This window comes from Ruditapes philippinarum, unplaced genomic scaffold (genome assembly GCF_026571515.1).
Source record: "Ruditapes philippinarum isolate M1 unplaced genomic scaffold, ASM2657151v2 ctg1883_1_1_1_1, whole genome shotgun sequence".
Classification (NCBI taxonomy): domain Eukaryota; kingdom Metazoa; phylum Mollusca; class Bivalvia; order Venerida; family Veneridae; genus Ruditapes; species Ruditapes philippinarum.
In genome coordinates this window covers 42501-113583 of record NW_026861194.1, presented here as the reverse complement: position 1 = coordinate 113583, position 71083 = coordinate 42501, and the positions used below count along the sequence as shown (strand labels likewise).

Sequence of the window (71083 nt, the reverse complement as noted above, 5' to 3'; positions counted from 1 at the left end):
CATTCCTGCGTTACTGCACATGCACGATGATGTTTTTAAAACACGCGCTAGCACGTGTTTTCGAACCATGACATTTACCGTTGTTTTGCTGGCGGCACAGTTTTTTACACAGCGACCGGCGCATAGACGCAGACCAAGATCAGCCGGCACATCCGTGTTGTCTGGTCATAGTCATCAGTTTATATTGCGAAATTGTCCCTAAAAAATGAGTACTTTTGTCCAGACCGAAAGATGGGTCTATTTATACTAACTAGTGTGATAAGCGTTACCGAGTATTTTGACGAGAATCAAACATAATTTTTTAGCCTATTACCGTAGATGTAAACGTGATTTTCACAACGAAATACGTTAATATGTCACAATCAATTAAGGCAAGGTCATCGAAATGTAGCATTTGAGAGTCAGTTATTTTCAGCGTTAATTCTCTTCCTTAAGCTAATTGTTACAATGAAGAGCTACTTAATTAACACTTACATTTCTATAGCCACTCATTTCCGTCTATATTTAACGCGTTCATGTACATTCTCAACTTTGCATTGTCTAAAAAATTAAATGTTTATATGTAACAGGCCTTTCGAGATGAATCGGCACTGTGCTGTATTGTCACTATTTATCTATCGTTGTGTCGTGTTGCCACGCTATTGTTGTGTCGTGTTGCCACATGTGACATTCACATGACAGAACGACAAATAATAGCACTTAGACGACAATTCTTTCAGTTTTGGCTGTCCATGCCAACAAAAAAGCTTCAATATACATGTACACATATAAATTTTACAGACAGGGAATGAAGTGCTGATATTTTATATTTGAGCCGCGTCACGACAAAACCAACATAATGCGTTTGCGACTAGCATGCATCCAGACCAGCCTGCTCATCCGCGCAGTCTGATCAGGATCCATGCTGTTCGCTTACAGACCCTATAACAAGTAAATAAACTGATAGCGAACAGCATGGATCCCGATCAGACTGCGCGGATGCGCAGGCTGGTCTGGATCCATGCTGGTCGCAAACCCATTATGTTGGTTTTGTCGTGACGCGGCTCATATTCTATATTTTAGTTTGTCACTCGGAGATGAATGCCATCTTAAACAGAATTTCCTCAGATGTCCGTGGCTGTAAATTATACGTGACATTGTTTCCATGTAACCAATGTGCAAAAATTATAATACAGGCTGGGATAGCGGAAGTTGTGTATTATGACGATAAGCACGATTTTAAAATCGAAACTCAAGCTTCTAAACTTATGCTGGAAAAAGCTGGCGTTAAAACCAGGTACGTTCAGTGACCAATCTCTGACACAAGCTCAGATGTCTTTAAGTTATTCTTGCATGCGTAGCGTAAATTAGGAGCTGATCAGACTGGTTCAGTGTGCCACCCTTCACCATGTCCAAAAGATATTTGTTAACTAATTAAACTATGCCTTAAAAACGAGGTACGTTCAGTGAGTCAATTTAAACTATGCCTAGAGATCTTTGTTGAATCATTGAAACTAGCGTAAAAACTAGGTACGTTCAGGAAGTCATGTCATACAATAATGTACCGAGATCAAAAGATCTTTGTCAACTTATTACACTGTACGTCAAAAACCAGATACTGGTAAGTCAAATATAACTATGTCTAAAAGATATTTGTCAGCCAAAAGAAACTAGTGTCAGTTCAGTAAGTCATATTTTACCCTGTCCAAAAGATCATTGTCAACTTAAGGAAACTTTTGTCAAAACCAGGTGCGTATAGTACGAAATGATACTGTCGCTTAAAGAAATAGATATTGTAAATAGCGTAAAACTATGTACGGTTTCACTATGTTCAAGATCTTTGTAAACTTATTGAAACTAGCATCTGAACAAGGTGTGTTCGATGAGGCACATTTTTTGCCTAGTGTTATAACAAGGTGAGTCCAGTGAGGGATATTTTACTGTATTCAAAAGATCTTTGTTAACAAATTGAAACTAGCATTAACACTAGATATGTAAAATAAGGAACATTTTACTGAATCAAAAACATCTTTGTAATTTAATTGAAACTAGCGTCAATATCAGCTACGTTCAGTGACGCACATTTTACTGTACCCGAGGTCTTTGTCAACTTATTTAAACTAGCGTCAAAACGAGGTACACTCAGTAAATGACATTATATATTATGTCCAAAAGATCGTTGTTAACTTTTTCAACCTAGCTTCAAAACCAGGTACGTTTTGTAAAACGCATTTAATTATGTTCAAAACTTACTTAATATCATCTCATTGAAATCCAGGGAAAAAAATACCATGTCTAAAACAACTATCGATGTCGTCAGAATATGGAAGGCTATTTCATTTTGCTCCAAAAAGAGGAGCACTTGTCAATCCATCGAAACATTATTTAAATGTTATTATCATATGCTATATCTAAAAGGCTTACGTCACAACCACAGATATTAAAATGTCCTAACAAAATGCCAGCTTTTACATATGAAACGAATCGTAGGGCACAAGAACATTTAAACTAAGTAACCATAAAATCCTAAACGGAAATCGAAGGTCACAATGCGTATCTATATCGTTGCCCCATTGGGGAATAGGGACTCATTTTACACATGAGCGGGTTATTCTCTGCTGAAAACAAATCTGCAATGGACAGGAATCAAAGAAATGTTCCGTGGATGTTCCGTGTTTAATTACTTCCTTTGCATATTTATATGGCATTCCTCTATTCATCAGAATGAACTTGTGTTCAGCAAAGAATGACCTTTGCATGTGCGAGAACGGTACCTTTGACTGCATAAAAAGGGTGACGAAATGGATATGAAACATTGATTTTAAACGCTATTTATCTATATTTCAGACGATACGAGCCAACACAACTGGAATTCAGAATTGGACAGATAGAAAGTAAACTGTGATTCCACAAAAACACACACAGAAATATAGAAAACGATACAAGACTAGAGGCCAACTAAATATTTAATTATTTTGATTGGTGGATAAATATTCGGTATTTACACAAGTTTTTATTACAATAGATGTGCTTATATGCAGAAAAACAACAACCTTTTATGATGAAAATTATACGAAATTTTACTACGTTTTTCATAGTTTCTTTTTTTTTGTATATAAAGATGATGAGACCAATTGGTTAAACATTTGTGAAAATACATGGCTAAATTTATAAAAATAAAATGAGGCTCGCATTATATGACTAATTTCAAACCCGGTCTTTACATTTAGTATAAAACCTACCCTCTATTTATCACACTGAGATGTGAGAAAAATGTGGATATTTTCACTTCGATGTGTGATAAAGCACACGAGAAAAAAAACAACGAAACATATATTATTCTCTTATTAGAAGATTAACATTGAAGCGCAGGAAAGTGACACACGTCAAGAACATGACGCCAGACGCGGCGCAAATAAAAAAAAATCATGTACGGATTTTTCAACAAATAAAATTAAATGTAAAAAATAAAAAATTCTACAAAACAACAATTTTTCTTCAAATTTATATGTTAGGCCATGTAAACTCGATTTTGGCTAATTTCAGGTATTTTCATCATTTTCTGTTAACCCATTACCCGATATACACGCCTTTTAACGCCTTTTTCACCCCTCCCCCTTTTTGTTGTTGTATCAAATGGTAAAAAATGCCTTATTTAGGCCTTCAACACTTGTTTTTGTTTGACAAAAATTTTGTTTAAAAAAAAGTGACCACTTTTTCGGCGCGGCTCCCAACCAAAAGAAACATCAAGGGTTGCCAGAAGGGGGATGTGCCCCCTTCTGTTTTTGGGGTTTGAAGGTGGGGCGGCAGTCCCCCTCATCGCCAAGAAAATTTGGACTTGTGAGAGGCTAAAAATGACCACAAATAATAGAAAATACTAAAACAATATGGTAAACCGCAAAGGTTGCACTGTAGGTACTGGAACTGAGCAAGAGACTTGGTCCACCGGAAAAGTTGCACTGTATGTACTGCTTAATTCTGAGTAAAAACGATTGGTCTACATGTTGATTGAACTGTGGCTTCTGGTACTAAGCAAGACGATTGGTTCGTCATGTAGGTTGAACTCTATGTACTGGTACTGAGCGAGACGTCTGGAGCAGCTTAAAGGTTGTACTATAGGTTTTGGTTCTGAGCAAGATGATTGGTCCATATGTAGACTGCACTGTAGAGCAAGACGATTGGTCCATCATGTAGGTTGCACTGTAGGTACTCGTACTGAGCGAAATCGCCATAAAGAAATTTTATCGAATTCCTACGCGTCCTGAACACCAATACAAACAGCAAATGCAAATCAATAAATGAGCCGCGTCACGACAAAACCAACGTAGTGGGTTTGCGAACCAGCATGGATCCAGACCAGCCTGCGCTTCCGCGCAGTCTGATCAGGATCCATGCTGTTCGCTTACAAACCCTATATCAAGTAGAGAAACAGATAGCGAACAGCATGGATCCTGATCAGACTGCGCAGGCTGGTCTGGATCCATGCTGGTCGCAAACCCATTATGTTGGTTTTGTCATGACGCGGCTAAAATGGAACTTTCATATACAAAACGTAACGAAATAATAGTGTATGGTTATTGTCCAGGGGCATTATATATACTTTAGAAATATATGTATCTTGATTGGCATAAAAATGCATTTTTATTCATGCAAACAGAACAGAACAGACACCGGTGGAACAGAACTTTTATTCAAGAATACATAGAACACCATCTCACAAAATATGTCATCTTTACATAATATACAAAATCGAATAACATGTTGTACTCATAATAATAAAATAAATATAATATAATTACATGTATACATTTTACTACCAATTATAATATAATTATACATTTTACTACCACATATAATATACTTAAACATTTTACTCGCAAATATAACATAATTATACATTTTACTACCAAATATAATATAATTATACATCTTACTACCAAGTATTATAAAATTATACATTTTACTACTAAATATAATATAAATATACATTTTCCTACTAAATATAATATGAGCCGCGTCACGACAAAACCAACTTAGTGTTCGCCAATTTTTTTAAGCCAATCACCGACGAGGATTTCTCAAATTTTCAGGTTACAAATCTTAATAGAACAGATTTCATTTAAACTGGACGTTTTATATTATAAAACGCAAGTGGGCGGAGCACTAAGCCGGTTAGAGTGCATATTGGATGTTCTTCGTAAATAAGAAAGCTACAGTCGCTTCGCAAGCTCCGCTCCTTTTTAGCTTTCTTATTTACGAAGAACACCCAATATGCACTCTAACCTATACATAATGCGTTTGCGACCAGCATGGATCAAGACCAGCCTGCGCATCAGCGCAGTCTGATCAGGATCCATGCTGTTTTCTTACCAACTCTTTTACAAGTAGAGAAATTGATAGCGAACAGCATGGATTCTGATCAGACTGTGCGGATGCGCAGGCTGGTCTGGATCCATGCTGGTCGCAAACCCACTATGTTGGTTTTGTCGTGACGCGGCTCATATAATTATACATTTTACTACCGAATACTACTATAATATAATTACAGGTATCTATTTTACTATCAAATATAATATGATCATAATTTTACTACCAAATATAATATAATCATAAATTTTACTACCAAATATAATATAATTATACATTTTACTTATAAATAAAATATGATTATACATTTTACTTCTAAATATAATATAATTACAAGTAAACATTTTCTACCAAACATAATATAACTAAACAGTTTTCTACCAAATATAATCATTTTGAATCTAAATGAAAAAAATGGCGCGCGCAACATACACTTGGAAGGATACGCAACTGTGCTGCTATCATTTCAATACATAAAATATCACCTACAGTATACAAATCTACATAGCATTGAAGCATTACCACTTTATACAGAGTAATAAGAAACATGTATACATAATAAAAACAATTTAAAAGAATAAGTTATACATGATTTATTACCCCCACTGACCTTCAATTCACAAAAAAAAGTCTAATAACACTAATTCAGAGAACTCCAAGAAATCTAAGAATAATAAAATAGAGAAATACAGAATCCCTAAAGAAAGTCCAAAACCTAAGAATACTAAAACCACATAAAGATCGAAGCTTATACATGTTTATAGGTCTATGTTATAATTGTTTGTACATATATCACTTCAGTTTATAGGCTCGTGAAAATTATGTTTTACCGAAATTTATATAGAGAAAGAACAAATCGCGGTGCAAACAAATGACCAAGCCACGCGGAAATCTCCTGGACATATTGCTTGGGTAAGGGCTTTAGACCTTATAATGTTCAAAGTAGACCCTCCAAAGTTGTACAAAATCGAATTTGCAACGATATTGGGCGAATGGTTTTTTCCACAGTTGACACGAGAAAATGATGCATATTATGTAACGATTATTGATTGATTTATAAGCCTGCCCCAACAGTATATAAGACATCTGTGACATAACATTGTACGTGTTCTCAGGTTGGATTTACATAAAATTTTGTATATGTGCATGCCTCGCGGGCTTTTAAATATTAAGCCTTAATGGATTCGAATGAAATGTGTTCAATACAATTAGATTGAATGATTCATCTTCTATCGGATAATGCAAGATAAAAGTTGTCCGATCTATCGATTCAACAATTAAATAATACATTTTAAGTAAAAACTAAAACAAAAATGCTAAAAATGAATCACTATTGAAACCGGACATATTATAGATAAAGATACATTATTCAAATCATGTGTTCTTTCCTGTATTTTGAAATAAGTATTTTCCGAAAATAAGAGGCGTTCATGCGTTCCGAAGCTGTTTCTTAACAAAGTCATTTATCGATTTAAGAAGAAAATGAAAGGAAAATAAACAATAATACGCTCTAGAATTGGAGAGGATTTTTATTTACTGAATAAGAAATGTTTTAATGCATCGTTATCAAATATACATGATCAAAATGACTTTTTCGAAGTGAATTGAATTGATAACAATAGCTATATAGTGTCCGTTATTGATGCTTATCAAAACACCCTTCACGGGCCTCTTCAAATGATTGTTACTCACAGTAAGCCAAACGGCATAGCGTAGACGATAGTGATAGTGTAAATACCGTGAAAATGCTTAAGTTGTTGTTGATTATCGGTGTTGTTTTGTTTGTATTATCAGGTAATTATTCTTTATATAATTATGCATTGATTCTTTTTAAATGTAAAAAATAATTGTATATTTTATAAATAATACGTTATTACACAGGTTAAGTTTTTTTTTAATTTTCTTCTCCGACGGTATCAGAAAACAAGATACGTAGTATGTAAACACGATTGTGTACATGTATGTATTACTTTAAGGACAATGTCCTGGCTTAAAAACAACTCTTGTTTTGTATGTCATTGTTGTTACTTGTAATTAATTACAGTTTACATTCTTAAGGGCATTTTTGAAGGTTAAATATGTTTGGTTAAAGTAACACGCCCCCAGTTTTGTGCTAATCATTTCTGTTCTATATATAGTTATGATGTTGTTTTGATAACGAAATCCAAAATGCCAAATAGTTTGTGTTTAAAGTGAATTGGTCTGTAAAACAATGAATAAATACATTGATAATTTGATAGTATTTAGTATTAAATATGACAACAAACCACGTGCGAATTAAACATGAAAGTTGTTGGCAAGCGGAAAATAGATGTTACAATATCAAATATATTCATAGAACAGATAAAAAATTGTTCTAGAACAAAATAATATTTTTTATCAGATAATTAATGATCATTCTAAAACACTTAGATCTAGAATTTTATCAACACTTTTTATGCAGCATCTAGTAAGAATATCCAAATGAAACATTTCTATTGTTTTTGTCATTATTTGAAATACTAATGGCAAATGTGCCTTGTAGACCAATCCACTTTAATGGCGGTTGACCTAGCCGCCCACAGGGCACAAAAAACAGCTTTCGCATTAAATCTAGACATTTAAAACGTTTAGAAACTTTTGAAAGAGCTTACTCTTACAAAAAAATCAGATCCAAAAAGAAATCAGATTTTTTTGGTTTACCAGTAGACTAGTAAAAACTACCTGCCAGGTATTTATAAACTTGCAGCAAATGCAGGAATATCCCTGGCTGTGTTATTGTTGGGGGTAAAGTTATGACTTGTAATTATAACATTTTTCATCAATTCTACAATTTTATATACGGATTGCGAAAATATCTCTTAAACGCACATTTAAACCTAATATTCGTTTTTTAAAACGTTTTTTTTAAAGCTATTTATTTTTCAATGAACTAAAAGAAGATAATCTGATACAGCAATATCAGCCATTTTAATGGCATTGACTGAATCTGGGGGCACGCTTCTCTAAGATTTAGTTGATGTAAATTAGATACGAGATAAACACACACACGACTTATCTTTGAAGCAATCGTTCATCCTTGAGTTTTTATCATAATTAATTTATACATTAACGCTCAAGAAACAAAAGAATGGCGGTAGATCTTGTAAATGTGTAGGCGTATTGTTGGGCGTTTAAATTGTATATATTGTTTAATTGTTAGTTTTGCAGATGTATGGCTACCTCCTCCTCTTTATATTGTTTCAGGTTATTACATGTATATTTGTTTGTGTATACATTTAGGTTCTCATTGGCCGACGTACAATGACTTACTTTTGATTAAGAAATACATATCTTTAGCTAATACTCCGTGGCAATCTTTCAAAATTAACCCTGACATGACTGGGGTCCGTAGTTGCATCTTCTCGTCTCTTTCCGTCAAACTTCGGCCGAGATGTTCAGAATGATGCTTTTTGTGCCTGGCGCTCATTTCGACAACATACATACATAGTTTTCCAGATAATTATGGCATGTGTGTTATCGAGTTCAATAATGTTGATATTCCATTGCGTTCGCCTGTAGCAGTATCAAATACAATCTATATCCGGATCAATAGCGCATATGTCCACCTCATACAAAGTTCAACTGTAAAGATTGTTTATGTTGACAGGTCAGGGCTCAGAAGCCGCGGACTGCTGTGGAAGTTACACGGACATTTCCGGAGAAAAACATAAAGCGGAACTATGTCCAGATTACTGTTGCCTAAAAATAGGCATTGCATATAAAGGATGCTGCGACGATTCCAGCAGGCAGATACCTGCGACTAAGAACCAAAATGAAGATTGCGTTAAAGACTGGCTTAGTCAGCATATGTAAGTATTAATTTTGGTACTTAAAGTTTTCCTATCCGTCAGTGACTCGAAGAGATAAAAAGGGCAGCGGTGGCCTAGTGGTTAAGGTGTTTGCCTTTCAACCCAGGGGTCATGAGTTCGAACCATACTCGGGTCACGAACATGTTACTTCATATGACAGTACTGACTGGTTCCATGAAGCGGACTCGAAAGTGATTAATATAAGTTGCAAGAACTTGTTTCGCAATCTTAATTAAATAGGTTTTAAATTAAACTAATATGCTCTGTCTATTGCTATACTTTCGTAACTTTCAATTTCTATAATACAAATCTTCAATCATGAAACTATGGGTTTTGAAAAATAGATTGAAGAAACCTTTCACACGTCTGCTCCAAACAGGAAACGAAAAAAAGTTTGTTACAAAAATACTGACTTAAATGTATATAAATAGAAGAACGTGAAACTATGGTGGCGGATTTGGAACACTTTTGTGCGTCGTGTTGTCGCTAGCGACAGCACAACAAAGTGCCAAATGGACTGTCGTCTTGTCGTCCTGTCGCTAACGAAACACGCAAAACGACGCATTGTCGTGCGGCGTATTGTCGCGATGTCACATTGTCGCTGGGCTCAAATCGAACGATTGCCTTTTTGTATATATACATAAGCCAAGTGATAAGGCGACAACGCGCCGCAAGACTACGCACTGTTTGGAGTGCTTCGCTAGCGACAGAACGACAGTGCGACAACGCGCCGTTTGTTGCTAGCGACAAGACGACAATACGAAAAGGCAATAACGATATAGGTTGTGTTGTCGCTATCGACAACGCAATGCGCAAAGTGTACCAAATCATCCATTATATGAAACGCTTCTTTTATAATTTACATTGTATTAAAAAGAAGCCGTTTTCTATGGAAGCTGATCTTGTACTTTGCGCGTTGCGTTGTCGATAGCGTTGTCGCGATGTCGCATTGTGGCTTGGCTTATAAGCCAATCCTTCGATTTGACCCAAGTGACAATGTGACATTTGGAGACAACGCGCCGTTTGGTGTACATCGTTAGCGACAGGACGAAAGTCCGACAACGCGCCATTTGGCGCTTTGTCCTGTTGATGCTAGAGCCAACACGACGCACAAAAGCGTTCCAAATCAGCCACCATAGTTTTCAGTGTAAAATACAATTTTGACCGTTTGACCGTGATAGAAATGAACTAGTTACATGTAAATAATTATTATAGAAGATACATGTACCAGAGCGAAAGAAGTGTACGAAAAGAAAGGAAAAATGAAACGATTTTTAAAAATTGGTTTTGTCCTGATTAAATTGATTCTTTCATGGTAACATCTATTTAGCTTTTGATCTATATGCAGAAAGCGCATGCGCAAGATATTTTCCGCGTTGATATGGAATTAGAGTAGAGTAAATAGTTTATAGTCATACAAAATTGATTTGTAAAGTGAAAAACAATAACAATAAATAAAAATGAATATGCATTTTTTTCTTTTATTACAGATGGGTCCCGATTGTTTGTGGCATAGTGGGATTGCTGATTATCATCGGTATTGTCGTCTGCTGCTGTTGCTGCTGTGGTTGTTGCAGACGATAAGTTGCAGAAGATACGTGTCAAAAAATAAAATGAGCCACGTCACGACAAAACCAACATAATGGATCTGCGACCAGCATGGATCCAGACCAGCCTGCGCATCCGCTCAGTCTGATCAGGATCCATGCTGTTCGCTTACCAATTCTATTACAAGTAGAGAAACTGATAGCGAACAGTATGGATCCTGATCAGACTGCGCGGATGCGCAGGCTAGTCTGGATCCATGCTGGTCGCAAACCCATTATGTGTGTTTTGTCATGACACGGCTCAAATACTGTTTATAAAAATCTGCAACAGAACTGCTGACAATAGTTTTTCACATATGCCTTACATGTAAACATTCCTAAATTTGCCGAAGAAGTGGATGATTTTTGGTGCACTTTAATGACGCTGAGCCATTTTTCATATATTTATATTATATAGATTATCTGAACAAATGACATGATAGAGACTACTGTAAACTTCATGGATATTGTATGCATTGTGTTTATATTATATTGTGGTGGGAAATTGTTTTTTTATTTTATGGTTGAATATCGTGTAGTCATATACATGAGTAGTTTTATTAAATTTTAATTTAATAAATAGTAGAATAGACTATTAGATTGTATATAATTATCATTTAGTTTCGTTGAAAGGTTACTTGGATGTAAAAGATACGTTTTCGGGTTGTTTAAAGCAGCATGCCTCCAGATTCAAGCTTATTAAAAAAATTAAAAAAAGGAAAATGTATTAAAAAGTAAAATTATATACAGTATAGGTTTAGGTAAATATTTGTTTTATGCTACAAAGCATCAAATTGAACTACTTAATGCTTTGTAAATCAATGTATAAATTTGTCTCGTTATATTTGAAAATGATATTGTTTATTCTTGAAATTACTTGATAATGTGTCAATTATGAATCACTGCTAAATGCAATCTCAACACAGCATATAATTAATTTTAAAATTCACTTTTAATATCTTTAAGAATGTAAAAGCTTTTTCATAGCTAAGCTTACTTTAGTACTAAATGCTGTTAACGTTAATGTTAACGTTCATTCTCCAAAAATATGTAAATTGAAAATTTTGTGCCACAACTTTTGTTCATGTACCATGATATCGTGTTTCATTGTGTGTAAAATGACTATATGTACTGAAAGTTTACGTCAATAAATTATCTATCTTTATAAGTGAACAAAGAAAGTTAATAACACATTTGAAACGTCAGCTTCAGTCCACGTAAATTATCAAGTAAATGTCAAAATATACAAAAAAGCCCTTAATCCGTGAGTCACGCAGTAGAAATGGGGTGATAATTACTGCTAAATCAGTCATTCATTGCATGTAACATGTAAATTGTTAAGTTAATTATAAATATTTCCACTTCTCTTATAATCTTAGCACATTTTAATTAAGGTTGATTTTCTTTAATTTTTTGAGCTCATATGGAGGCATGTATCTTTACGTTTTAGCTAAGTAGGACCATTGGTCTAAATACTATTACAGTGATAACGAACGCTTCAGTCTTGTGAAATTTCACGTCTGTAACGTCGATTTGAATAATCGTAACGTTTATATTTTCTATTTACACGGCTATGCACAGCAAAATTGTAAATTATTTTCTCTTTTTATAACCAAAATAAAGAGGTATTTGTACATTATCATCAATTCGTTATAAAAACTGTTGACAGTTTATATGGCCATATATGAATGGGTTTATGTTTAACTTATATAAATCGCGTCTTGGGCCATTGGTTAAATGGTTACAACTACATTGTATTTACAGGAAGCTTTCATCCCAGGTGGCATAAAATAGATATTTTTAAATAAAACTAATCGCTTACGATTGGCAATATTACCTATCAAAACTAAATCGCTGTTACTATAATAATAGACAATTTGGGGAAAAAACGTATACATGTATAAAGTCTAAGGTATATATCATGTGTTCGAACAAGAATAACTGCGAAATCTATGCAAAAGATTTGTCCTGCTTTAATTTAAAACAAACTTTTACGAAAGTGAAGTATTTTCAATATCGGCATAGTAAAAAAAATTAGTAAATGCATTGTACAGTAGACTGGTAAAACTGGACAGATGTGCAGACTGGCATTGTTCTTGACTGGTGGAAGAGGCCAAGATAATTACTTCCGGTTCCAACAGGTTAAGTGTAAAACAACGTTCAAAGTTGTTTTTTTATGGTTGGTAATGAATCAAAACCTGTCATGGAGACATAAGCTGGACAAATGAGCCGCGTCACGACAAAACTAACATAATGGTTTTGCGACCAGCATGGATCCAGACCAGCCTGCGCATCCGCGCAGTCTGATCAGGATCCATGATTTTCGCTATCAGTGTCTCTATTTGTTAAAGGGCTGGTAAGCGAACAGCATGGATCCTGATCAGACTGCGCGGATGCGCTGGCTGATCTGGGTCCATGCTTGTCGCAAACGCATTACGTTGGTTTTGTCGTGACGCGGCTCATTTTTTGATTTTAATTTGAGGTATATTGATGAAGAAAGACTTTTTTCCTTCCAAGTGTTTAGTTTGCATGCATTTTATAATACTGAATGACACAATCGGGATAACTGAATAACTTTGCCGATATGTCACTATATGTTGTTGTTTTTTTTATTGCATAATTGTTTTATATTCAGAACTGAATGCATTTTTATATTCTGTAGAGCGAAAAATAATAAATATTAAAATGGCAATATTTGCACAAATTGTTTTGCTCATATCTCGTCGAAATTTACATTTTAAAATTGTTTGATGAAGTTGTGTTAATCTCATTCCTTGTTTAAAAAAAGAGATTTGTAATGTCAAAATAGAAAAATAATAAAAGTGTGCATTACCAAAATAATATTCTGTCGTTAGAGAGAAACTTGAAAATAAAACAGTCCAGAAAAATACTTGTACAATGTGTAGAAAATCTTGTAAACGTTCTGTCAGTTTTTTCGGTCTGACCAAACTCATTACAAGACCAACTCGCTAATTAGACCAGATATCCGAAATCCCTTCGGTGGTCTCATTAGTGAGGTTTCACTGAATATTCAGAATGTGAAGGGTTTTACATGTCTTTGAAGATTCCAAAGCGATAAAGGTGGCGGCATTGCCGAGTGGTTAACGCGTATAGGAAATATAATCTATATAATGATCGCTAGTCTCATGGGTTCAAACCCTGACATGGGCAAGTCGTTGTTTCCTTGAGCAAGAAACTTTACACCCATTGCTCTGTACTGGTTGGTTCCAGGAACGGATTCAAAAGTGTGTTTACAAGCTAATAGCTTCCAACACAATCGAACTAAAATAAATTCTGAATAAACCCAAAGCGATATAGATAATTGCGAAGATAAATAATTTGCTACATTTGATTTTTATGGATAATGACTAAGTTCGCTTTTTTATCATAATGTTAGTAAGTTGTAAGCCGACATTTTAAGAGAGCTAAATGGCTGATCATAAGCTTTATCATTTGGTCACTTGATTCAACTAAATACGAGTATTTGTTAAGATTTTTACAATATATTTTCAAATTCCATTATGAATCAGTCCTTATTACTGGTTGAAATATAAACGGAAATTTTGTCAGGGAAGAAATTCAACAAAATGTGAATCCCCCCAGTGGATGATGTGTCGTTTGAAGATATTTGAGCCGTGCCATGACCAAACCAATATAGTGGGTTTGCGACCAGCATGGATCCAAACCAGCATGCGCCTCCGCGCAGTCTGATCAGGATCCATGCTGTTCGCTATCGGTTTCTTTACTTGTAATAGGGTTTGTAAGCGAACAGCATGAATCCTGATCAGACTGCGCGTATACGCAGGCTGGTCTGGATCCATTCTGGTGCATGTTATAATATCAAGATTTGATAACTCTTTACATGTTTATTCGTACAGTAAATGATATTACTTCCCTTTACTTGATATGCATTAATGCTATGTTATATATATGATAATGCCGGGCAATCTTTCGTAACAACATGTATTTAATGGTTATAATAAATAGTAGAATAGTTTGAATCTTGTTATCATCCATACAACATAACAGTGCAGGAACTGTTTGCAAAAAACAAAGCAGTTTAATAGATCAAAAAACGGGATTGAAATTTGGCAGGATTAACCAAAAAGATTAAAAGTAGAAATTCTTGCGCCTTTTTTCACTATTTCGCAGCCTCAGACCCTGTTATAATCATCAGAGCCTGGCATAAAAATCAAGTACATAAAACGTGATAATAGGTGATGTCCGCCTGTTATCATAAATTCTCCCATCGCGGAATTTAATTACATATTATGTCCGTGTTACAATATTTTTAGGGTAAGTAAGTCAAATAGAACGCATGACATTACTTTAACATGCTAAAATGTCGCATTATATCTCATTTACGAATTTACAAAACATAATTTATAGAAATAGAAGTAACATGGAATCGTATAGATCTGTCCCCTTCCAGAGTATTCCTAACGGAGCGTATTATATTAGGTCAAACTCCCATATTTCAGGAAATTGAACATGGAGATTTACAATAGAAAAAAATCGAAATGCTATTCGACCTCTTAGGCCTATGTTAATTGTTCTTCGATAGAACTTTACCAATCCATCTATTGTCATTTTTTTTTTTGAGACAGATCAAATATTTCAAGACATGGGTCCAAAGTTACCTGATATTGTCTTTATAAATTTGCGTAATGTTAATATATCACTCAAACTTCTTATCCCTGAAATATATATTTTTGTCATCACCGCAGCTATTACTATCTATTTATCTCTGAATACTACCAACCCCTCTTACGAGTGTTATAGGCAGGAATTTAGTGCACGTCGGATTGTAAGTAAAAGGTGAAAAGAAAAGCTAAAAAAGAAAAGTCCAAGTATTAACATGCTGAAAATGTATTCTAGTCATGATTAAATTGTTAATAGTGAAACAAGATGATAAGAGATAAAATAGTTTAAAAACACTGGGAGTAAGACTAGTACTGCAAACCCACCACTGCCTGTTTGAACTGACACAAGTTGGGCAGGGTGGCAATGTTACTAGGAAGTTTATTCCATAGTATAATGCTATGAGGGATACCTGTATTTGGCGTAGGGATAAGGGGTGCATAATATTATGTATGGTTAATCTATTTGGGGTTTGAACATATGTTGGGAGATTAACTGCAACTAGGTTATGGTATATCTTATAAAACATTATCACTCTACAGTCCAATCTGCGATGTTCAAGGAATCGCCAGCCCAGTTCTTCCTGCATGACTGTGACACTAGAGTGAGGAGAGTAGCCTAATCCCTTTTAACCCATCTTATTGCACGTCTCTGGATGTCAGTAATTGAAGCATATTCAACCTGTGGCCGGACTTGTATGCTAGTTCTGTCACTTTCTCATTTTTAGTAACAACATTTCTTTTAATAAAGCCAAGGGATCTGTTTACATTGGAAGTTATTAGAGATATATGTGTATTAAATTTAAGGTCAGCAGACAGATCTAGTCCGAGATATTTAGCATTTGTAACAGACTCTTGGACTTGGCCATGGAGCATGTATAAATTGTGTTTAATAAATGGTTATGGATTACTTGGCATTTTGAAGGGTTAAACTCCATGTCTGGCGTCGGTAATATACTGCCAACCCCTCTTAGAGTGTTAAAGGCAGGAGTTTAGTGCACGTCGGATTGTTAGTAAAAGGTGAAAAGAAAAGCTAAAAAAACACAAGAAAAGTCCAAACATTGACATGCTTGGAAGGTGAGACTGAAGATGTATTCTAGTCATGGTTAAAAAGTTAATAGTGAAACAAGATGATAAGAAATAAAATAGTTTAAAAACACTGGGAGTAAGACTAATACTGCAAACCCACCACTGCCTGTTTGAACTGACTCAAGTTGGGCAGGGTGGCAATGTTACCATAGTATAATGCTATGAGGGAAGAAAGACTACCTATGATAGTCGGAAGATACCTGTATTTGGCGTAGGGATAAGGTGTGCATATGTCTGGTTAATCTATGTGGGGTTTGAATTAACATATGTTGGGAGATTAATTGCAACTAGATTATGGTATATCTTATAAAACATTATCAGTCTACTGTACAGTCCAATCTGCGATGTTCAAGGTTCTTCCTGCATGGCTGTACGAAAACAGAGCTAAAGTTCGAGGACTTATTAAATAATTTTAATGTAACGTGAATTTCCCCTTTTTACACAAAGAGATCTAGATAAGAAAACTAACTTATCACGAAAGGCCATTCTTTTTTACGTAAGTTGCCTCCCTTGAATTACCTGGCGCCCTTATTATATGCGCCCTTTAATTGCGATTTTCTGAAAATCTGGAGGCGCTATAAAGGGAAACGGTAACTTAGAAATTTTATTTTATAATTAAACAGTTCTAAATGAGATAATAAGAATAGCACTGATAAGTTCAGTAAAAAAAGCCTATGTTTCTCATAATTCTTTGAGAAGTTTAGATGTTACAAACTTGAAGTTATTATATGTATTTTCCCTTGTCATACCCCAGACACGCTCTGTAACGTACAGTAATTCTCTGTTTTCCAGGAGGTTAGCTCAACATACTAAAGTCGTGTCTTACTCTTAGCAAAATGTGGACTCTTTGTACATTCGCCGTAATTTTGGTTGTGTTGGCAGGTAATCTTTTTCTACTTTTTTCATGTTTGTAAATATCCTTTTTTAATGTAGATCTATAAGCTAAATTAATTTAAAGTTTGCTCAAAGTTTGAGGACTATTTTGTCGACTCCTTTGTGTTTTCTGTTTTTTGCTTACGGTACATCTCAACTCTATTAAACTGTTAAACCTATATAATTAAACCTATCATAAAATTAAAGTATAAATCTATGCGCGGTATTTTCTTTGTTGTTGTTTTTTTACACGCTTTGGTATTTGATAGTGTCCGTCTGTCCGTAGACAATTTATTTTTTGAAGGATTTCAGCGATTGTGTTGATATTTTGGAATGTAATATCGGCATGTAATTATGTTATATCTACAGGCGTTCTTGCCAATAATTATCATAAAATTATCTTGATTTTATAATTGTGCATTGTCAAATTATCAAAAATAATCTCCCATTGATTTTTTTCAACAAGGGGAGGGTATTTAATGATAATTTGTCAATTATTGGCTGAACGCCTACGCAGGTCAAGTTTGATTTTCACTGCTACCAATTTAATATTATTTAAAGTGTTAAACCCCATTTTAACAGGTGGTATTATCGGTTTAGCCCATCATTTGATAACTGAAAAACCCCATTTTAACAGGTGGTATTATCGGTTTAGCCCATCATTTGATAACTGAAAAACCCCATTTTAACAGGTGGTATTATCGGTTTAGCCCATCATTTGATAACTGAAAAACCCCATTTTAACAGGTGGTATTATCGGTTTAGCCCATCATTTGATAACTGAAAAACCCCATTTTAACAGGTGGTATTATCGGTTTAGCCCATCATTTGATAACTGAAGTATTTTAAAGATAGATCTATCTTAGAATCATTGATTGTGTTTATCAAAACATAGGTCAAGTTCGAATTTTTTAAAGCAATCAAATTATTATTGAAAGAGTTATGCTTCCTTGTTCCGGTCAAACCCTTCAACACAAAGTTATGGCCCTTGATAATTTATGTAGTGTGCATATAGGGCAATAATTGTTTCAGCGCTTCTTCTCTGAAACTCCTGGCTGAAATTCAATGAAACTTTATGGGAACCTTCATTACCAAGAGGAAATTGGCTTTGTTCCGTTCACACCCTTCAACACAGTTATGGCCCTTGGTTAGTTACGCTATATGCATATAGAGCAATAATCGTTTCTGCACTATATTTCTGCAACTACTGGCTGGAATTCTACGAAACTTAATGGAAAAGGAAATGCGCATATCATTGCCTTGTTGAGGTCAGAACCTTTAACTTAGAGTAGTGGCCCTTGATTTGTTACACAGTATGCATTATTTGCATATAGAGCAATAATCATTTCTGCGTCATTTCTCTGAAACTATTGGCTGGAATTCAGAGAAACTTAATTTGAACTATCAATATTAAAAGGGGATGGGCAACGATCCTTTGTTCTTGTCAGACCCTTCAAGACAGTTATGGCTCTTGATTAGTTATGCAGTATGCATGTAGAGCAATAATTATTTCCACGCTATCTTTCTGCAACTGCCATCTGGAATTCAACAAAACTTTATGGGAACCATTGGTACCAAGAAGTGATATGCATATCATTGCCTTGTTCAGGTCACACGCTTCAAGACAGATTTATGGCCCTTGATTAGTTATGCAGTATGCTTGTAGAGCATCAGCAATAATCTTTTCCGTGCTATTTTTCTGCAACTACTGACAAAGATACATTGTGGGAACCATCAATACCAAGAGGAAATGTTTCTATTGTTGCCTTGTTCAATTAAGACCCTTCAAGACAGAGTTATGGCCCTTGATTAGTTATGCAGTGTGCATATAGGGCAATAATTGTTTCTGCACTGTTTCCTTGAAACTACTGCCTGAAATTCAACAAAACTTTATGGGAACCATCAATATCAGGAGGAGATGTGCATATCACTGCCTTGTTCTGGTCAGACCCTTCAACACAGAGTTATGGCCCTTGATTATGCAGTATGCATATAGAGCAACAATTGTTTCACTCTATTTTTTCTGCAAGTACTGGCTGAAATTCAATGAAACTTTATATGAACAATCAATACCATGGGGAGATGCACAAATCATTGCCTTGTTTGAGTCAGACTCTTCAAGACAGAGTTATGGCCCTTGATTATTTGTGCATTATGCTTATAGAGAAATATTACTATATACATCTTTCATTTACCATGTTACCCTTGATAATATAAAATGTAAAATGTCACAATGATAACTATAAAATGTTAAATAACTTTTTCGCGGCTAATTATTTGGACTACATAACACTGATAAATGATGCATGCATCTTCATATCAACCACTTCTTAATGATAGTTGCTTGTAACTTCATACACTCATTTAAGTGCATAATACTTGGAGGTCCAAGGCCCGTAACTCTAGTATGAGGTTTTTTTTTCTTCAGAATAATGGCCCTTTTTGAACAAAGAAAATTATTGGTTAAGGTTTTGCATGCAACATCAATCTGAAAAAGTTAATAATAAAAGTACTGAAGATAATTCCCTTGAATTTAATGCATGTCTTTGGGGTCATAACCAGAGGTTACTGTCCAAGGTACATAGTTCTTACATGGATTTTGACTGAATTATGGTCCTTTCTAAACTTTAAATGCATGGGTGCAAGTTTTCCGGCATGTGCCGGAAGTTCCGGTTTTTCATGTGTCGGAGAGATCCTTTTTGCAAATCACGTAAATCCGTTGAGATATTTGGAGAGGTATGGTGCGGGTCTACTCTTTCGAACTGAGAAGTACCACCGATTAGAAGTTCATAATCGAGAACGCTATATAACATACGGATGCTCACGGTTGTTCTCGAAGCGTCAATAGTAAACTTTCGCGGAAACTGCCGATAGTTTCCGAAGATATACGAGATGTTTACGAAAACATGTATTATTAATCCCAGCATGCAATTTTATCCGTGAATTTATTACAACAATTTAGATTGGCGCGCTAATTATAATCATCAAATGAAAAAGCGGCTTCGTTACCGATTCGGCTACAGAGTAATATGTAAACAGAAAGTAATTGTACAATTTGTAAGTCAAAAAGAAGTTTCTACACGAAGGATTTAATACAAAAGATATCGAGAAGACCTCAAAAAATAAATGAAGATGGGAATGGTTGTCTGTATGTGATCGAAACGGGGATAACTACGGAAACTGTTTAACTGGCTGGAAAAGCCAGACGTTCCCGGCGTAGCTTTCTGCACTGTATGCATATGTAGAAAATCCATCAAGTATGGATCCAGCGGGAAAAAGAATTAAATGCACGCAGACGATCCAAATCATATGAAAAACAAACTTACTGTGAAACATAACCAGGCTTGTTTTAATTATCTTTTTTGAAAACAATTTATTGTTTGTATGGAATCAGGGTCAGCTCAGCCCTAATTAAAACGTAAACTCGGTACAAATCAACTCAATTTTGAAAATTTATTTATATATTGGTTTGTTTTATCACTCTTTACTGTTGGAACCACAATATTAAATAGTGGAAACAATATATGAATGCACATTTCTTTTTGTGTTGAAATGTTTTTGTTTATATAATTAAGAAAAAGAGAGAGAAAAGAACAAACAAATAGTTCAGGTTTTTCAGAATTTTTAACTTGCACCCATGAAATGTTTTTGGTTAAAGTTTTTCGTGCAATATTAAAACAACTAATTAAAAGGTATTCACAGCAAACTTACTCATATCTGCAGGGTCATAAATTTAGGCCATTATACTCTGTCATGGATTTTGACTGAACTATGGCCCTTTATGAATTTGGAAAATTTTATAATTTAATCAAATAAATACTCAGAACAGCAACTTTAATATGCAGCAAACAGTGTACTTAATTCTGGTTGTATTTCTTTACTGTTTGTAACTTAATTTATTAAGATATCTTTTTTATCTGAACATAGGAAAATGTTTCAAAAAAACTTGCTTGTATATACATGATATAGTTAATTTGAGATTGGGTGGGTCAAATCAGAAAAATGAATTCCAAGCAAACACAACGCAAATAAAAATGTTGACATCAACTAGGCTAGTGACAGATAAAAATGTCCTCTAAGAATAGTAAGAACTGTCAATACATTGGTGTAACTTTAATTAATTACTTGCCATAATTATTCCTATCAGACATGAGTCCCTATTTAGAAAAATACATGTCCAGAAAACACTAAAGCCATAAAAACCTACTCATGATTATGCCCCCATTTCGAAGAAAAGGGGGTATATTGCTTTGCACTTGTCGGTCCGTCGGTCTGTCGGTCCGTCGGTCCGTAGACCAAATGGTTTCCGAGTGATAACTAAAGAACCCTTAGGCCTAGGAACTTCAAACTTGGTATGGTGATTGGTCATGACCAGTAGATGACCCCTATTGATTTTGGGGTCAAGGGGTCAAAGGTCAAGGTCACATTGACCTTGTAAGCAAAAACGGTTTCCGATCAATAACTAAAGAACCTTAAGGCCTAGGAACTTCAAACTTGGTATGGTGATTGGTCATGATCAGTAGATGACCCCTATTGATTTTGGGATCAAGGGGTCAAAGGTCAAGGTCACATTGACCTTGTAAGCAAAAACGGTTTCCGATCAATAACTAAAGAACTTTAAGGCCTAGGAACTTCAAACTTGGTATGGTGATTGGTCATGACCAGTAGATGACCCCTATTGATTTTGGGGTCAAGGGGTCAAAGGTCAAGGTCACATTGACCTTGTAAGCAAAAACGGTTTCCGATCAATAACTAAAGAACTCTTAGGCCTAGGAACTTCAAACTTGGTATGGTGATTGGTCATGATCAGTAGATGACCCCTATTGATTTTGGGGTCAAGGGGTCAAAGGTCAAGGTCACATTGACCTTGTAAGCAAAAACGGTTTCCGATCAATAACTAAAGAACTTTAAGGCCTAGGAACTTCAAACTTGGTATGGTGATTGGTCATGATCAGTAGATAACCCCTATTGATTTTGGGGTCAAGGGGTCAAAGGTCAAGGTCACATTGACCTCTTGGGTAAAAACGGTTTCTGATCAATAACAAAAGAACCCTTAGGCCTAGGAACTTCAAACTTGGTATGGTGATTGGTTATGACCAGCAGATGACCCCTATTGATTTTGGGGTTAAGGGGTCAAAGGTCAAGGTCACATTGACCTTGTAGGTAAAAACGGTTTCCGATCAATTAACTAAAAACGCTTAGGCCTAGGAACTTCAAACTTTGTATGATGATTGGTCGTGACCAGCAGATGACCCCTATTGAGTTTTGGGTCAAGGGGTCAAAGGTCAAGGTCACATTGACCTTGTAAGTAAAAACGGTTTCTGATCAATAACTTAAGAACGCTTAGGCCTAGGAACTTCAAACTTGGTATGGTGATTTGTCATGACCAGCAGATTACCCCTATTGATTTTGGGATCAAGGGGTCAAAGGTCAAGGTCACATTGACATTGTAAGTAAAAACGGTTTCTGATCAATAACTAAAGAACGCTTCGGCCTAGGAACTTCAAACTTGGCATGGTGATTGGTCATGAGCAGCAGATGACCCCTATTGATTTTGGGGTCAAAGGTCAAGGTCACATTGACCTTGTATGTTAAAACAGTTTCCGATCAATAACTTAAGAACCCTTAGGCCTAGGAACTTCAAACTTGGTATGGTGATTGGTCATGACCAGCAGATGACCTATTGATTTTGGGGTCAAGGGGTCAAAGGTCAAGGTCACATTGACCTTGTAGGTAAAAACGGTTTCTGATCAATTAACTAAAAACGCTTAGGCCTAGGAACTTCAAACTTTATATGATGATTGGTCGTGACCAGCAGATGACCCCTATTGAGTTTTGGGTCAAGGGGTCAAAGGTTAAGGTCATGACCAGTAGATACTTGATAACCCTTATTAATTGTTTGATCACTGGGTCAGAAGTCATGCATTATAACCTTATCACATGACTAATTGGCTGCTGATAGGGGGCATACATGTTTTACAAACATATCTTGTTTTAGGTTGTGTAGTATGTTGACAGTTGGATAATATTATGAAATTTCTTAGTTTAAATAATGCCTTTCTTATTTATAATTGAGGAATTTATATTAAATAACAGGTCACGGATCAGAAGCAGGTGACTGCTGTGGAAGTTACACTGATGGAAATGGTGATTACCATAAGGCTGAGCTATGTGCAGATTATTGCTGTTTAACACTAGCAAAACAATACAAGCAGTGTTGCAATGATCCTATGAGGCAGATTCCAGCAACACAAAATCAGAATGATGATTGTGTCCGCGACTGGGTTCAAGAACACATGTAAGTTGTTTTTGTGTTTTTAGCTCGACTATTCGAAGAATATGAGAGCTATTGTAGTCGCCCCGGCGTCGGCGTCCGCGTCCGCGTCGGCGTCTGCGTTGGTTAAAGTTTTTTGTAAAGTCAAATATCTCAATTATTACTTGAGATATTCAATTGAAACTTACAATACTTATTTATAGTAACAAGGTACATCAGATTGACAAGATGGATAACTCTGCCTACAATATTGACAGAATTATGCCCCTTTTTAACTTAGAAATTTTGGTTAAAGTTTTTTGTAAAGTCAAATATCTCAATTATTGCTTGATATATTCAATTGAAACTTACAATACCTATTTATAGTAACAAGGTACATCAGATTGACAAGTTGGATAACTCTGCCTACAATATTGACAGGATTATGCCCCTTTTTAACTTAGAAATTTTGGTTTAAGTTTTTTGTAAATTCAAATATCTCAATTATTGCTTGAGATATTCAATTGAAACTTACAATACTTATTTATAGTAACAAGGTACATCAGATTGACAAGTTGGATAACTCTGCCTACAATATTGACAGAATTATGCCCCTTTGGAACTTAGAAATTTTGGTTAAAGTGTTTTTGTTAAGTCAAATATATCTGAATTATTGCTTGAGATATTCAATTGAAATTTAAAATACTTTTTTATAGTAACAATGTACATCAGTTTGCAAAATTGCATAACTCTGCCTGCAATATTTGCAGAATTATTTGCCCCTTTGAAACTTAGAAATTTTGGTTAAAGGTCTTAAAAGATATTTACTTGAAACTTTACACATGCACTTAGGGTCATAATTGGAGGCTGATTCATATCCCCTTTTCTACTTAGTCTCTTGGTTAATGTTTACATGCAAGTTTTACATATCTCAATAACTATTAAAGATATTTATTTAAAACTTCACATATGCATTTAGGGTCATAATTGTAGAATGACAAAGATCCATAATTCTATCTTGCATTTAGGCTGATTTTTCTCCCCTTTTTCAACTTAGAAATTCATGGTAAAGTTTTGCTTGTAAGCTGTTATCTCAATAACTACTGAAGGGTTTGTGCCTTTTTGGGACAATTTTATGCATTCATAATAATAAAGCAGTGATTTACTTGATAAAACATCTTAATAAAAAGCCTTTGTACCTTTTCTGTCAAATTTATGTATTCATAGGTAATTACTAATTATACCCCCAAAAACGAAGTTTGGGGGGGTATATAGGAGTCACCCGGTGGTCGGTCGGTCGGTCGGTCGGTTGGTCGGTCGGGCGGTCGGTCGGTCGGTCGGTCCAGACGTCCGTTGCATTTTCCTTGTCCGGAGCATAACTTGAAAACTAATGGTTGGAATTCAATATAACTACATACAATGGTCAAGCACATTGAGAGGAAGTGCAGTGCACAAGAACCATAACTCTATCTTGACTAATTACAGAGTTATTGCCCTTTGTTACTTTTCCTTGTCCGGGGCATAACTTGAAAACTACTGGTTGGAATTCAAAACAACTTCATACAATTGTCAAACACAATAAGGGGAAGTGCAGTGCACAAGAACCATAACTCTATCTAAAGTAATTACAGAGTTATTGCCCTTTGTTGCTTTTCCATTGCTTTTTTTTTGTCCGTTGCATTTTCCTTGTCCGGAGTATAACTTGAAGACTAATGGTTGGAATTCAATATAACTACATACAATGGTCAAGCACATTATGAGGATGTGCAGTGCGTAAGAAACATAACTCTATCTTGACTAATTACAGAGTTATTGCCCTTTGTTACTTTTCCTTGTCCGTGGCATAACTTTAAAACTACTGGTTGGAATTCAAAACAACTTCATACAATTGTCAAACACAATAAGGGGAAGTGCAGTGCACAAGAACCATAACTCTATCTAAAGTAATTACAGAGTTATTGCCCTTTGTTGCTTTTCCATTGCCTTCTTTTTTTTGTCCCGACCATAACTTGAAGACTTATGGTTGGAATTCAATATAACTACATACAATGGTCAAGCACATTGAGAGGAAGTGCAGTGCATAAGAACCATAACTCTATCTAAAGTAATTACAGAGTTATTGCCCTTTATTACTTTTCCATTGCTTTCTTTTGTCCGGACCATAACTTGAAGACTAATTGTTGCAATTCATTATAACTTCATACAATGGTCCAGCACATTGAGAGGAAGTGCAGTGCACAAGAACCATAACTCCATTTTGACTTATTACAGAGTTACTGCCCTTTGTTTCTTTTCCTTGTTCAGAGCATGACTTTAAAACTACTGGTTGGAATTCAAAACAACTTCATACAATGGCCAAGCACAATAAGGGGAAGTGCAGTGCACAAGAACCATAACTCCATCTTGACTAATTACAGAGTTATTGCCCTTTGTTACTTTTCCATTGCTTTCTTTTGTCCGGACCATAACTTGAAGACTTATTGTTGGAATTCATTATAACTTCATACAATGGTCAAGCACATTGAGAGGAAGTGCAGTGCATAAGAACCATAACTCCACCTTGACTAATTACAGAGTTACTGCCCTTTGTTACTTTTCCTTGTCCAGAGCATGACTTGAAAACTACTGGTTGGAATTCAAAACAACTTCATACAATGGTCAAGCACAATAAGGGGAAGTGCAGTGCACAAGAACCATAACTCCATCTTGACTAATTACAGAGTTATTGCCCTTTGTTACTTTTCCTTGTCCAGAGCATAACTTGAAAACTACTGTTTGGAATTCAGTACAACTTCATACAGTTGTCAAGGACATTAAAAGGAAGTGCAGTGCACAAGAGCCATAACTCCATTTTGACAAAATACAGAGTTACTGCCCTTTGATACTTTTCCTTGTCCGGAGCATAACTTAAAACGTACTGGTTGGAATTCAAAACAACTTCATACAATGGTCAAGCACAATAAGAGGAAGTGCAGTGCACAAGAACTATAACTCTATCTTCAGTATTTATAGAGTTATTGCCCTTTGTTCTTTTTCTTTGTCTTTCTGGACTTATTACAGAGTAATTCAATTAAACTTCATCAATGGCCAACCACATTGAAAGGAAATGCAACATACATGAACAACAATTATCTTTAATTGCCCACAACCATAACTCTATGTTTTAATTCTATTACAAGGTATTCTGTTACTAGTAACATCCTCATTTCCGAAGCAGACTTGTGGGGGTATTAATCACATTTAGTGATAGTTCTAGTTAGTATTATTATACTCAATAAAACACCCTTGTGACATTACCTTCCGAATAGTCAAGTCAATACTGTATAATTAGACTCTCTCTAAGGCCTATAACATGAATTTATAAAAAAAAATTAGCCCTTTTGTGAACTTAAAAAATTTAACATTATCAAGGCTCTTTTACTATCAAGCACTTAGAATAGTCGAGCGTGCTGTCCTACAGACAGCTCTTGTTCTATATTTAGATTACCAAGTTGGCACAATATTAAGTTCCCTGTCTTAGCTCTATATTTTAGTATACTTACAAATAGGTAAAGCCATGCCTGGATCCAGAGGTGGGAAGTTGGGAGGTTGAGGGTCATGACCCCCATATGGGATTTTGATAGTATGTAGGCTGACCCTTCTGAGAGGTGGACATCAACTTAAGCCTTTTTTAAAGAAAAAAACCCCCGAAAATTGTGTGGAAATCAGCATTGAATTGACTCCCAACCACATCCTGAAATCTTGTAAAATTTCAACTGGGGCGTTATGGGATATACATTACCGCGTGTCCCCACTGGTAAAAATGTTGGGTTGTTGACAAAAAATTTTAAAATATTGTTATGAAATTTGAAACTAATCTTTTACTAGAAGAGTATTCTTTTAGGATGGTAAATCTGGACAATATTTCTAAGCTGGTTAAAATGTTTATGTTAACTTTTACTCATTTTTGTTGTAAAACAATTGAGTCATTAACAGTCCAGAATATTGGCACAGCTCTGTTATTTTTAGATTATGAGCATACCTCATTCCAAATTTGGAAAGGTCGCGCAGACAAAGGTCGCGCGACACTTAAGGTCGCGCAATAGGAAAGGTCGCGCAGAATCAGCTTTCCCAGGCATGCTAGTTCCAAATATGGAGAGGTCGCGCAATAAGAGGTCGCGCAGACTAAAAGTACTAGGTTTAAGTTATTTTTAGCCCTTCAGCATCTTAATTGTTGTTAACAAAGCATAATTTGGTCATATCAGATTTTATGAATGGGATTCCTTACTCACAGCTTTATCTATGTACAGGTTACTTGGTTCAAATGTTGAGCTGTATGTTGTAAAGCTGGAGAGATTATATTTCTGTTGTTTAATGAATTATCAGTCAGTATTATAAGTTTATAGAAATGTCAATCAGTAGTAAGTGTATTGGTCTTATAAGCCATATATAGTACATATATCTTTATTACTGCAAGTATATTTTGCACTATTAAGATGCATTATTGGACAGATAATTATTATCCTATTGAGTGTTCAAACATGTAAAATTATATAACTATTATGTATTTTTGTACTAATGTTTGTATTGTACAACAGTCTGTATACCTGAACCAGTTGCAGGCCATTTTGAACATTGTTAAGGCATTGTCAGCATTTTAAAAGGTCGCGCAACATTCAGGTCGCGCAATGAGTTGTGTGCAAAACTGGAGAGGTCGCGCAATAAGAGGTCGCGCAACAGTCTACTTTTGCACACCACCCAAGCTGCGCAAACAGAAGGGTATATAAGCTGGGAACTTTTCTAGCTGGGTTAGTTTTGGGGTTTTTGAGGAGTTTTGGAGTGAGTTGGAGTTGGTTGAGTTGAGTTAGTTAGTAATTGCAGAAATGTATTTGTTGAAGTTGTTAAGGATTTTACTTTGGTTTTGACTGTTGATAGAGAATAAAATGATGCATTATTTTGATTTACTGCAATAAATATAATCCTGCTTTCACTTGGACTTGACTTGTTCATTTTACCAGCATAGAGAAATGGTTTACTTTTAAGCGAAAAAAGTGAATAAACAAAGCTTTTCACAAAAAAGGAAGAGTTTTCGTAACACTGGTGGCAGCGTCGGGATAAGAACTTTAACATGCTTCAGCACAGGGATAAAGACTTTGAAATTTTCTACTTTTGAGTGTAATGGACTTACAAAATGGAAAAGGAATTAGAATCATTGCGTCAGACTGTTTCTTTGTGCTGTTTAGAAATAGGAAACATCTCCAAAGAACTAGTTAGTCATAGTGAAAATCTAACAAGTGCTTTTAGTGATTTTTGTAACAAAGTGAATGAAATTTTAGAAATGAAAAATAATGAAATCAGTGAATTAAAATCATATAATGCAAAATTACGTGCTTCTATGTTAGACGATGGCACTCAGGTTTTAGAAGAAAGTCAGTAATATGGGACCTAAGAAATCTGCTAGATCTGCATCAGCATCACGTCTTGAAAATTCAGAACTTACAATGGATTTACGTCAACAACTTTCCAGAAAAATTGATGAAAATGATGATTTACAAGCTAATTTAACTAATGCATTGGCAAATATTGAGAAATTAAATGAAACTGTCAAAATTTTACAAAGTGAAAAAGTTGGATTACAAGAAATTATAGAAAGTGAAAATGAACAATTTCGAAGAGATAAGGAAAATTTGAGCAGTCTATATCAAACAACTCAGATGAATAGAGACAGACAAATCCAAGTATTGACAAATGAAATTGATGAATTACAAAATATTTTACAATCAAGAGATGTTGAACTTAGTCGCCTGCAGAACATTGCATTACGAGAAAGTAACCAAAGAAATTCTCGGGATTATAATGTTCCACTACCAAACCAGGTTCTTTTTGATGGTAAAACGTCATACACCGCATTCATACGTCAATTTGCTGTGTTGGCTGAAACATGCCAATGGAGTGATAAAGAGAGGGCATTTCGCTTGCTGAATAGTCTGAGGGACGATGCAGCAGAGTTTGTATTCAACCAGGTCAGTCCTGAAACTCAACAATCTTACACACAGCTTGAGCAATGTCTAGCAGCAAGATTTGTAGAAAGACGTTCTACTGCCTCTTATCTGATGGAGCTCGAAAATGTCAAGCTTCACTCAAGGGAAAAACTCGTGGAGTATGTTGCAGATATAAAGCGTCTGGTTCGAAAGGGCTACCCAACTGCAGATGATCATACTATTGGTACAATTTGTTTACGGCATTTTATTAGAGGTCTGGGTGACTCCCAGATGGCTCTGGCTATAGGGATGAAGGATCCGACCAGTATCGAAAATGCACGTGAGATTCTGGAGACGTACTATAGTTTGAAGGACGAAACTAAGGCAAACACCAAAGTTCGAATGGTTCGACAAGGCAACAACAATGTTTCTCAAGAGCAGTTTTTGTCTTTCAAGAAAGAAATAGATAAAAAATTTGATGAAATTCTGTCTGCCATTAAAAAGCAAGATATGCAGCCAGAAAAATTCAAAAGAAGGGATTTATCTACTGTTGAGTGTTATAAGTGTCATAATTTAGGTCATTATGCACGTGATTGCACGAGTCAGCAGAGTGATAAAAATAAAGCGGAAAACTAGGTGGGACTAAGGCAGACAGCCTTGCGTTAGTCCAAAATCATAGTGAAAAAGTGATAAAAATTCATTTTAATGATACCTGCAATGGATTATCTTTGTTATTACCTGTGAAATTTGGTGATATCAGTGCAAATTTAGTAGTAGATACTGGAGCAGTTGTTACTATTGTTTCTTCTAATATCTATCATAGTGTGCCTTCTGATATTCGTCCATCATTGGAGAAAATTGATCCAAATTTTAAGCTTGAAGTTGCAAATGAAGGGTATCTCCCTATTTTAGGTAAAACTGTGATGTGTTTTAAAATTCATAAGGATATATTTAAGTTCAATGTGTTTATTGCACCAATTCAAGAAGATGGTCTTTTAGGTCTTGATTTTCTACAAGAAAATAATTTTGTGTTAAGTGCAGAAAAAGGTTTGCGTCTAAATGGAAAGAAGTATCCTACGTTAATGGAATCTTCAGTTTTCAAAGTGATGCGTGTCAAAAGTTCAAAGTCAGTCATTGTACCAGCAAATAGTGAAGTGATAATAGAAGGAAGTTGTTCTGGCGGCAAAATTGATACCGAGTTTGGAATTGTTACGCCATTAAAAAAAGGTGATGATAGTGAAAATAGCTTAATTGTTGGCCATACGCTGGTCAACCCTCATTCTAAAAATGGTTGTGTTCCAATTCGTTTAATGAATATTAGCAATGAAAATGTAAAAATTGAAGCTAATACTACTCTTGGATATATTGAGAATGCTGAAAAAGTTAGTTTTTGTGAGAAAAATGAGTGTTTTGTTAATGAAAAGTGTGACTCAAAGCTTCCATCTCATTTAAATGAGCTTTATGAAAATTCAGTGAAAAATCTTAATTATGATCAAAGAGTGAAACTTAAGAATCTTTTGATTAAGCATTCAAATGTGTTTGCAAAGTCACCAAATGATTTCGATCGTACATCTGTAATAAAGCACAACATCAATACTGGGGCAGCAAAGCCTATTAAGCAACGCCCTAGGCGCCCACCAAAAGCTTTCACAAATGAAGAAGAGAAAATAATTAAAGATCAGTTAGCGGCCAATGTTATTCAGGAAAGTAATTCTCCTTGGGCGTCTCCATTAGTATATGTCAGGAAACGTGATGGAACAACACGACCTTGTGTGGATTATCGTCAACTTAACAACGTAACAGAAAAAGATCCATACCCCTTACCTAATATTAGTGATTGTTTGGAAAGTTTAGGGGGATCATCATATTTTTCGTGCTTGGATATTTTGTCAGCCTATTATCAGATTGAAGTTGATGAGGCTGATCGACCAAAGACAGCCTTCACTACAAAATTCGGTTTATTTGAATATTTGGTAATGCCGTTCGGATTATGTAATGCACCGTCAACCTTCCAAGGATGTATGGAATTAGTAATGAGAGGTCTTCAGTGGGAAATTTTGCTGATATACCTTGACGATTTGATTATTTTTGGCCGCACATTTGAAGAACATTTAGATAGGCTTGATACAGTTTTAACACGTTTGTGTGAGTATGGAATGAAATTGAAGCCAAGCAAATGTTTTCTGTTAAAAACTGAAGTGTCATTCTTAGGACATGTAGTTTAGTAAGGAGGGAATAAGCCCTCAAAAGTCTAAAGTTAGTTGTATTGCAAATTGGGAAAGGCCGCACGATTTAACAACTCTGCGATCCTTTCTTGGTTTTTGTTCATACTACAGGATATATATTCGTGATTTTTCCACAAGAGCTAGGCCATTAAATAGGTTGTTGGAGGCCGGACAACCATTTGAATGGTCTGATGAATGTCAGAAAAGTTTCGACGATTTACGCAGTGCATTGACTGGTGATGAAGTCATGGCATACCCTCAAGATGATGGATTATTCATACTTGATTGCGATGCGTCGAATTTCGGTATAGGAGGAGTTTTGTCGCAAATGCAGTTTAGTGAAAAACTTGGACAGTGTATCGAGAAGCCAATAGCATATGCGAGCAAAAGCTTGAATAAGGCTCAAAGACGCTATTGTGTAACACGTCGGGAACTGTTGGCAGTTGTTACATTTGTTACTATGTTTAAACAGTATTTGTTAGGACGTTCGTTCTTAGTGAGAAGTGATCATTCTTCATTAAGATGGATTATGTCCTTCAAAGAACCAGAAAATCAGATGGCTAGATGGCTTGAAGTGCTATCACAATATGACTTTAAGCTAGAGCATCGCAAGGGAACTAAGCATGCAAATGCTGACTTTTTGTCGAGGATTCCGTGTGACCCTTGTTCGTGTACTTGTTATAGTGGTCACTCAATTCTAAGTGAGCTTCCGTGTGGCGGTTGTAAAGAATGTGTGAAAAAGCATGAACAGTGGTCGGAACTTGCAGATTTTGATGATGTGGTTCCACTGGTGTCTAAGAAAGTCAAGCGAGTCAGAGGAAAAGGTGTTCCTGCCGACTTAGTTAGGGACTGTTCTGCATCAGTGCTGAATTTTCTGTTTGTTTTTGCGTTGTATCTGGGAGCGTTTCTCAGGCAAATTGAACAGAAATTTCGTGGTTGTGAGAAATTTGTTTCTGTGAGAAGACTTAGGGCACCGAAAGAGAAAAGTGCGCCTAAGTCTGGTGCTGCGGATAACATTGATTTAAGTGATGCCACCAAAGAGAAGGATATGGCACAGACATCACATGCAGGAGGTCTGTACCCAAATGGTGACATTTCTTCTGAAAAAGTGTATAAGTTCTCAAATTGGGTAGGTTCGTATACCACAACTGAACTTATCAAATGATGAGGACATTCCACATCCGACAAAGCGGCAGAAAGTGACTCACACTAAATCATGTAGCGAAATATCAGTTGAAAAACGTTTGGAAAACATTGAAAAGAAAATTGACATATTAACACAAGAAGTAAATAAAACACAATTAATATTACAGGAAGAAATAAACAATAGTGCAGCTTGCATTCAAGACTATCAAAGAACTTTAACTTCGCACATTCAAAAAGAAATTAAACATATTCAAACAGAAAAAAAACAAGCAATGAGTGACTTTCTAAAATGTCTTACTGAACTTAACAAAAGTGTGTTGGAGATTGTGAATTAAATTGAAGAGACAGGGAAAACTGTTATGGGATTTTATCTAATTGAACAGTAGAATACTTATGTTTTATATTTCATAAAAATCCATTATGCTTATTTGTTAATTTGTTTAGTTTTGCTTATGTTAATCTGCATAATATCATATAACACTTAGTAGTTTTTCACATGTATTGTTTAGTAACACTTAGTAGTTTTTCACATGTATTGTTTAGTACCAATATTATTCTTTTATTTTTATTTCAATTTCACTTAACAAGAGTTATCAAGGTTTGCTTCAAATTTAAAAATTTAACATGTGTAAATTAATTGGTTTTGCTTCCGGAGTAAGCAAAGTCCAAAGGTGGGAGAGTGTTATGAAATTTGAAACTAATCTTTTACTAGAAGAGTATTCTTTTAGGATGGTAAATCTGGACAATATTTCTAAGCTGGTTAAAATGTTTATGTTAACTTTTACTCATTTTTGTTGTAAAACAATTGAGTCATTAACAGTCCAGAATATTGGCACAGCTCTGTTATTTTTAGATTATGAGCATACCTCATTCCAAATTTGGAAAGGTCGCGCAGACAAAGGTCGCGCGACACTTAAGGTCGGGCAATAGGAAAGGTCGCGCAGAATCAGCTTTCCCAGGCATGCTAGTTCCAAATATGGAGAGGTCGCGCAATAAGAGGTCGCGCAGACTAAAAGTACAAGGTTTAAGTTATTTTTAGCCCTTCAGCATCTCAATTGTTGTTAACAAAGCATAATTTGGTCATATCAGATTTTATGAATGGGATTCCTTACTCACAGCTTTATCTATGTACAGGTTACTTGGTTCAAATGTTGAGCTGTATGTTGTAAAGCTGGAGAGATTATATTTCTGTTGTTTAATGAATTATCAGTCAGTATTATAAGTTTATAGAAATGTCAATCAGTAGTAAATGTATTGGTCTTATAAGCCATATATAGTACATATATCTTTATTACTGCAAGTATATTTTGCACTATTAAGATGCATTATTGGACAGATAATTATTATCCTATTGAGTGTTCAAACATGTAAAATTATATAACTATTATGTATTTTTGTACTAATGTTTGTATTGTACAACAGTCTGTATACCTGAACCAGTTGCAGGCCATTTTGAACATTGTTAAGGCATTGTCAGCATTTTAAAAGGTCGCGCAACATTCAGGTGGCACAATGAGTTGTGTGCAAAACTGGAGAGGTCGCGCAATAAGAGGTCGCGCAACAGTCTACTTTTGCACACCACCCTAGCTGCGCAAACAGAAGGGTATATAAGCTGGGAACTTTTCTAGCTGGGTTAGTTTTGGGGTTTTTGAGGAGTTTTGGAGTGAGTTGGAGTTGGTTGAGTTGAGTTAGTTAGTAATTGCAGAAATGTATTTGTTGAAGTTGTTAAGGATTTTACTTTGGTTTTGACTGTTGATAGAGAATAAAATGATGCATTATTTTGATTTACTGCAATAAATATAATCCTGCTTTCACTTGGACTTGACTTGTTCATTTTACCAGCATAGAGAAATGGTTTACTTTTAAGCGAAAAAAGTGAATAAACAAAGCTTTTCACAAAAAAGGAAGAGTTTTTGTAACAATATGACAAAATGCATGAGAAATTAAAAAAAAAATATTAAAGAAATCATTGGTAAGCATGCACACCCATATAATGACAAAATATAGTTCTAAATATTAAGATGTTTTATGTTGTAGATGTATCTGATAAAAACCTGAATGGTCCTCTAGTTGGGTCTGTATTTTAAGGTTTACTTTACGATTCCAATGAATGCACACAGTTATTGACCTACTATCCTTGGACTTTTCCACTTATTTTGGATAAAAATTTTGGTTTGGGAATAGTCCTTATCAGTGACCCTCAGAAGAAAGAGTTGTGTACTCTAAGCACCAGGGTGCCGTTTTATCAACAAAAACGGTCGTAACTGCAATCCTACTTATGACTGGCCTGAAGCAGTTGTAGAGTTAGGATGTTTATCTACAATGTCTTAGCTGTGACCATGTTGATGAAACACGCTGTGAGGGTCAGATTGGTCATACTACCAAATCTAAGCTACGACTAGGCGTATGGCCATTGTTAAAACAGCACCCAGAAGTCTAGCTGGCACTGTGTCAGTTATAAAGCACCAGAGGTGTGTGTGAATGTACATAATCATTACCCAATTGATTGTTCAGAAAGTTCTCATTGATTGAATCATTTGGGTAAAATTATAGAAAATACGAGACTCTCACAAAATCATCGACATGTACGCTTTCTTGGTAGGCATGTAGCCACTTTATTTGAAGAAAACTCATCCAGTGTTGAATTTTGATATTCTGGGGAAAAAACTACCTGCAGAGGAACTTTTTATTATTTTTATCTACAGGTACATTTTGACCAAAAATACTGAGAGAATGCTATCTTGTAAAAGCTATCTCATGGACTGATAAATGTTTTACATATTTTCTTTTTTGAATTTTAGGTGGGTGCCGATTGTGTCTGGCATTGTGGGATTGCTCATTATAATCGGAATCTGTACCTGTTGTTGTTGTTGCTGCTGTGGATGTTGCAGGAAGACCCCAGCCCCTGTGGTAATCCATACAGCTGCCCCACCTAGTAAGTATTGTGTAAAGTTTATAAGTTATACATGTATAAGTGTTTTAGTAGAATCTGAAAATGTAGCCAGCTCTGTGTTATGTCCTGGTTTTGTTAAATGTTGAGTTATTATTCAACTCATTCATAGCAAATATATTTTGATGATCATGTGGTCTGTTATTATTTCTGTATATTACAATCTATGTAACCACCACATGAATCATTCTTCTTTAATAAACAGAGCCTGGACCTAATGACATATTCAAATGCAATTAACAAAGCCTAACATTAAACAATTGACAAATATGAAAGTAATATACATGTACTTTATTTACTAATACGTCCGTTCCAATTAAATGGACTAAGCCACTAAGGGGCCATTTCTTTTGTTATTTTCTTTTGTTTAATAGAGGGCCATGGTCTCTTATTCTTTTGTTACAGAATGAAATTTATTGTTCTCTTTAGTTCTGTTTACAGTTACATTGCCCCCTACTTCTCTTAATAGCCCGTAAGGAGAGTCTGTCATTAAGGACCACTTCTTTATGTATACAATCGTCTCATGTTTTTGCATTGTACATCTAACTAGGAATTTAAATAAAGGTCTCCACACAATTTGTTAAATCCATGCTATTTAGCTATGTGTCAATAAAAAAAAAATGTTGTAGATAAAAAGATAACATATTTTACTTACCAACCCGGTACCCAGTTTGGCAAGGGTCATTGCAGGGGGAATTGTCAAAGTTTTAAAGCTGGTCTTTAGGGTTTTAGCTCCATAAGAGGTCACTGTTGTTTTCTTTAATTATGTTACCAGTATTGGTTATACCAGTTAGGAAGTATATTCTCTCAACTTGAAGAAACTTGTTTGACAATCAAGGTCGAATAATCAAGGTCGAATAAATATGTTTTGAAGATACTGAAACAGTGATTTAAAGATTGGACGAAGATGAATATTTCAATACTTTGATAAAAATCTTGTTTTGAAAAACTTCCAAATATGGTTATATAATCATAACTCTTTTGAACATAATTGTTTTTATTGCTACGTGTATTTTGTTTTGTTAACAGAGCGCAAGTAATGTTCTTGAAATTTAATATCATGCGCATTGTGACGGAATGGAATGTCTTTATCATCATACTTTTAAATTGCATATAAGTGAATTGATATTGTAGGTCACTAAGGAGTTTCTTAAATGATAAAACTGTTAAAAGGGTGGCAGTTGTATACATTTGTATTATTTTGTCAATACAAAATACAGTTCAGTCTTTCTAAATTAATCCTTGCACATATGTATAGTGTTCACATTTTAGTTGTAGGGTGTGTTGTGTTGACAGTTAATCAAGGTGACACACCTACATTTAAATTAGAAAAATATGAAATATGGATAGTAATTAAAGCCATTTGTAAATGTATTTATGTCATTGGAGAAAGATGTAGTCACTTAACACAATAATTATGGTAGGGGTGGATAACACGTCTGCATTTCAACGCGGGGAATACTTCGGTCACATCCATTTTTCCTCATATATGACACAAGTATTACAGGAAGTAAATTTCTAGAAACATATCAAGAGATTGTTGACAAAAGCTGCATACTAGCTTTCATCAAAATTAAGCTAAAAAATGGAAAATGTTTTGATTTAGGCTTGACTATTGGAAGAATAGGGATTATATAAGCTATTGCACTCACTGAGTTGTAAATTGAAAATAATTATGGTAAAATTATGTAGACTTATTTTGACTTTCACCTGTTTTCTCACTAGTATATACCCTTTGATTGGCATAATGTCATTTTAATGAATAAATTTGGTAACCCATAGGGCCAGATTAATGAAAGTTGGATTTTTTTTGGCTTATTTTATAGCCGATATTCGGTCATATTCCCAATTGAAAATAGTATATTATTTTTCCAATCCACTGGAAAAAAATTCCCAATTTAAAGTTACAAATAAAAATATTGAATAACAAATTCTAAAATCATTGAAAATAAGGGCTTCTGCTTAAATGTTTCAAAATGTCATCCTAGACAGTGATTCCTTGCATTCAATTAATCATTGTTAAATTTATGTCATGCATTTAACAAAACATGGCTGAAATTCCCAATTCTATGGGTATGGGTCATGTTCCCAAAATCCTGGGAAAAAAACCCTGTGAAACAAAACGAAAAAACTAAAAAAAAACAAAAAAAACAGTGAAACATACCTTTCTCATATTTGCATGACTGAGTTTTATTAGACTGAAATGTCAAATTTATTGCAATAGTCAAGATTGTTCAAACATGTAACTTGTGTAAAAATATTACAACATCCTGTTTGCAATTTATTGGTTGTTTGCTGCCTTTTTATACACCTGAAAAAAAAATTGGCATATTATGTTATGCATCCCGGGTCGTCAGTCCTTCTGTTAGCAGTTTTCTTGTCCAGTCTGTATCTTTGGAACCGTTTGAAGGAAATGGAAACTGTTTGGCAGAAATGTTATCAATGATGAGAGAGGCTTTGATGTTTCTCTGGTTTAAAGGTCACACATTTTGTATCAATTTCAATATTTCATGTTCACTTTGTATCTGAGACTTACTGTGTGAAACTTCAGTGTCCAAAGCTTAGATATTTGGCATGTAACTTTACTTTGTGTACCACAAAATAACTGGTGTTATCGGTTATCATGCCCCATGGGTCAATATTGGCCCTGCCTGGGGATCACTTAGTTAATATAGTTTGTGTAGGAAGACACTTAAAAGTCTTTTTTTGGTGAAACTACAATGCCTAGAACTTCGATATTTGACATGTAGCATTGCCTTGTTGGCCTTTAAAAAACTGGTATTTATCATGCCTCTTGGGTCATTGTTGGCTCACTTAATTCAGATAATAGTCTTGTATATTAAACTACAATGCCAAGAGCTAAGATACTTACCATGAAACATTACTTTGTGAATGTAAACAAAATTGATATAAATCATGCCCCTGGGGTTAAAATTTGCCTGCCCTGGGGAGGAAAACACATTTAAGTCTTATTGTGTGCAACTACATGTACAAAGCCTAGAGCTAAGATATTTGACATTCGCCATCAATTTGTAGATTCCAACAAAAGTTATTAATCATGACTCAGGTTAATATTGATCTTGCCCAGGGATTCCCTTGCATCATGTAGACCAAGGTGTAGGAAAACGCATCTTATTTTTTGTGGATGAATTACTATGCCTCAATATTTGGCAGAATCATGCACTTAGGGTAAAAAATGCCTCCACCTCGTAGGTCATACAGTATCACATTTTATAATTAAGATAAGACATTTTTCAGAAAAGTTTCTTGATTTGGTCTTTACATTGTACCTTGATTGAAAGATAACATGTATTTTTGATTACCCAGATGAATTAACAGTCGGGCATACATTGCCCTGCCTTTGTGGTGCTCTTTTGTTGATATAGACCACAGCATGTGTAGACTAGATATATAAAAAATACTTTTTTCACCTATTAATTTGCAGAATTCTGCAGACTTATTTTCATGCTTCATTGCTATTAGAGAATAAATATAATAAAGTGGACTTGTCTACAGTAGGCATATTTTCCCCAAGTATTTCAAATACTGATAAAAACAATAGAAATTCATCATTTAGATATTTTTGTAAAATATTGCTTTAAAAAAAATAATATTGATGAAACTTTAAGTGATTTAGTATTATCATTTAAATTTAGTATATGACAATTGATGAATAATAATATTTTGTTTTAGAACATTTTGTTAACTGCTCATATAAATATAATAGGGCCATCCTTAAAAAATGTTTGTTTGCAGTAACGCGACCGACTCACAAAATTTGCCCCTACTCAAATTTTTTTTCATGGTCTGGATAAAAAAAATTTTTTTTTTTAATCAGAAAATTATGCCTTGTGCTTTGTTTTCGTTCTTTTAAAGCTTAATAGAAGAAATAAAATGTAGTTCTTATTAAATTAGAATTCAGTTATCAATTTATTAATTGTTACCAGATTATCAAAGCATATATTGTCCAGCCTTTTTTTGAAATTCCATATTTATTTGGGAGTACAGTTCAATATAAAAAAAAAAAAATCGACCTACCTACCCAACTTGAAAATTGTGGGTCGGGTTACTGCAAACAAACATTTTTTTAAGGATGGTCTAGTATGAAGGATATCATGTCAATCTCACACTTGCCAACATTTATTATTAAAATTACAGCAGAATAGATATTGCACATACTTTACTTAGATGTTTTTTTGGTCGGACAAGACATGACTATTAATCGATCTAGTTTCATATAAATGAACAAATGTGGTGAAATTTTATCTTTTGAGAGACATTTTATCTCAAAAAAGGCCCAAACTACAATGTGTGGGGTGATAGTAGCTTTAAGAGACTCTTATAGTTTACATACCATAGTCCATACTGCTGTGTTATTCTTGTTAAAACATGACTGCTTTTTTCCCCGACAAGTTGCATTTAAAATGTTGATTGTTTTTTTTTGTATTTTGGGCATTAAGCCGAGAAATGCATAAACTGTTATTATAAACATTGGTAGTGTGTTAAGAGATTGAAATCTAGAGGTTCTGCAGTAGTGTAATATCTCTATCATTAAGTTTATTAAATAGATGGATTAGAAGTTTTTGATCTGACCGTTCAATGCCAAAATCATAAATTTGAAGTTTTGACAAGTATTTAGATAAAAATGAGTTAAGATATTAACTTAATCATATAATTGATGGTTTATATATTTTCTTGACCTTTGAGTTGTTTTACAAGAGAAATGACAACTTTTGTTAACTCATTGGTTTTCATTGTCTTAAAATTATTATGGGGTATCCAGATTTTGACCTCAACATTATTGTGTTAAAAATGCCTCAAAGTAGCATAATTATGCAGACACAAATTTTTACATATGTAACACTTAATTAGTTTATATAATTATATAAAGCTGGGCAAATCACTATTGCAGTGACTCAAGTTCATCAGATAAAGGGTTCATTTTAGCTTCTGTATTTTAAGGATTACTTTTGGCTTATCACATAGTCTATATTCAATCATTCTCCGATTTGAAAATAGTATGTTATTTTCCCAATCCACAGGAAACAATTTTATTTTCCAATCCACAGGAAAAAATTCCAAATTGAAAGTTACAAATTAAAAATAGTCATGGCATGGCCGAGTGGTTCACGCAGACTAGTAATCTAATGATCGCTAGCCGCATGGGTTCAAACCCCGTCAGGGGCAAGTCATTGTTTACTTGAGCAAGAAACTTGACACTCATTGCTCAATACTGGTTGGTTCCAGAATGGAATTAAAAATGTGTCTATAAGCTTATAGCTTCCAACACAATTGAACTAAAATAAATTCTGTATAAACAAAAAAATATTGAATAGCAATTTCTGAAATTTTTGAAAACATTAGGGCTTCTTCACTGTTACAGTGCTTAAATGTTTAAAGATGCTATCCTATACAGTGATAATAATTCACTGCAAAATTTCAGTCATGAATTTTTTTCACATTTTTTTACAATTTTACATCACTGAATATCCCAATGCCAAGGTTATGGGTGAACAGTTCCAACAATCTTGTGAAAAAATTCTAAATTTATAATTAAGTCCATAATAAACTTAGTAATGGACAATTTGAAATTCAAAGTAGGACACGTACAATATTACCTATGATGTGGGGTAAGTCAAGGGATATCTATGTAGTATTTATTACACATTTATTTCATTGTTACAAGTACTAAAATATGTACTTTATTAAATTTTATGCCGAGGCACTTTGAGTGAGAAATGAAATATTTATATCTTTTATTTCAGGCACCACAGTTGCTATGGCAGCCACAAACCAGTACCATGCCGGATATGATCAATAGATGACCACCAACAACAACATCATATCTAAAAATAGTAACACCAGTAAATGACACAAAAATAATTTTAGAAAAAAGTGTTTTGAAGTAATTATTAATTAATAACTGTTTTTCATCTGAAAGTGAAACTTAACAAGAAAGAGTAAAATATAAATATATCATCAAGATTTTAAGATGGTAAGAAGTAACATGCTTTTCATGGGCAATGGAGGATGCGTACAGTGCCTGAAAATTTAGAAACTAGAACATTGGAATCATTGTACATAGGTTTTATTCTTTGTTTTTCCTCCAGAATTGAAGATCATATATGTAGTTATGTTATATTGTATGTATCATGGATAAAAATATCATCAGAGTCTAAAATAAGTTTTTAGTTTTAGTATTATTATTTGTTTTCCTATCATTTTGTGAATATTTTTGTGGTTCTTTATTTCATGTCTTGTTATAATATATCTTTATGGTCTTATAATTAAGGATTACGGACCCCAATGAAGCATTTAATATCGGTTTTTGTGGGATAGTATCATGATTATCGGAAAGGAGTCTCGCTAACTTTTAGCAGTTTTCGGATACTTATTAATTTTGTAGCATGTATATGTCATGTACCGTAAGAGTGTTTTCCACTATGACGAAATTATTTCACATCAGATTTCAATATGCCACCTTGAATTCATGTTCATTGCGGTCCGCATTCCTTAAATGCACATATTACTCATGCATGCCTTGACATCAATCAAGATTGGCTGTTATATAAGTTTTTAAAGTGGATAATTTCCCAAACAATTGCGGCTGTATCTAATTATTGAAACATCTTTAAAGCTATCTCCTTGCAGATGAGTGATAAAAATATATTTATGCAAGTTTTAGGAAATGATATTTTTTTTTTTTAATATTGAATTATTCACTAATCAACATTGTTGTTGATGTGAAATATGGAGGTGACACATTCAAATACTTCAATTTAGAATGATATTAATGGTAATTTATGTTGGCAGGGCTAACTCAATTTATTTGCCTTGACCGAAGTCACTTCATCTTTATTGTATCTTTACTTTAGACATGATATTAGTGCTTTTGTTTAGCTGACCTTGAAATGCTTAGTTTGTTTAATGTAACTTAAACAAAAAACAACAAGCAGATATTTTCCTCAGTGATGAAGCTATTCTAACACATGGTTGTGAATTGTTATGTTCACATTCTTCAATATTTCTTATCTATCTTCATTGTAAATGTAAAGTTGTTAAAGCTGGCCAGTCATACATTGTCACCTTAGTGCAGTAATGGGTTAACCCCTTATATAATCTAATAGGAGGTAACCCATTACTGCACTAAGGTAACGATTTTAAGTCGTACCTGAATATAATCCATGAAGCTCTAGTAAAAATATTGAATCCATGCGTAGATTCATGCAATTGAGTAATGCAGATGTAACCTTCATTTTCTGTGTGCGGATCATTTTGCTGTAAATATTTTTCTGTAATCTGTTATGTCGATGTTATAATTATGTACTCCATCCATCTTATTATATGCTTTTCATGTATGCAGAACTTATGTTACAGTATACGGATGAGATTAAAATATTAAAAAATGACAGTTTGGGTCTATGGCTAATAATTGAGCTACATGGCTATTGAGAAACATCAAGATTTAAAAAAAAAAATGAAGTCAGTCCTTTGAAAATGATAAACTTGTATTTCTACATATATTATGATGTTTTCGGTCTGTGAATCAATAAGTTGGTAGTGACTAAAGATCACTGAGCAACTTTTTTCTACTTTGCAATTTAAGTTACTAACCTTTCAAAATCTTTACTTTAGTACTTGAGTCTGACTGAATAGCAAATTTGTTTGGTATTTTAATCTTGTCCTTATAGAAGAGAAATAATAGGCCATTGTTGTGATTAAGTGGTTTTACTATTTGTACTTTATGAGTAGAAGTAGGTATATGTATGTGTAATATGAAAACCCCAAAAATCATGAATGGTTTTGTCCAGATTGAAAGATGGACAAGTCTATTTAAGATATTTAGAGTGGTAAGGGTCAAAATAATATATAAATTGTCAGAAAAAAGTAAAGTTGACTTACTAACACTATTACACCTATGTAAATTTTGTGAATGGATTTTTTGTAAAAACTAGACAAGTTATTTAAAGGCTTTACAAGTCTATCTTTATATATAAGTATAAGTCAATCAGTAAAATTCTTTGAAAGTTTTCTAATTGTTTCTTTATTTCACAAAAATTTGAAATTTACTGAAAATTTACAAGAAATATTCAGTTTTAAGTTTGTATCGGTCGAAGAATTCATTAATACCTACTATAAAACAGTTTGTTAAACCATCTTTTGCCTCTCAATGTATTAATTTTTGGAAACTTGAACAAATATAACAGGTAAATTCACACAGTTTTATCCTTGTACACATTTGTGCCCATAATAGGACATGGAGAGACCAGTAAAGTCATTATTCACCATTTAAATATATGAGCCGCGTCACGACAAAACCAACATAATGGGTTTGCGACCAGCATGGATCCAGACCAGCCTGAGCATCCGCGCAGTCTGATCAGGATCCATGCTGTTCGCTTATCAACCCTTTTACAAGTAGAGAAACTGATAGCGAACAGCATGGATCCTGATCAGACTGCGCGGATGCGCAGGCTGGTCTGGATCCATGCTGGTCGCAAACGCACTATGTTGGTTTTGTCATGACGCGGCTCATATGTAAAGTGCGTCGTATTACCTGAACAATGTCTATGTGATATAAACCGCGACAAAAAGAAGTCTATAAATATCACATTTCGTTACCAATTACCAATATAATTTCAAATGCTTTTAAAGGGTCTTAAATTTGTAAATTTTCGGCCATTATAAGTAGAGGAGTTAAGATTTACAGCATTGAAATCTTAACATACTATAAACACAACACTCTTTGTTTGATGGTATGTAAATTTTGTGATAACAGCCCTTTTGTTAAAAACAAGTGTTTATTTGTTGAAAGGTCAACTAGAACATAAATTATTGTCTTTTGTAGCTTTCGTACAATTTCTTTGGTTATTGTTGAATTGCCGTCTATAAAGTTGAATGAAGATTGTTTCTAAGGTGCCTTATGCTTTTTATATCAGTGAAATTAATAAATATTTTTATTGCCTAGAAGTATGTATTAGAAAAGGAAGTGTTTATGCTCATGTGTAAGTGGTTGCGTTAAATGTGCATATGGTAATTAAATGATCAACTGATTATATTTCTGAAGTGTCACTATTTTTATTTCCTTTAATACTTTGGCAAAACTATTTTTATAAGTCTTTTCAGCACAAGATACAAACTATACACGTGTGGGCAGGTCTTAAGATTTTTTCTCTCTTTTTAAGTATATGAAATTTTACTTCAAGAATGAAGAGTGTTTTCCCATTGTAAAGTCAAATGTAAAGATGATAGTTTATTTGATGTAACTAGATACTTTAATATTCAGTTTCAACACAATTTAAATAAATTTTAAGGTACATGCACCTTTTTTTTTGTATTCAATAAGACCAGAGTGGTCTGACCTAGATACTGAAATCTATTGATTATGTATCAATGCTGAAATTTGGGCTTTTTTCAAGGTTAAAGGATATAAATAGAGAAATTGTCGAGAAATTCAACTTTTTTGTATAAATCAGTTTATGTGATTCCCTGAGACAACTGAAGATGATTCTCCGACAGTAACTGTAGTTAGGGTGTCTGTGGGTTTGCCCTAGCTTGCAGCCAAATAAGCACCTTCAGATTCTTTCAAGTAAGAAGCGATGTTGGTTCTTAACTTAGGTGCCTGTTTGTGCCTGAAATAATGCACAGAAGGGCACCTGAGGTATTCCTCCATCAGTAAAGCTGTCCAGTTGCCATGACATGTGTTGGTGCAAAATCCAATTAAAAAACAAACTTGTTCATGTGTAATTATTGGTATATCTTTAAAAAAGTGATTTTTAGGACATATTAAGTTGTCACAGCTGTAATTTACAGAAAAAAATTAATATGATAATTTTTTTTTTCTAAATGTTTTATTTTTGGACTTTTGGTATTGTCCTAGAAGATTAAGATCTATTACTTTGGTATAGAACTGCAAACACAATGCAAAATATTTTTATATGACTATAAGGAAGTATCAAACCAAGCTCTATCTTTATGTATCATAGATCTTTAGTTCTTGTTTTCATTTTGTGTATGCTTACTTACATTACATTAACATGTAGAGCTGTTCTCCTCTTTTTTTTTTAATAAAAAAGTTGTATTTAAATGTTGCTGTTGTTGTACCTAAAAACCTCAACTTTATCCCCATCCTGTAATACCCCAACACTTTGTTAGCTCGACTATTTGATAAGAATAATTAGAGCTATCCTAGTCACCCGAACGTTAGCCTTTGCATTAACACCTTTGTTAAAGTTTTTATAACACCTACAATATTTTCAAAGTCCATTGACGTATGGCTTTGAAACTTTGCACACTCATTCACCATCATGTCCTTAACCTGTAGACTGGAGAAGGTAACTCTATCAAGCATTTTGACAGAATTAAGCTCCTTTTTCGACGTAGAATTTATGTTAAAGTTTGCATACCACGTCAGATATTTTCATATTTCATTGCCATCTTGCTTTGAAACAAGTTGAAATTTTATACACATCTGTGAGAGCATAATAGGACTCTCTACAAGGCCTACAACTGTAACATAGATTTGGAAAAAAAAATGGCCCTTTTGTGAACTTAGAAAATTTTACATGATCAATGCTCTTTCACTATCAAGCACAAGCGTGCTGTCCTACTGTCAGTAGGCTACTGACAGCTCTTGTTCATATTGGCACAAAAAACAAAACCACCAGTGACCAGAAACAAAAATAAATGATGAAATGACAGCTCATCCCCCTCCCCATGACTGACCCCATACTCTCCAGTGAGTGGTGTGCAGAGGTTACAAAATTTACTAGTAAGTTAATCTAGTTCACAGGTTTTATTGTAAATGTAAAATCATACTGTGAAACATTCTAAGTAATTTTTTTTGCCCAAAATATTTGTCAATTGCTTAAATATAAGCAGTTCAAAAGGGGAGAAAATTCTAAAATATAGCTGCCAGTTTTTGATGATCCTTGATCTAAGGTATGTGACATTTGAAATTTAAAGTAAAGAAAGAATGAGTTAATATATTGGATTATATGCAGAGCAGGATAGCCCCTAATACTTGTTGTATGTAGCCAAATTCACAAAAGCTGTCATTAGACAGGGCCTCTGACTGTTCTTGGTGCTTGTTATTAAAAAAAACCCAGAGCCTGGATAATGTTGAATTTTTTAAGTTCAAAAAGAGCCATACTTTGGTCAAAATCCATGTTAAGTTATGGGCCTTATAAGTTATGTCTAACTATGGTCTCCAATAAGTGTATGAAGTATCAAACCATTCCATAAAAAATCCCACCGTCTGTCTGCGTCCCCACTTCATTCATGTCCGGACTGTAACTTTGTCATACATTAAGGGATTTTGAAATAACTTGGCACAAATGTCTACCACAACAAGACGATGTGTTGCGTCCAAAAACCACATCCCTACCTCAAAGGTTAAGGTCACACTAACATTTTGAAATTTCACATTATCGCAATTAGAGTAAATAGGTACACACATTCATGTCCGGATTGTAACTTTGTCATGCATCGAATGATTTTAAAATAACTAAGCGTAAATGTCTACCACATCAAGACGATGTGTCACATCCAAGAATTACGTCCCTACCTCAAAGGTCAAGGTCACACTAACATTTTGAAGTTTCACATTATCACAATTGGAATCAATTGTGTCCAGACTAACTTTGTCAATCATCGAAGGATTTTAGAATAACTTGGCATAAATGTCTACCACATAGAGACAATGTGCCGTGTTCAATAATCCAACCCTACCTGAAAGGTCAAGATCACACTAACATTTTGAAGTTTCACTTAATCATAACAAGAGAGCCAAGATGGCCCTAGATCGCTCACCTGATCCATCAAACTCATCCGAACAATTACCTAGACAAGCATTCTGACCAAGTTTTATGACAGATGAGTCAAAAATGAGACCACTAGAGTATTAACAAGGATTATCCATATTTGAGCAGTGTGACCTAGCTCCCTTAGGAAAAGGAAAGGCATTTAACTTGTAGTTATATTGCAGTTATTTAGCAGTTTTTTCAAATAAATGCCTTTTTTACAATTTTTTGCCCTTCATCTTAATTTGTAGGATTCCATTTAAACAGCAGTTCTTAAAAAACTGGTAAAAACTTGTTGTTAAAAAACTTGTGTCCAGCATTTTTTACCAGTTTTTCAACATTTAAAAATAAATGGTGATGTTAAACAATACTTACATTACCATTTTTTACAAGTTATTTTCTTGAACCATTTTTTTAAGCTAAAAGATTGTGACAGAAGCTGCAGTTTTTACAAGTTTTATTTAAATGCTTTTAGGAAAATATTATTCATGCACACTAATATTCACTTAATACCTTGTAGTGCATCATAGCAATATTGTATGTGTACAACTCACCGGTGTGGGGTGTAAATTTACTTTCAAACCGAGTCATCATGCAGCCGTCCAGAGGCAGCAAAAGAAATCACATGAACAAACCCTGTCGTCTTCTCTTTTTTTTTTTTTAAACTCATGAGCCAGATAGTTTGTCTGTACAATGTGAAGGTTGTAGTTTACAATGCCTGCGACAGAGTTGAAACTCAGACACTAGCTGTTGTATTTTATAAATTATACTGCTTGCGGTAACGTAATTTCAAACCAAAACAAAATTTCTACAGCATTCTTTTCTTCAATTTTCTTTCAAAAGGAAGCTTTGCAAAATACTATACAATAGTATATAACTTTGATTTCAAAATTACTGTTAGCTGTTTTAGTACCGCGAAAATAGGAACTTTCACTGTAAATGAAAGAAAGCATGTTTGACAGACAAGTTAAATGGTATGAAAAGACATTATGAAGTCCTACATATTATTATTATTATTGTAAAACAATTTTTTTTTTTTTTTGTGTCTTGAGAGTGACTCACTCTTTCCAAAAAAACAATAGGGAGTAAAGACACTAGCTCTAAAATTTATCTGTTAATTGCTCTATAGTTAAATCTAGTCAGCATTAGACATCAGCATGTATTAATATAAAATTTCTGATATTTGGAGGATCAGATTGAGAATAGATATCTTATTTATGGCAATTGTTCAAAAATGATTATGTCCCCTCATTTTCTCATTATGTACACTTAAAACGATTCTTTATAGCTGACATATGCATGAATCACTTATGTCCACTTTTAACAGTTCTTGTATATCTTGTTTTTTTTTGTTTTGTTTAAGCTAGACTTTAAAGCCCCATGTATTTTGTTAAGAATTCTGTATCGAAAGGGTTTTACCTCTTGACACCAAATGTCAAAATATTTAGCCTTTGTATATTGTTTTTTACTAATAAACCCCAGTCGTTTCTGTATCGTTAGTACCTTCAGTACTTTGATTATGGAAATTTGATAGTCTGCAATATAACGTAAATGATGTACACTAGACAGCTAGGCCTTTAGAATATTCATATTAGAATATGAAAGATATCACCATCAAAGAAGAAATAAAATAACTTTTTTAAAATCATGCAGAAAGATATACTGGTATTTAAAAAGTCCCAGTATTTCCCAGTTATTATCCTAGAAAATTCCAGAATGTTAAAACCAGTCTTGGCTATTCTAGTAATGCCTAGGAAATACCAGTTACTGAGAACTAGGCATTTCTAATAATTTTTAAACAACTCATCAATTTCAAAGTTATACTAGGAATTGTAATTTATTTTCTGAGATTTCTAAGACTTAAGATTTTGCAAAATTCCTAGCCTTTAGGAATTACTTAGAATTTATCTTGTAGAACAAAATCCTTAACATCTGTGCTAAATTCCTTGAATCTTACATAAATTCCTAAAGACTAGGAATTCTCTTTGTTGAAAGTAAACAAGTAAATAAAGAAGGAAGACAATAAAATTGAAAATAAAAATGTTTTCTTTCTTTTTTTAAATAAAACAACATACTGATCTAGATCTATTTAATAATATTTTTCTAGGATTACTTTTATTATTATTATTTAATTGAAATTTAATAATCAATTGACCTTAATGGTCAACCTGCATTATGACAATTTTATCATTGGCCATTTAATTAATAGATATTAAATAGGAATATATAACCCAAAAAGAAATAACAAATGTTCAGGCACTCCAAGTAAATCAAAGACGTATTATAAACCTTAAGAAAATAATCAATAATTGACATCTGAAGTATGTAATTTTCATCAGTTGTGTAGAGCTATTTTTAGCGCTGTCAAATTGCATCCACTGATGTCATGCTTCAGTGCACAGGCTGTGTGTATAAACCACTTTATGCACGGCTTATACTGCCTGTTGACATTTTTATTGATTGTGATTTGAACATATGTAGATCTAATTAGGGGTGGATTTAAGGTGATTATTATTGCATAGTTGAAAATCCCATGTGGCAAATAGACTCTTGTGCAGATTTTTTCACGTGTCAAATTTGTGCATTTCCAAATTTTCACGAGTCAAAACCCGAATCTCCGCCTGAATTAAAGTAGGCCTATATGTGGCAGGTCATATTTATGCTGACGGAAATTAACGATGATAACTTAGTCTTTACTTAACCAGCGAACCTTTACGATTATACTCGAGCAATTTCCGTATATTTACGCTAACCGAGACGAGCATAATTTCATGACGTATTTAATACGTATACTGATGACGTAGCAACACAATTGTTTTGGAAACTACTGTAGCTTTGTATGAAATTCAAGCGCTTGTTGGGCTAAAATAATAGATTTGTGAAATAAAATTCAACGATATAATTGAAATTATTCAGTCATTGTATTGACGGCAAAAACAACGGAACTACACGAAATTTTGCGAATCAAGCACATGTTACTGACGTAGTACACAGGTTTATTACGTAGAACACAGGTTTATTGTGCGCGCAATATTCAAAGACGGCAGACACTTCGTCTCATATCGACAGTGAACTGATATCGTCTCCCCAATAAAGACATACAACGAGGAAGGTGAAATAGCCCAAGCAAATTATCAGAAGAAGACCTTCAAAGCTGCAATCGGTGAAATTCACTGTGAGTATTATCATAAATGCACTGTTTTTTTCCCAAACAGAGACGGCGTGTTTATGACCTCTAGAAAAAATGAAGAGTCTAGAGATTATTTTAATGAACTTTCTTCACTTCTAAAAGAATTATTTTGTAACAATTTGCCGACTGTAACAATAGAAATAATAATTGTATTTCCAGCTTATTCCTAGTTACAGTTAAGATACTTAAACCTTACTGGAAAAAATGCGTAAACGGACATTTGTCACATATTTTCGCGACCTGTTTTCATTTATTTCTTTGTTGAACAGGAAAGATATAATAATAATAAATAAAAAACAAAGCATCGTTAAATATGGCTGTGCTTCCCTGCAGGAAATTATTTGCTTATGCCCTTTAAAAATATTGAAATTTATAATATTGTTTTGAAAAATGCATGGCTAGAAAGTTTTTTTTACACCCAGACAGTGCAATACCCTAGTATGCAGACAGTTCACTACCTTAGCAATTTTGAACTTGTATTAGAAAAAAAAGTTTTTCATAAAGAAACAATATTTTTATATGACCATTAATTTATGTAGATCTAGTTATATATTTAGAACAAGATCAACAAGAAAAGATGATGTTCAATAAGCCTACATCATGTCTGTATTTTAAAATAACACATTACTGACAGACTGTATTTTTAAATCACAATAAGATACCTCCAAAAATTTATTTGAAACAGAAATCATGTTTTCTGTTTGTTTTTGATTTATGTGTGTGTTTGTGTGTGATTTAATCTCTAGATTTCTGTGCATGTATAGGAATTATTGGACCACTAAAAAAGTTGTCTAGGCCACCAAAATTTATCGGTCATTCAGTGGTCCAAGTGACAGCCTAGCTAAAATGGTTTGTCTTTGACACTGTCTAAGCCTATACTAGAGAATCTGAATACTGGTCCATTAAAATAAATCCCACATGATGATTTGCAAAGAACAAAAATAGCACAAACAGTGTCATACTTTAAGCACTAACCTGAATACATTGCCTCTCAGTCATTGAATTTAAGATTTTTGAATATACTCGTCCGAATTCCAGTTTTGAATTTATTCTACTATATATTTAGCTCTTAAAATTTACACTGGTCATGGGCCACCGGGCCAGTGCTAAATTCGATGACTGTAATCTGTTATTGTATTAGGGGGCAGGACATGAAGTGGTTGAACACGCTTGAACAAGATATTTTTGTGGCCCCACTTTAGTGGCGGGCATTTAGATTTACCCTTGTCCGTCCGTTCTCTTTTGTGTCGGATGTAACTCAAAAAGTATTTGACCTAGAGTCATGAAACTTTACAGGAATGTTGATCAGCATGTGTAGTTGTGCACCTTGGTATTTTTGTCTGGATTTATATAGTATTTTTAGAGTTATTGCCCTTGACTTAGTAAAATTTTGCAATTTTCAACTTGTGTCGCATGTAACTCAAAATGGGTTTGACATAGAGTCATGAAACTTTGCAGGAATGTTGATCAGCATGTGAAGTTGTGCACTGGATATTTTCGTGTGGATTTATTTTATTTTTTTAGAGTTATTGACCTTGACTTAGAAAATTTTTGCAATTTTCAACTTGTTGCATGTAAATCAAAAATGATTTGACATAGAGTCATTAAACCTTAAGGGAAGGTCGGTCAGCATATGTAGTTGTGCACCTTGGGTTCCGCTTGTGGATTTATCCCGTATTTGTAGAGTTATTTCCCTTGACTTCGTAAAAACCGTTTCATTATGTTATGTTATTTGTTCCTTCAGTGCTTGAGTTAGAATCAACCAACTTTACAGAAATAATGATCAACATCACTAAATTACAGGAATAACAATGATAATAAATAATAATAAAAAAAATGCACAGTATATTTTCATTAGTTTGCTTTTTTTGGTGAACTTCAAAACTTACCTATGTGAATAAATGAGCATAAAAACCGCCCTGGATTTTCACTTATCAAATTTCAAAATATGTACATGACCAGTTTATAACTTCAATAGCTTTGTTTAACCAAAAGCTACAAATCTGAGGCCCAGAACAGAGTGTGTCATAAACACGTCCTTCATGAATGGCCATTTAAAAAGAAATCAAATAACATACAAACCCACTTACCTGAAAAAATATGTGAGAGTTTTGTAAATATTTAAGACACAGAAACCATTTTGTCAAGTTTGCAATGATTTTACTTGCTTGAACCAAGTGTGCATCCACTTCACGTTCTGCCAAGTGATTTGTATTTATTTCGTTTTCAAATATCTTGGTATATTTCCATATGTAGAGAAATGTATTTGTTTGATTTCAGATAAGAATTGGTACCACAAGGCCACAAAGGGAGGAGTTCAACTAGTTTGTGGATGATGTTCAAAGCTGAGGAGAGTGAGAGCTTAAATCTATAAAACGGGTCAAAAACGTTTGATAAAGAAACTGTCATAAATTCTTCAGGTAATTGAAAGAGGGCAAGTTGTACAAAATGCCATGGAGCTAAATAAACATGGAGAAGAAACTGTGATGTCACACAGTTAAATTCAGTATTGGCAGAATTGTGTTCTTATAAGTTATCATATGTTGCGGGATTTTCAGAGATTTGATGCATCCTGGGTAAAAATAGCCAAAACACCGTCATATTGGATTCCCGGAGGAAGATGAAACATTTTTTTGCTTAAATAGAAAGCAATAGTTTTTATTGTAAAAAGGTACTATACACACTTTCTATACAAATATTTCTCTGATGAAAATCTATGTCGGGGTATGTAAACAATAATTCATGGATATCGTCCAAGTTTAACGAGAGTGCGAAAATTGGAGACTATCGAGAAAACCCAATTATCACCAAAGCCTGCAAAGGATTGTGGGTCTAAATCTGACTATTATCTATTTTTAGAGCTTCCTATCTGTTGTATATATATATATATATCTGTGAAAATGCAAAGAAGTCGTTGGATTACCAAAGATCAACATTTCATTTGATTACCAGAGATCATCAATTCAGTGGATTACTGCGATTCTCAGTATGAAAGATTTGATGACAAGAAAATTATTAAACCGGCAAAAATTGGATCTTACAGCAAGGATTTACTCATTTCAGAAGACAGCAATAGAAAATGTAGGAGTTGCATGTAATACTGGAGGTTTCTTTCGTCATGTTTTGTACTGTTTAAGTGACGTTTCTTAGACTGTTTAAGTGATGTCCCTCATTCAATCAGTTAAGAAAATGATGAAAGCAAATTAAAATCTAGGAGTGACCTAGTCAAGTATTATAATGTTTTAACTTTTAGTGCTAAATTCAAAGAGGTGTCACATGTTACACTGTTTTAAAAAAAGGAATCTTAAGTCAAGTGTTATTGCCAAAGCTCATTGCATTCCAGTAACTACAATGATATATATCTAAAGAAGTGTGTCTTAACAATACAAAAACAATTAAACTGTAAGGAAAATACTTTGTTTCATATGCAATCATGCTTTTTATTAAATTTAATAGTTTGCTTATGACTGATGTTGAACTGCTTGTCATTTAACTGGATTTAAAAGTGCACATTTTAGTTCACATCAGTACAATGTGCTTATGTGAAGTAATGTGATTGCCCTGTGTCCAATGGCATCTTGTATTGTCAGCAATTTCTTGTAATGATATCTTCTACAAAACTGATTATTTGATTTTAATCGTAATGATCCTTTGGGGGCCCTAGTAACAGTAATTCAGCTGTGGTCCAGTCATACCCAGTTGCTAGAAATTTCAGTACAATGCAATCCTAGGCTATTCCAGCCATTCCTTAGATCATGGAAATACCAGGAACGTCTGGGATATCCAAGTTCTTTGAAATGCCAAGGAATTACTAGAAAAAAATGTTCCAAATACCGTGGGCAGGTCATTCTCAGTCATTCCTAAGATTGTAAAAATACCAGGAGTTACTGGTATTATCATAGGTCTTTGAAATGCCTGGGATTGACTAGAAAAATGTTCCAAATACCGTGGGCAGGTCATTCTCAGTAATTAGGATTTTCCAGTACAAGTCGATCTAAGGCATTCCTGGTTTCAAATTTTTTTTCTAGTTATTACCAGTAGTTTTCAGTCGTTCCAATTACCGCCAGCCAGTAACTGGAAATTCCTCAGATTTCCTTGCATTTCCTAGGAATTATCCCTGTAAATATTCCTGGGATTTCCCACTAAAATCCTAGTAAAATCCTGGTAAATTACCAGTAATTTCTGCAAGGGTGTTATCCAATCTTTTAATGCTTTTAAAATGTAAGCACTATTTGGTGTAACGTCTTGTAGGCGTTACAAGAATTATGTGGTGTTTTTCAACATTTTGACCATTTTAGAAGAGAAATACTATGATTTCTTTTTCGTTTTTGTTCATAACAATGTCATTGGATAAGATTTTTGTACTTAACATTTTTGCTCATTACAAACGCATATATGGCCTTTAATCTCAAAGTTCAAAAGATCCAGAGGCTTATTGTGAGATTTTTGACAGTTCAATATGTCTGTTGTTCGTCTTAGCAATTTCTAATGTTAAATACATTAAAAAGTGTCCAAAACTTTAAGTCCACACAGTAATCAAACTGGTTGCCTAATGAAACTAAAAGGGCAATGCTTTTGAGTTCATGAAAAGTTAGGGGATTTGGTGATTTGTAAGAAATCTATGTACATACATATGTGTCAATGTAATAGAAATTCCATGTACATGTACAATTATTTTCAGATGTGAACAGTTGTTAACAGTATTATATTAGCTCAAATAAATGCAACAGTTTTTTGAAAGTTTTTTGCAGTTATTTATGAGGTCATATAAAGGCTTCAGTAGTTTTTTGAAAGTTTTTTAATGATGTCATATAGATGGTTGAAAATGCAAACACAATTTTTTGGCAGTTATTTATGAGGTCATATAAATGGTTGGAAATGCTATCTCCATATTTGGAGGCAGTTTTATGATGTCATCTCATTTACATATTTCGGCTGATTTCAATGCTTTTTCAATGCTAAATAACTGCATTTTAAATGCATTTTAACTGCATTTTAAATGCTTTCTACATAATCACATTTGTCAAGGAAAACTGCTTAATAAATGGTTAAAACTGGTCAGAAAAACAATGCTAAATAACTGCAAGTTAAATGCCTTTCCTTTTCCTAAGGGAGGTTTTTTACCCCGGTGACCCATATTCGAAATTGACCTAGAAATCATCAAAACAAACTTTCAGACCAATTTCCAGGATACTTCGATCAAAACAATAACCACTAGAGTGTTAACAAGATTTTTCTTTTTTAAGCTCCGGTGACCTAGTTTTTCATGCAAGATGACCCATGTTTGAACTCATCCGAGCATCTACCTAGACAAGCATCCTGACCAACGTTGATGACAAATGAGTCAAAAATGTGACCACTAGTGTTAACAAGGTTTTTCCATATTTGGGCGGTGTGACCTAGTGATTGAGGCAAAATTGTGACCGCTAGAGTGTTAACAATGTTTTTCTATTTTTAGCTCCTGTGACCTAGTTTTTCATCCGAGATGACCCATGTTCGAACTCGTCTGAGCTATTACCTAGATAAGTATCCTGACAAAGTTCAACGATCCTAAAAATAACAAAAATTTATAGATAGACACATTTGTGTCCGAACTTTAACTGAAGGATTTTAGAATAACTTGGCATAAATGTCTACCTCATCAAGACGATGTGTCGCGTCCAATAATCACGTCCCTACCTCAAAGGTCAAAGTCACACTACCATTTTGACTTAATCACAATTACAGTTTATTGGTACACACATTCATGTCTGGACTGTAACCTATTCATGCATCGAAGGATTTTAATATTACTAGGCATAAATGTCTACCACATCAAGATGCCATGTGGTGACTAAAACCCGTGTCCCTAACTTCAAGGTCAAGGTCACACTTATAGTTTGAAGGTGCTCATTCTCTTAAGAAGAGTTCATGGCCGGACATGCATGAAAGGATTTTAAAATAACTTGGCACAAATGTCTACCACATCAAGACAATGTGTCACGGCTTAGGCTCATATCCGTCCGTCTGTGTGTCCCAAATTACACAACAATCATGTCCAGACTGTAACTTTGTCATGCATTTAGGGATTTTGAAAAATTACTTTGCACAAATGTCTATCTCATAACAACATTTTGTCGCGTCCAGGAACCAGGTCCCTTCTTCACAGGTCAAGGTCACACTTATATTTTGAAGGTTCTTGCTATCACAATTAGAGATTACAGGAATCATACAAAGATCAATATTAAGCAATTAGTTACTTTCATTCTCATTTCTTTTCATAATACCTGCATGCTTAAGAAACCTTTTCGGGGGCATTCTTCACTTAGGTGACAGCTCATGCTAGAGATACAAACTTGCATGGAGAAACTTAACCAAAGTGCGACACTTAATTGCTAGGATGCGTACAATATTTGTCCAAGTATAAATCAAATCAATGAATAAAGTTATGGCTAATAGTAACAAAATTTGCCCTCAAGAGACAAGGTCAAATTAAGGTCAAGTTCAATTAAGTCTTTAATGTCTTGTCCTAAGTATTGTTTTGCATAAGCATGAAGATAATCTATATAAAGTTATAGCCAATTATAGTAAGCAAAGAAAACCAAACAAACAAACAAACTGTGAAATTACAATTATTTGACCTTAAAGGTCACTGATGAGTGAAGGTCATAATCTATTTGGTCTACTAAAAGGTCTTGTTCAAAAATAACAAATTTATAGCTAATTAAAGAAACAAGACATATCGATGGGCAGAATGTCAAGCCCGATCGTCTTGATTCAAACCTAAACCAAAACTTTAGATCATGGAGAAAGATGTATAATTATGTAGGTGAGATTTGCACAACACATCCATTTCATACCCATGGCAAACTCTTTATATTGCATCATCTTAAATGACCTTGACCCAGTGACCTGGTTCATGTGCATGACACAAAGTCTCATGATGAACATTTGTCCCCAAAAAACTCAATTCATGTTATTTGAAAATTCCTCCATGCACAAAGAAGTTATGCATGGACAAGTTTGGATGCAAATACGCACACACAGTGAACAGCGATTTTGACAATGGTGTTGAGCTCAGCCAAAAAATTCCTCTGACTCCTAAGCAGAATACAATGAACTTCAAAGCATAAGCAAGATACAGAGCAGACAACCATATTTTAATATTTTTCATTGGACGTTTGATCACTTGTGACCTTGACCTACGTTTTGCTCAAGACAACTCAAATCATCATGGAGAATATTTGCCCTAAGTTGTATGTTAATAAAAATCAATGTATATAGAAGTTATATTGCAAATGAATGTTTAAATTGGTAATTTAACCTTTGAAGTGTGACCTTGACCTTTGCCACAGACACCTGAATTTTTAGCGCAACACTCCATATCACTATGGAAAATATTTTTCCCAAAATCATATTAAAATTCTTCCATGAATATAGAAGTTACTCTCCTGACGCAGACTTTGCGCTGACACCCAAGTGTGAACTTTACCTTGGAGTGGTGGACCTGGGTTTTATGTGCAACACACCACTCCATCATTGTGTACCAATTTATTTGTAATTCTTTAAAGAATTAGCAAAATATGGACCGGACAAATCCAGGCCAAAAAATTTTAATATTTTTATTTGACCTTTGACCTCTTGCGCAAGACAACTGAACTTAAAATGGAGAACATTTGTGCAAATTTATAATGTATATCACAAATGAATGTTTTAATTATTATTTGACCTCTAAGTGTGACTTTGACACTGCCTTACTATGGAGAATATTTTTTCCCCCAAGTTTTTTTTCAAAATCCCTCCATGCATGTAGAAGAATCACTCTGGACACAGGTTTGTGCTGACCCCCAAGTGTGACCTTGACCTTTGAGTGGCTGACCTTGTTTTTGTGTGAGACACAACACCCAATCCTGGTGAACACTTTTATCAAATTATTTTGTAATCTTTCAAAAAATGAGCAAGATAAAGACCAGACGGATGCACAGACAGAAGTGCAACCAATTTGAGAAAAAGGGCCATTTCTTTTCTTTTTTTTTGTTAAACAGAGGGTCCTATCCCTATTTGGTAGTGCAGACGCATAGATCCACGCACCAACGCACATACTAACGTTGATATGCACTGGACAATTGTGACACTTATATTATTGTTCATTTAAATCACAATCTGACTAAAGTTGAGATCTACTTACCGGGTATTTCTTTTATGTAGATCTGGTGATGACCTTATATGTTTCCCCATCTTTATAATTCTGATTTCCCGAGAAAGCTATTTTTAATCATGCAATTAAACTGGTTTTTACATAGGCATTAGAAGTATCAAAATATCGTTATCCGTGGAAGTTAATTGTTCTGAAACAAAATGTTAGAAGTAATTTTTAACAAATTAACTTGAAACTAGAACTATCACTGAATGCGATTCACCAATGTCCTTGACAGAAGACGACTTGGAAAGGTGGTTAAGGGAATAACTTAAGTGGCGCAAATACATAAAAAGAAATTATCTCTGGTGAAACAAGAACCGGTTGAACCGGGTGATGCTCCCCGAGAAGGTTCTGGACACAGGAAAGTATAAAAAAAATGAACAAAGGGCAAAAACTCCAAAATTAGGCAAAGCGGAGTTATGTTTTTTTGCACTGCACTTTTATTCAATGAGATCTATCTATCTATAAAGTTTCCTGATGATATCAGAATTATGTCCCAGGTAAAAGTCAAAGTGTAAAAATGAACAAAGGGCAATAACTCCAAAATTAGACCAGGCTTTGTTTAGGTTCTTTAAGCATTGCAATTCTATCCAATTATATCTAGCTACCTACAAAGTTTCATGTTTATATCTCTAATAGTTTTAAAGTATTGTCCAGGACAAAGTCAAAAAGTAAAAATAAACAAAGGGCAATTACTTCAAAATCAGGCAAGGCAGAGTTACGGTTCTTGTGCACTGCACTTCCACCCAATGAGACCTATCTATCTACAAAGTTTCATGTTGATATCTCTTATAATTTTAGAGTAATGTCCCAGACAAAGTCAAAGTGTCAAAATGAACAAAGGACAATAACTCCAAAAGTAGGCAGGCAGAGTTACCTTTCTTGTGCACTGCACACCTACTCACTGAGATCTATCTACCTACAAAGTTTCATGTTGATACCTCTTATACTTTTAGAGTTATGTCCCGGACAAATTTCAAAGTGTAAAATAAACAAAGGGGGGTAATTCAAAAATTAGGCAAGGCAGAGTTACGGTTCTTGTGCACTGCACACCTACTCAATGAGATCTATCTACCTACAAAGTTTCATGTTGATACCTCTTATAGTTTTAGAGTTATGTCCCGGACAAAGTTCAAAGTGTAAAAATAAACAAAGGGGAATAATTCAAAAATTAGGCAAGGCAGAGTTATGGTTCTTGTGCACTGCACACCTACTCAATGAGATCTATCTACCTACAAAGTTTCATATTGATACCTCTTATAGTTTAAGAGTTATGTCGCGGACAAAGTTCAAAGTGTAAAAATAAACAAAGGGGAATAATTCAAAAATTAGGCAAGGCAGAGTTACGGTTCTTGTGCACTGCACACCTACTCAATGAGATCTATCTACCTACAAAGTTTCATGTTGATACCTCTTGTTGTTTCAAAGTTATGTCCCGGACAAGAAAAGGGGACGGACGGACGGACGGACGGACGGAAAGACGGACGGACGGATGGACGGACGGACGGACAAGGCGGCGACTATATGCTCCCCCGAAATTTTTTCGGGGAGCATAAAAAAGACTAATTGTACAGGTAAAAGTATAAATATTCATTATCAAATCATGTTCGAAACAGTTACAAATAACCTTTCATTTTCCCAATATTAAACTTTTTATAAGTCAATTTTTGACCCTAAAGTGTGGCCTTGACTTTCAGCTGGCACAAGGGTAAGATGGATTCTGCACATCACCCAGTTGGGGTGAACATTTGAGTAAAGTTTGAAGAAAATCCTTCCATTAGTAAAGAATTTATAGAGCGGACACAACATATTGTCTAGTATTAATTGTATGTAAATTTAAAGACTTAAAAAGGGGCTTAACTTTGTCAAAATGCAATACAGAGTTATTGAAACTTGACCTGCATATCGTAATTGTGACACCACATATATTTTTTAAGTTTCAAGCAAATACCTGTGCTAGTTTCAGAAATATTCAAGTATGTGTTAAAATTTAAGAACATTTTCTAAGTCAATTTTTGACCTTCAAGTGTGACCTTGACCTTTAGCCGGCACAAAGGTGACATGGATTCTGCACATAACCTTGTTGAGGTGAACATTTGAGTAAAGTTTGAAGAAAATTCTTCGTTTAGTGTAGGATTTATAGAGCAGAAACAACATATTGCCTAATATTTGATTGTATGTAAATTTGAAGACTCAAAAAAGGGGCATAACTTTGTTAAAATGCAATACAGAGTTATGAAACTTGACCAGCATATCTTCATTGTGACCTTTCATATATATTTTAAGTTTCAAGCAAATACCTTTTCTAGATTCAGAAATATTCATATAAATGTTAAAATTTAAGAATATTTTCTAAAAGTCAATTTTTGACCTTCAAGTGTGACCTTGACCTTAAGCCGGCAAAAGGGTGACATGGGTTCTGCACATTTCCTTGTTGAGGTGAACATTTGAGCCAAGATTGAAGAAAATCTTTCAATAAGTGTAGGAGTTACAGAGCGGACACGACATACTGTCTAATATTTGATTGTTTGATATTTGAGCTTCAATTGTGACCTTGACCTTGAGCCTACACATAGACAACATGGGTTCTGCACGTCCCCTTGTTGAGGTGAACATTTGAGCCAAGTTTGAAGAAAATCCTTCAATTATTGTAGGACTTACAGAGCGGACACGACAAACTGTCTAATATTTGATTGTGTTTGATATTTGACCTTCAATTGTGACCTTGACCTTGAGCTGACACATGGGCAACATGGGTTCTGCACATCCTCTTGTTAAGGTGAACATTTGAGCCAAGTTTAAAGAAAATCCTTCAATTGGTATAGGAGTTATAGAGCGGACACGAAAATGGAGACGGACCGACCGACGGACCGACCAACGCGACAAAGCGAATCCATTATAGCCCCCTCCACATTTTGTGGTGGGGGTATAATAATACAGTCAATTTTTTATGGCCAAGATTGTTTTGCCAGTTCACATGTCGGCTATATGGACAACACCATGTTTGTTCTCGAAATTGTGAAAATTACCTACATAGTTTTGGTTTACCGTGGGTTAAAATTAGCAACCACATCGTTTTCAAAATTATGAAAGCTCACCAATGATTGGCTGTGTGAAAGGTCACCAGAAATGATTTAGTACTTATTTGGTCACGGTCAGATCTGAAAGCGGAGCGGTGATTTAGAGCTGACTTTAATTAGATTGTTTAAATCATAAACACAGCTGCTGCAAACTCGTGATATATGATGGCCGTTTATTTATTGATTCTTTTCTATACATGTATAACCATTCACTCTGGAACATTTAACTTGTTAACTGGGATACAAAAATTCAAACGTAGGTTCAGTAAATTGTTACCAAGAACAGATCCTTTTCAAAATATTAACATAATAACAAAATGCAAATCTCTGACTGATATATTTTATGTCTTTTATTTCATATAAAAAAAATAATTAAAAGAAATTTGTATATTGCAACAACAGTTCAATCAAAATACTTTAAGAAATTTTCAGTTAAAAAAGAAAATTTCTTAAAAGAACAGTTTCTTACATAAAACATTGTTTTCATCAAAGACAGTAGTTTTTCTATCACAGGCTAATTCAACATCTCCCTCCTCTATACTATCTCCAAAAATGTCCGGTGAAATACCAACATTTTCTTTCACAGGGTTCTCAAATTTCAACAGCACAGGTTTGTGTTTAGATACATTTCCTGAATCACAGTCTGGTGTATTGATCACTAAACATTTCAAAGCCATTCTTTTAGTACATTTTTCAATTCTATCTTTGTCATTTATCTTTTTCCCATTAAATCTAACGCAATGCAAGTTACTAACTTTTGTATTTTCTTTGGTCGAAAAATTTATATTGTTACACTGACTGGAAAATAGATCTGGTGTAACAGCTTGTGCTGTGTTACGTTTTTGTAGATCAATGTTCTTTTCATTTTCTTGTCTGTCATGAAGCACTTTTCTAGTGTCTAGTTTCATTGATTTTTCGTCAGGTTTTTCATGTAATTCATGATTATTATCATTTAATTGAGCATCGTAGATGAAGGAATCTGTTGATTCATTTAACCACAGATCTTGACTGTTAGAAAAACATTCAGCCATGTGCCCATTGTTATCTTTAACATTTTTCTCATTCACATGTTGCAACCCAACAATTTTTGCATTTTTCACATCTTCATGTTGCAACCCATCAGATTCCCTATCCCCAGGTTGCAACCACATAGTCTTGCAGTTTTTCACATCCATATGTTGCAACTTATCAGATAACCCACTGTCAGGTTTCAAACTACCAGTTTCCTTGTCTACAGTACCTGATTTATAAGAATGGCATGCAACATTATAATTTAAATCTAAAGGTGACCTAGCTGATGCGATAAAACTTCCACCAAATAAATCTGAGGATCCATCTAAGCACTCAGAATTCTGTTTAAAAACACTGTCTGTCTCAATATAAACACCCAAACTGTCTTCATTTACCTTTCTATTAACAAAATCTAACTTGGCATTTTCACATTTATCCAAAAGCTCTTGTTTAAGGGATATTTCAGGAACGTTTTTCAGAGACATCTTCTTGGACTTTAAACATGACTTTCCAGCTGAGACTGGTATAGTTAAAGGACTCTCATTTAATCTCATTCTAATATCCATCACATGACAAGTGCTAACTCTTCTCAACCTTTTGTCAAACTTTACTTTTCTCTTCCCAGGTAGCTGGTCCTCCAAATCTATTTCACTCTGACTGTCACATACACAAGACATGTCTTGACTTTCTAATATTACACACTCATCTAGGCCTGGTGTTGAAGTTCCAATTGGACTGTCTTCAAATAAATCTTCATTCAAACTTGCATTTTCAGAACTTGATTTAGTGCTGAAACTTGGTGTGCTAACAGTCAAAACATTCAAAGAATTTTGTTCATTACATCCATCTGACATCTCAAACAAGTCTGCTGAGTAATTTATACAACTTGATTCATTTTTAGTATCTTTATCGATTGTAAATTCAATTTGCAAATTGTTTATCTTTTTTGCTTCTTGAAAACGGTCAATTTCACTCCCATTCACACTTTGCTCTATCACTCTTTCACCAGGTGTAGACCTATTCACAACTTTAAGATCAACACTTTCTAAATCTGAAGAATGAGATCTTGCCTCTTGGTAAGTTTCAGAAGCTTTAACTGACTTGTTATCTGCTCTAAAGAAATTACTAATTGGCTTTAATTTACATGGTTTAAACATGTCTATTTTAAACTTTCTTTCCTCAAAGTCTGATGACTTATCTATAACACTGTTGTTTATGTCATCATCATGAAAATCATTGTTTGGTTTGTCTTGCACTAAATCATCTGTCTTCATCGACTTTTTCGGGCGGTGACTACCTTCCTTATGATTGGTAACACTTTCAACATTTCCATTTCTTTCTTGTTTGGACTTTTCTACATAGTTACTTTTAAATTCCATTAAACTTAAATCATCAAACAATTCTACGAAGTTACTTTCCATTTCTTCAGCGGTCTTTTCATCCTTCTTTTCCACATCCATTACATTATTTGCATCTGATTTTTGCCTTGAAGAACTGTTTTCAGCCCTTATTTCTTCATTTTCCACTTTATCATAATTTCTTTCATTTGAAATGTCAGCAAAGAAACAATCTAAGTCATCTGAATCACAGTTGGAATCCTGATAATAATCATCAGAAATTTTCCCTCCTGGCTTGTCCTTTTCAACAAATTTGTTTTCTTTGGTTTCCTCTCTGTCTGCCTCTTTGTCCAAATCACTCATTCTTGATGATTTCTTATCAACGAACAAAGTGGATGATACTTTCTGAATATTAACCACCTTATCATAATTTAGCAAGTCATTAAAAATAAGTTTGTCATTATCTATGCCTGCCTGTTCATCATCATTCAAACCGTTTTCAATTGTTGTACTACTTTCTTCCATCTCATGTAAAAAATCATCATATATTTCATCATTTATTTCGTGTGAAACATTACCCTCTACAAATTCCTCTTTGTTTTTCATACCAATGTTTTGTTTAAAACTTTCAAATCTTGTATCTCTGTCTTTATTTAAATCTTCTAGGCCATCTAAAGCTTGATCAGTTTCATTCCAATTATCCATTGTAGGCACTTCCTTCAGAGAAGTGTATGCTTCTCCTGCTGTCATTTCTACATTACTTTGTCTAACAACCTCTTCTTCATTCACCATGCATTTTTCAAGTTCATCCTTCACTATGCAATCTTCAAAGGAATCAAGGAAATCTTTAAATTTTTCTAAGTATGAATTTGCTTTATTTGCTCCCGTCTTTGAGCTAATATTTTCTGAATTTTCCGTCTTTGAATTAACTTTTTCTGAATTGTTTATAATTGAAAATGGTTTGTCTTTTTTCTTACAAAGATTATTATCATTCTCAATATCTCCGTTTTTAACAAACAGGTTTGCTTCACCATCATCAATTTCAGCACTTATATCATTATCTTCAATTACAACATCTTGTGTTAATTCTATACCTTCAAATTGAGAGTCAAAGAATGCATTAAGGTCTTCTGATTCAGGCATTTTGAGTTCCTCAATCAATCTATCTTTCTGTAATCTTGCTTTACTCACATCAACATTTATTTCCGTAGCATTATCAAATGATTCATTGTTATTAAGATGTCTTTCATTACTCATGTCTGTTTCAAATGTAATATCAGGTAAGTCTACATATTCAGTTTTGGTTATTTCCATTTTCAGATCTGGTTCATTTTTATTCTGATTTATCCAATTTCTTTCACCAGCAGCATTACTTGTGTAAGCTGATTTATTATCTGTATTCTTCTGCCATGTTACAATTTGTCTTCTTTGAAGTTCTTCATCTATTTTCTTGCTGGTGTTTGATGCATCACTTTTATTAAGATCATAAAAATTAAGTTTTTGAGCCACTGAAATATCACTATAAAAGGTAAAGGGATTGATATTTGAAACAGAAGGTGCACAGCTCCCATTTTGTGTGGTACATGTAAATTTCGACAGCACAGCACTGTATGACTTATTCCAATTTCCAACAGAAGGGAAACAACTGTCTCCATTGTCATTTACTGTATCAAAAGTTACACACCTTGGTAAATCATATACAATGGTCTCGCCTGCAAGAAAAATCTCTTTATCTTTCAAATCTATTAATGGAGCAGAAAAACTTCCATCATTTTCTACAGTGTCAAAAGATTTGTTTATTGAAACGCTACTCCTATTTCTACTGTAACTTTCAGGTTCTTGTAAAGAAGAACTTTGATTCCCGCTGGTCTCAAAGCTGAATCTTAAGGAATCTAGATCTGCACCAAAAGAAACAGTTCTGTAAGAGTTTGAGCTTCCCAATGTTCTAATGGATACATTTTTATTAGACTGGTTATTTTCCTGATTTTTCATTGACTGGTTTTGTTCAGGTGTTTTTAATGGTTTAGACTGGTTATGACTTCTCAGATGTTTCACAAACAATCTCATATGGTCAGTGACTGAGGCAAATACACCATCTGAACATGCAAGCATCTGGTAAGCTAGAGTATGAAAATTTTCAAAGTTTGACGTACAGTCTAGCTGGCTGTAACACAGACTATTTTCAGACTTTATGACATCTTTTAAAGATAGTTTATCTTCATCATCACTGGAACCAGTCAATTTGAAACCGAAGTAAAAATATTTCCCATGGAAGGTATTCAGTAAAGCCTCTGCCAACATTGATGATGCAGGATAACCAGTCCGCTCTAGATCACTAAGACTCCTGAAATTCAAATGATCAATTTTTATCTTTCACTTTAATTGCTTTAATTATATTATTTTCATACATTATTGATGATTATTCTCATTTATATGTTAATGCTTTAGAAGAACTTTATACTAAAATATATTTGATAAATAAATAAAATGAAGCTTAACAACAAAACATTAAGTTTGTCAAAATGTACATACTTTTTCTTTACATATTTATAAAATAATAAAAAGATTTTGATCTCTTGACTGATACAGAAATCAAATGGATTAATTAAATTTATTAGTAAGTAGCAAAGTAAGTTGCAGTTTAATTATACCAGTTTAATTTGAGTATCTGTTTATTTCATCTGCTAAATTCTGTTTACATGATCTGGTAAAATTCAGTCGCTGTCTATCAGTACCAACCAAAGTTCAATATCTGTTCATTTGCACAGCTTAAGTCAGTTGCAACTTAAGTTCAGTTTGTTTATTTTACCTGCTTACATTTATTTTTCCTGCCTAAGTCAGTCAGGGGTTTATTAATGAAAGTTAACGCTCGTTATCTGTTTATTACATGTTTATGTCAGTCACAATTTATTATTGAACCTGCCAAAGTTCAATATCGGTTAATTTTACCTGCTAAAGTCTGTGGCGGTTTTTCCAAAGAAGCCATCCAGTGTCTTGCCAAACACAACTATCCTGCCTAATGTTGTACCGTCTGCCACTGATAGGACAAGTCTGTAACGCCATTGTACACGCCTCCTGTCACAGCTCACTGCACACTTTATACAATGAAACCTATCAATATAATTATACAAAATTATATACTGTGAGTGGTATTACATGTAATTTTTCTAGTCGGTAAATGTTTTTATTGTCATAATTCATTCCTAAATCATGCCTAGCCCAACAACCCATTTTCCATTGAAAACAATTAGCTAAAAATAATGTTCTATTATTACATAAAGCATTAAAAGGTATTAGGACTCCACCTATGTTTTTAACATGACAAAACTTTTTTTTTTAGATTTAAAAGTTTTCTTAAATTCTACTGGTAATTACAAGCAAAATGAGTGGAATTTTTTATCTCTGTTCATTATCTATGTATGTCTTTCAAATTTTAAGTGCCCCAGTTGACAAATTTTAAGTGCCCCAGTTGATAATTGAAATTCATAATTATACTTTTGGACCTCTGAGAAGCTCCTTTAAAATCTGCTACTAGTACTTATATAGTATTGGCAAGAGTTCCATATGACAAATGTATAGATGTCTAGTTAAATTCTTTTGTAACTTTGTTTAAACTTCTAGATAAATCTACTTGTTCATCACCAAAGGACAAATCATTGAATTCTTTGGGGGGGGGGGGGGGGGGGTTTGTTTTGTTTTTTTAAATTCATAATCATATTGTCTCTTGTCTTATCCGTTGAAGAGAAAAAGTGTGAGCTGAGCTTTCAAATATTTTGAGGTTCTATCAATTTTAAACAATTTAACATTATTTTTAAGTTCTGGATTTACTTATAGCACTTTTCAAAATGTCCTATATAGGAATACAAGAGTAATGATCATCATGGGACAGTAAAACATTTGTTGGATGTAGCCGTAAACAAATTCTAGCCACATTAGACCAGCAATTCCAGAACGGCATCTAGCATTGGTAATCAACAGCCATAGGGTATACAGGTAGGTTACTGTCCGGAGACGGACTACAAGCCTGGAATGCTAAATCAATCCTCTTGAGGATGAAAATACTAAAATAGGTTTATTTGTTTGACTGGGTTTTACGTCACACCAACACAGTATAGGTCATATAGTGATGTTCCTGTTTTACTAGTGGAGGGAGATCTCAGATGCCCATCCGTGCATTATTTCAGGCACGAATGGGCACCCGAGTAGAACCAGCTAGCTGGATAAGTTCCTCACATAAAAGTATCCGTAGTCACTGTCGGGATTCGAACCCACAGCGGTGAGGGACATGCAGTTTGAAGTAAACAACCTTAACCACTCAGCCACTCACGCCCCTAAAATAAGTTTAATTTATATATAAACATTTCACTGCTGTCACAAGATTTGTACATGGTAATACTATACCTGTCTGTGGTAGGGTCCACCAATAGTTTACTGTAGCACAGATCACAACTAGGGTAGGTAACTGTTGTATCATGTATATCAGTTACCACAGCAAGAATCAAAACACGTCTTTCACACATCAAGTTAAAATTGTCACAAATGTTCCATAATTGTACAGTTTAAATTTACTGTTTAGAAACCATCATTCTGAAATTTAAAAGAAAATAGTGAAAATTCATTGCATAGCTACCATATTAACTTTTAGAAGCAGTAAGCAATCAAACAAATGGTCCCTAACTGCTTATGTATCACTATCTTATTCACAAAGTCTCACAAAAGTACATAACAAGAACTGTAGGAGGACAGTATTGGCTTGACTATTCAAAAATTTGTCACAAGAGTGTTTATTGAGTATAATAATGCTAGTTACCTATGAATACATAAAATTAACCAAAAAGGTACAAAGGCTTGTTATTAAGATGTTTTATCAAGTAAATCACTGCTTTATTATTAATAATGCATAAAAATGTCCCAAAAACACACAAACTCTTCAGTAGTTATGGAGATAACAGCTTACAAGCAAAACTTTTCCATGAATTTCTAAGTTGAAAAAGGGGAGAAAAATGCAAGATAGAATTATGGATCTTGGTCAGTGACCTACAATTAAATTCTTAATGCATATGTGAAGTTTTAAATAAATATCTTTAATACTTATTGAGATATGTTAAACTTGCATGTAAACATTAACCTAGAGACTAAGTAGAAAAGGGGAGATGAATCAGCCTAAATGCGAGTAGAGTTATGGAACTTGGTCAGTGACATACAATTATGACTCTCCAATTATGACTCTAAGTACATGTGTAAAGTTTCAAGTAAATATCTTTGAAGACCTTTAACCTTTAACCAAAATTTCTAAGTTTCAAAGGGGCAAATAACTCTGCAAATATTGCAGACAGAGTTATGCAATTTTGCAAACTGATGAACATTGTTACTATAAAAAAGTATTGTAAGTTTCAACTGAATATCTCAAGCAATAATTGAAATATTTGACTTTACAAAAAAACTTTAACCCAAATTTCTAAGTTATAAAGGGGCATTATTCTGTAAATATTATAGGTAGAGTTATCCAACTTGTCAATCTGATGTACATTGTTACTATAAATAAGTATTGTAAGTTTCAACTGAATATCTCAAGCAATAATTGAGATATTTGAATTTACAAAAAACTTTAATCAAAATTTCTAAGTTAAAAAGGGGCATAATTCTGTAAATATTGTAGACAGAGTTGTCCAACTTGTCAATCTGATGTACATTGTTACTATAAATAAGTATTGTAAGTTTCAATTGAATATCTTTAGCAATAATTGAGATATTTGAATTTACAAAAAACTTTAACCAAAATTTCTAAGTTAAAAAAGGGGCATAATTCTGTCAATATTGTAGGCAGAGTTATCCAACTTGTCAATCTGATGTACATTGTTACTATAAATAAGTATTGTAAGTTTCAATTGAATATTTCAAGCAATAATTGAGATATTTGAATTTACAAAAAACTTAAACCAAAATTTCTAAGTTAAAAAAGGGCATAATTCTGTCAATATTGTAGGCAGAGTTATCCAACTTGTCAATCTGATGTACATTGTTACTATAAATAAGTATTGTAAGTTTCAATTGAATATCTCAAGCAATAATTGAGATATTTGAATTTACAAAAACTTTAACCAACGCAGATGCCGACGCGGACGCTGACGCCGACGCGACTACAATAGCTCTCATATTCTTCGAATAGTCGAGCTAAAAATGGTAATGACTACAAGATTTTTTCTGAAGAAGGCAGTTTTGCATTATACTGAAAGGCAAATTTATGCTAGATGGTGGCCTAGAGTAATTATGTTGTCTGCCTCTAAACCCAAGGGAAACCCCGGTCCGAGCCCCAAATGTGGGGCCCAACCGTAAATTTTTTTTATGAAATTTTGACAACCCTTAGTTTTGCTTCCCCGGTACTGATCGAAAAGGTTCAGTTTTTAAAAAGAAAAAAGTTTTATTTTTTTAAAATTAATACTACTAGTATCAATGTTATTTTTCTGAATCAGTGCATACAAAGTACCTGTTTTTCAGTATCTCCACAATAAATAATAGTGGCAGACGGTGAGACTAAAATGACATTCAAAATAATGACAGAAAATCTGAAGCTTTAAGTACTGTAA

The 71083-nt window shown here is 34.1% G+C and overlaps 4 protein-coding genes across 4 annotated transcripts in view; 3 read left to right on the top strand and 1 right to left on the bottom strand.

Moving 5' to 3' along the window:
• Positions 1–1062: 1062 nt before the first annotated feature.
• Positions 1063–3069, top strand: LOC132714824 (deoxycytidylate deaminase-like; the record flags this gene model as incomplete). The annotated part of the gene is given in 2 exon segments (XM_060697745.1): positions 1063–1276; positions 2827–3069. Coding segments are annotated over 2 exon segments (272 nt in total), but the record flags the coding sequence as incomplete, so codon positions are not given.
• Positions 3070–6982: 3913 nt separating this feature from the next.
• LOC132714821 (uncharacterized) lies at positions 6983–12476 on the top strand. The gene is made up of 3 exons (XM_060697743.1): positions 6983–7140; positions 8975–9176; positions 10667–12476. Exons 1-3 carry the CDS (start codon positions 7092–7094, stop codon positions 10758–10760), a joined length of 345 nt encoding a protein of 114 aa, XP_060553726.1. The 5' UTR covers positions 6983–7091; the 3' UTR covers positions 10761–12476.
• Positions 12477–17216: 4740 nt separating this feature from the next.
• Positions 17217–45205, top strand: LOC132714820 (protein shisa-4-like). Its single transcript, XM_060697742.1, has 4 exons — positions 17217–17373; positions 23461–23662; positions 35750–35883; positions 41664–45205. The coding sequence occupies exons 1-4, from the start codon at positions 17328–17330 to the stop codon at positions 41717–41719; spliced, it is 438 nt and encodes a 145-aa protein (XP_060553725.1). The 5' UTR covers positions 17217–17327; the 3' UTR covers positions 41720–45205.
• A 17263-nt stretch (positions 45206–62468) lies between these two features.
• Positions 62469–71083, bottom strand: part of LOC132714819 (uncharacterized) — a 23850-nt gene continuing 15235 nt past the window's right edge. The window contains exons 2-4 of the mRNA XM_060697741.1: positions 68898–69083; positions 67446–67607; positions 62469–66840 (exon numbers count right to left, since the gene is read on the bottom strand). Of these exons, the coding sequence (XP_060553724.1) occupies positions 62598–66840; positions 67446–67607; positions 68898–69016 (4524 nt within the window). The 5' untranslated portion in view covers positions 69017–69083 and the 3' untranslated portion in view covers positions 62469–62597. The remainder of the gene's footprint in view (positions 66841–67445; positions 67608–68897; positions 69084–71083) is intronic.

Bases quoted from the DNA above. Each gene is read 5' to 3' on its own strand.
- LOC132714821 (XM_060697743.1), top strand. From the start codon at position 7,092: ATGCTTAAGTTGTTGTTGATTATCGGTGTTGTTTTGTTTGTATTATCA. The intron at 7,141-8,974 runs GTAATTATTCTT...TTATGTTGACAG, and splicing joins TGTTTTGTTTGTATTATCAG to GTCAGGGCTCAGAAGCCGCG. The intron at 9,177-10,666 runs GTAAGTATTAAT...CTTTTATTACAG, and splicing joins GACTGGCTTAGTCAGCATAT to ATGGGTCCCGATTGTTTGTG.
- LOC132714820 (XM_060697742.1), top strand. From the start codon at position 17,328: ATGTGGACTCTTTGTACATTCGCCGTAATTTTGGTTGTGTTGGCAG. The intron at 17,374-23,460 runs GTAATCTTTTTC...ATTAAATAACAG, and splicing joins AATTTTGGTTGTGTTGGCAG to GTCACGGATCAGAAGCAGGT. The intron at 35,884-41,663 runs GTAAGTATTGTG...CTTTTATTTCAG, and splicing joins CCATACAGCTGCCCCACCTA to GCACCACAGTTGCTATGGCA.